The 70,338-nt window shown below is 32.8% G+C and overlaps 9 protein-coding genes and 1 long non-coding RNA gene across 10 annotated transcripts; 9 read left to right on the forward strand and 1 right to left on the reverse strand.

Moving 5' to 3' along the window:
* Window positions 1–2,321: 2,321 nt before the first annotated feature.
* On the forward strand, window positions 2,322–5,229 carry LOC107913927 (cytochrome P450 CYP749A22). Its single transcript, XM_016842593.2, has 5 exons — window positions 2,322–2,659; window positions 2,761–2,984; window positions 3,928–4,160; window positions 4,243–4,621; window positions 4,701–5,229. The coding sequence occupies exons 1-5, from the start codon at window positions 2,341–2,343 to the stop codon at window positions 5,136–5,138; spliced, it is 1,593 nt and encodes a 530-aa protein (XP_016698082.2). The 5' UTR covers window positions 2,322–2,340; the 3' UTR covers window positions 5,139–5,229.
* A 3,412-nt stretch (window positions 5,230–8,641) lies between these two features.
* Window positions 8,642–11,013, forward strand: LOC121214436 (cytochrome P450 CYP749A22). Its single transcript, XM_041088078.1, has 5 exons — window positions 8,642–9,095; window positions 9,182–9,405; window positions 9,491–9,723; window positions 9,831–10,209; window positions 10,323–11,013. Exons 1-5 carry the CDS (start codon window positions 8,822–8,824, stop codon window positions 10,761–10,763), a joined length of 1,551 nt encoding a protein of 516 aa, XP_040944012.1. The 5' UTR covers window positions 8,642–8,821; the 3' UTR covers window positions 10,764–11,013.
* Window positions 11,014–17,063: 6,050 nt separating this feature from the next.
* LOC107914213 (cytochrome P450 CYP749A22-like) lies at window positions 17,064–18,789 on the forward strand. Its single transcript, XM_016843040.2, has 5 exons — window positions 17,064–17,157; window positions 17,244–17,314; window positions 17,555–17,693; window positions 17,862–18,265; window positions 18,349–18,789. The coding sequence occupies exons 1-5, from the start codon at window positions 17,064–17,066 to the stop codon at window positions 18,787–18,789; spliced, it is 1,149 nt and encodes a 382-aa protein (XP_016698529.2).
* A 10,909-nt stretch (window positions 18,790–29,698) lies between these two features.
* On the forward strand, window positions 29,699–31,851 carry LOC107927670 (cytochrome P450 CYP749A22). Its single transcript, XM_016858779.2, has 5 exons — window positions 29,699–30,081; window positions 30,167–30,390; window positions 30,476–30,708; window positions 30,819–31,197; window positions 31,311–31,851. The coding sequence occupies exons 1-5, from the start codon at window positions 29,808–29,810 to the stop codon at window positions 31,749–31,751; spliced, it is 1,551 nt and encodes a 516-aa protein (XP_016714268.2). The 5' UTR covers window positions 29,699–29,807; the 3' UTR covers window positions 31,752–31,851.
* A 2,231-nt stretch (window positions 31,852–34,082) lies between these two features.
* Window positions 34,083–35,254, forward strand: LOC107927674 (cytochrome P450 CYP749A22-like). Its single transcript, XM_016858784.2, has 4 exons — window positions 34,083–34,356; window positions 34,443–34,513; window positions 34,745–34,977; window positions 35,047–35,254. The coding sequence occupies exons 1-4, from the start codon at window positions 34,083–34,085 to the stop codon at window positions 35,252–35,254; spliced, it is 786 nt and encodes a 261-aa protein (XP_016714273.2).
* Window positions 35,255–35,676: 422 nt separating this feature from the next.
* On the forward strand, window positions 35,677–36,634 carry LOC107927722 (cytochrome P450 CYP749A22-like). Its single transcript, XM_041088079.1, has 2 exons — window positions 35,677–35,919; window positions 36,057–36,634. The coding sequence occupies exons 1-2, from the start codon at window positions 35,806–35,808 to the stop codon at window positions 36,495–36,497; spliced, it is 555 nt and encodes a 184-aa protein (XP_040944013.1). The 5' UTR covers window positions 35,677–35,805; the 3' UTR covers window positions 36,498–36,634.
* A 1,568-nt stretch (window positions 36,635–38,202) lies between these two features.
* Window positions 38,203–40,629, forward strand: LOC107927725 (cytochrome P450 CYP749A22). The gene is made up of 5 exons (XM_016858827.2): window positions 38,203–38,798; window positions 38,886–39,109; window positions 39,187–39,419; window positions 39,531–39,909; window positions 40,117–40,629. Exons 1-5 carry the CDS (start codon window positions 38,525–38,527, stop codon window positions 40,555–40,557), a joined length of 1,551 nt encoding a protein of 516 aa, XP_016714316.2. The 5' UTR covers window positions 38,203–38,524; the 3' UTR covers window positions 40,558–40,629.
* Window positions 40,630–48,541: 7,912 nt separating this feature from the next.
* Window positions 48,542–50,662, forward strand: LOC107913814 (cytochrome P450 CYP749A22). The gene is made up of 5 exons (XM_016842461.2): window positions 48,542–49,008; window positions 49,093–49,316; window positions 49,385–49,617; window positions 49,689–50,067; window positions 50,164–50,662. The coding sequence occupies exons 1-5, from the start codon at window positions 48,735–48,737 to the stop codon at window positions 50,602–50,604; spliced, it is 1,551 nt and encodes a 516-aa protein (XP_016697950.1). The 5' UTR covers window positions 48,542–48,734; the 3' UTR covers window positions 50,605–50,662.
* Window positions 50,663–55,159: 4,497 nt separating this feature from the next.
* On the forward strand, window positions 55,160–55,664 carry LOC107927676 (cytochrome P450 CYP749A22-like). Its single transcript, XM_016858786.2, has 2 exons — window positions 55,160–55,389; window positions 55,505–55,664. Exons 1-2 carry the CDS (start codon window positions 55,160–55,162, stop codon window positions 55,662–55,664), a joined length of 390 nt encoding a protein of 129 aa, XP_016714275.2.
* Window positions 55,665–63,101: 7,437 nt separating this feature from the next.
* Window positions 63,102–64,102, reverse strand: LOC121214437 (uncharacterized). Its single transcript, XR_005910044.1, has 2 exons — window positions 63,521–64,102; window positions 63,102–63,430 (listed from the first exon to the last, which is right to left on the reverse strand). It is a non-coding gene; the product is annotated as an uncharacterized lncRNA (long non-coding RNA).
* Window positions 64,103–70,338: the final 6,236 nt, after the last annotated feature.

Here is a 70,338-nt window from a genome sequence, read left to right on the forward strand (position 1 = left end):
GGGTTTTATTAATTATTTAAATAAAAAAAATATTAAAATTCTAAAAAAATTTAATTTTAAAATATAAATTATAAAAATCATAAAAAATATTTTAAAAATATTAAAAATGATAGAAATTTTTTAAATGTTATAAAAAGTTTATAAAAATACAGGAAATTATTAAAACATAGTTAAATATAAATACATTATTATAAAAATAGCATAAAATTTTAGAAATTATTAAAAAATACAAAGAAATACGAATAAGTTAGAGAAAATTATTAAAAATACAAAAAAATATTAAAAATTAGTAGTAACTTTTATAAAAATTATTAAAATGTTATAAAAATTGTAGATTTTTTTATTGGTTTGGAGTCTTTGGTTTTTTATTTTTATTTTTTTGAACATTAGAGTCTTTGGTTTCAGTAATAAGGAAATGGGGAGATTGAAGTGCGATGATCAGACTTGTGAGAGGTTTGGTTGACCATAAAAAAATATATTAAAAAAGGTTTTTCTAAATATTTTATATATCTTATAATTAAATTAAAAATATATTTTTATTATTTTTAAAATGGTGAAACGAATCATTTTGGCGAGCTAGGTCTAGTTGGGCTCAAGCCTAGAAAGTTTTATGAAATTAGGCTTAAGTTCCACCCAACCTATGAACACCTCTAGTGATATAAAATGATGTTGTATTTGAGGAAAGATGATGTGAGGGACATTGACAAGGAAGGGTTGATATATGATGTATGACAATGCGTGAGAGAAAACAAAAATGTGTAATAATTTTAAATTTTTATAACTTTTTTTAATTTTTTTATTTCTTTATAGTATTTGAATAGTTTTAATAAATTTTATATATTTTTTCTAAAAAAAATTATAACATTTTATATATTTCTACATTTTTACATGTCTTATAATTGTTTATAAATTTATAATAATTTTTATGAATTTTTTAATTTATATTTAAAAACTAGATTTTTCTTAGAATTTAAAAATCGAAACAATTGAATAGGTCGAATCGCTTCTTTAGAAAATAATTTTTTTTAATATTTTTATGAATTTTTAATTATTTATTTAATCGTTGTTAGTTTAGCAGTCGAACCGATTGGATTAAGAATCGGTAATTTGACTGGTTCATCACAAAAAGTGCCACATCATCAAATTTTTATATTTCTCAAGTACTTGTATCAAAATAGATCAAATTGTTAAGTTTAAGAGCCAAAAGTTATATTATCCGTAAAAATATAAATTAAATTAAAAATAAATATGTTTCTTTCTATATGTCGTTAATATGCTGCAACGGTAAAGATTAAGGGATTCTGTTTTGTAATATTTGTCAATTACTACTTGGAAGACAAGGATGAAAATGACTTAAATAATCACTAAATAATTATTTCAGTCCTCCTTAATTGTAAGGCGGCTTATAATTAATAATATGTCTGACTTTTACTTTCACTGTTAATTTTGATTATCACTTAAATTCAAATTTAAAGTCAAACAAAAGCGACAGAATGGATTAAATAATGGGGAACTTTTTTCAATTTTAGAAGTAAAAATTAACCAATGCATAAGTATAGAAGGATAGATTTTTTAGAATCGACACAATATATAAATATTGAGGATTAAAGTTGCTATTATATAAATTTTAAAAGTTGCTATTGTTAGCTAACCGGTGATCAAAAAAGACAAAATTAAATAATTTGGTGACAAAAAAAAAAGTTTATTGATAGTTGGATGCTTACTAATGCAATTTACCCTAACATTAAAATGTATAAAAATATTAAAATAAAATTTTGATTTAACTGATAAAAATTTTTTTAATAGATATTAGCAACATGTACTCAAATCAATACGATTGTAATTTTTTATTTATTTTTATTAAAATTAAAAAATATATAAATTACAAATAATGTGAAATCTTAAAAAATGTATTTACAAATTTAAACCTAAAATACTATAAATTTAATATATTTATCATTTCAATTAAAACTTTATTACTTTTTTTATTACTTTTTATTGTATTTTTTTTCAACCGCATAATGTAATATAATATTAAATTAAATTTAAATTAAAAAATAAATATCTTAAAGCCGACCCACCTGGTAAAGTTCCTCATAATAATGTTTCAGGGCTGCAATCGGACAAAGGTTATTTGCCCAATTTTTTACTTGTCACAATCAACGTGTGTTACAAGCGAAGTGATTGTATTTTGGCAATAATACTTAAATAATCACTGCATAATTACGACATTAAAAAATAATATTTAATATCTACATCTTTCATTAATTTAATTAATTTTTTTAATTTAAAAAAAATAGTGTATTTGTTGGATATGGAAATTATAATATATAAATACAAATGAAATATCTGGATTCGGTGGTAAGAGAAGAAAACAAGAGTGGCTTGATGGAGCTTGTGATTCTTGTCCCATGGTGTTTCTTCCTCATAGCTTTAACAAAGTTCCTTTATCATTACCTGTGGGTACCTCTTCGTATACAGCACATGATGAATTCACAGGGAATCAAAGGACCTCCTTACAGATTCATCCATGGCAACAACAAAGAAGTTACCAAAATGAGAAAGGAAGAGAAAGGAAGCATTAAGCAAAGCTGTGGGTTGACTGATGATTTATTTCCCAGATTACAACCGCATATTTATTCCTGGATCAATACATATGGTGAAGTGGACGCTTGTTTTTTCACCATGATTTATTATAACTTCTGCTTATCTAGCTTTAAGAAAAAGATGGACACTTTTTGTTTTTTGTTGTGTGATTAGGGAAGAATTTTGTTTATTGGAATGGCGTTCGAGCTGAAGTGGTGATTTCAGAACCTGAATTGATCAAAGAGGTTATGAAAAATAGTGAGAACATTTTTCAGAAAAGGAAGCTTACGGATGTTGGTGCGAAGCTACTGGGAAATGGGCTTGTGTTCATTGAGGGAGAAAAATGGGCAAAGCATCGAAAGCTGGCCAATCATGCTTTTCATGGGGAAAGCCTAAAGGTAAATCCTCCAAATCTATAAATTAGCTTTAATTAATTTTTAAGAATTATACATAGAGGTGTTCATGGGCCGGGCCGGGTTCGGCCTAAAATATAGGCTTAAAATTTTGTCTAAGCCCGGCCCGACCTATTTTTTAATAAACACCAAAAATTTATTTTAAAAATAAAAAACTAAAAAAGTATTTTAAAAATATTTTAAAATTAAAAAAGTATTTTAAAAATATTTTAAAATTAAAAATTAAAAATATTTATTATATTCGGGTCGAGTCGGGCCGGGCCGGGCCAGGGACTGAGCTAAAAAAGTGGTGCCCGAGGCCTGGGCCTTTTTCTAAACGGGCCTCTTTTTTTGCCCAAGCCTATATTTCGGGCCTATATTTTTACCCGAACTCTCCCATATTTCGGACGGACCTTCAGGCATGGCCGGGCTGCCCGGCCCATGAGTACCTCTAATTATATATAGATTTCGTCATTAATCATTATTCTATTAATTAAATTTGTTCATTGATGTTTTAAAAAAAAGTCAAATCAGTTTAAAACTTTTTTAAACTAAGATGCTCATGGTAACTCATGTGATAGTTCACATATACTTCACGCTAACATAACGTTATTTGTTTTATATGTTACGCCAACAAATAATTTAAAAATTATAAAAATATTTAAAATTCAAAAACTATATGAAAAAAAGTTCATAAATATTCAAAAAAATTAACATGGAGTACCTGTAAATTGTTAAGAGGGTTGCAATATATAAAAATTTAACATTTCAATTAGTATTTTCATTAAAATAATAATAATTCAACTTTTTTTTTTAAATGTTAAAAATCAAATTCGACTTTTTTTTTTAAATTGAAGCAAAAATTAGCTTTTTTATGATTTTACTACTTAAATATTGTTGACTAAATCTTATGTTGCTACTACTTAATTTTGGAGGGTTGTTTGGGCAGAACATGACTCCAGCAATAATTGTTAGTGTTGAAATAATGCTAGAAAGGTGGAAAGGCCAAGAAGGCAAAGAGATTGAAGTGTATAATGAATTTAGACTATTGACTTCGGAAGTGATTTCAAGAACAGCTTTTGGTAGCAATTACTTGGAAGGGGAGAAGATTTTTGCCATGTTGAACAAGTTGATAATACTCGTGAGTCAAAATATTTCCAAGACTAAGATTCCTTTCATCAAGTATGTTCCCTCTAACCTTAGTTAATCCCTATGGCTTTAATTTTTTTTTATATAGAGAGCTGACCTTTGTTTGCTTATACAGCAAGTTATGGAAATCTGCTGAAATGCTAGAGTCTGAAAAACTCGAAAAAGGAATACAAGATTATGTGATGGAGATGATTAAGAAAAGAGAAGATAAAGTTGTGAGTGGAGAAGCTGATAGCTTTGGCAATGATTTTCTGGGATTACTAGTAAATGCTTATAATGATTTGGACGATAAAAACAGGGTTTCATTGGAAGACTTGGTAGGTGAATGCAAAACAATCTACTTTGCTGGACAAGAAACTGTCAATTCATTGCTTGCATGGATAGTCTTGCATTTGGCAATCCATGGAGATTGGCAAGAGAAAGCAAGGAGAGAGGTGATTGACATATTTGGTAACCAAAATCCGCATCTCGAAGGCATTGCCAAACTCAAAATAGTAAGCAAACTATCTAACTGGAAATTCAAATTGCCATCAACATGATGTAATCTGACATGTTTTTCTATTTTCCAAACAGATGACCATGATCATCAATGAAACTCTAAGATTGTATGGTCCGTCAAATGGCCTGCCAAGAACAGTCGCAAGAGAAGTACAGTTGGGAAAGTTAGTCTTGCCTGCTAATATAGATGTTCTGTCTTTAAATATTGGACTTCACCGTGACCCTCACTTGTGGGGGGATGATGTTCATCATTTTAAACCAGAGAGATTCGCCGAAGGGATTGCCAAAGCTACCAATTACACCGCAGCTGCATTTTTCCCCTTTGGATTGGGACCTCGATCTTGTGTTGGTATGACCCTTGCAACCATAGAAACCAAAATTGCTCTGTCCATGATTCTACAACGTTACACCATCACCATTTCCCCTGCCTATGTCCACTCTCCAATACCTATTCTCACCATTCGACCACGACATGGAATTCAAATAATACTTGAGCCGCTGCATAGCTGTTAAGAACTAGGGGCTTAATATTGTTGGTTCGTGTATTCACTTGTAAGAGATGACATTCAGTGTATCTAAGGTGTTACAGAATTACTGTGTGAAAGAAATAATATTACTTCCTAATTTTCATTAGGTTAGATAATCTATTTATAATAGAAACTAGATACACGAATAAGGAAAGATATGATATGAAATTGTGCTATTAAATTAGATACAAATAAGGAAAAATATGATATCAAATTGTGCTATTAAATTAGATACAAATAAGGAAAGATATGGTATGAATTACTTATGCAGGATATCACATTAACATCCCCCTCAAACTCAAGGTGGTGTTGTAGATCTTAGCTTGAGTTTGAAAATTAAGTCTTGAAATCTGATTGGAAGATGGCTTTTTGGGAATATGTTTGCGATCTGAGCTAATGAGGAGACAGAAGCATGGTGTATGTGCCCTAAGTAACATGATGTCATACAAATGACAGAGAAAACCATCATCATCAAAGAAAACTTCAAGGACCAAAAGAGGAGGAATTATCATCAATCACAGAGGTGTCAGTCACTAATGAAAACATTAGTGCTTATGATCCCTCATACCGAATGCCTCCGTTTCCACTAAAGACCCTACTTACAAAAAGGGAGAGAAACAATGAAGCACGAGACAGAGTCGAGCGTCCTTAATCACCCACTAGAAGACACCGTAAGAGAGCAGAGGCTTAGAGCCACCTTAGACCAAACAAAATCAACCACCGGCGACATTCCCAAAGCAACACTCAAACAATGACTAAATCATTAAAGGTCTTGGATCTGACAAATAAACAGAAAAATAAGAAAAGTAGCATATGGAGGCTTTAGGCACCACCACCCATCCACCATCTGGGAGTTGCAGTAAAACACTCACAGAAAAAGGAACACTAGCGTCAAAACACATCGGTCCTCCTCAACAAAGGTTCGCTTGTGCGAAGAGGAAAAAAATATATAAATAAAAGAGCCACGAAAGCTCAAACAAGGCCCCCAAAAAGGATTTTTAAATCAAGAGAAGGACATCAAAAAAATAGAGCAGAACAAAGAGACAAGACCCCAAAAGAGATTATTAAATAGAGAGGATGACATTAAAAAATAGAGCAAAACAAGGAGGACGACGACCAATCACCTACAACAAGTGTTTGGCCATCTAAATCGAGAAACAAAAATATGACCTAGAGCAACAGGCAACCAAAGCAAGAGAAACAGGAATTTGAGCATACAATGATACGAAGCAACATAACCTCCAAACTCCAATCGTCATTCAAGAACCTCAAATCCCTTGCTCCATTAGCTTAAAACAAGGTCCCAATAACACAAAATAAACCATTCTCTTGACTTTTTACAACATGAAAACTAGGGGTGAGTATTCGATCGAGTCGAGTCAAAAACTTTTGAGTTAGTCGAGTTGATGAATCCTATTTTAGCAACTGAACTCAATTTAAATTTTTCGATTCGAATCAAGTCAACAAATTTCGAGCCAAGTTAATGAACTATTATTTATGCTCAAAATTGAGTTTACATGGACCTATTATTTAACTAGTAGACGAAGTATAGTATTATTTAACTATATAAACAATATAATGGTTTTGCCTTTTAACTTAATGAGTAAACATTTATCAAAATAACGTAATCTTATCTTTTCTTATTTGGATCTTCGAATAACTCAAGTAAGAATTGTTAAACCGAAAAATTTAATTTTTTATTTGAGTTTATCCGAATAATTTGATTAACTCAAGCAACTTGAATCATTTAATCTAAAATTTAAATTTTTTACCGAATTTTTTACTCTTTATTTCTTGTTTCAAGGACAATAAAAAGCTCACTTAAACCCCCGTTGAGCGTTCTTGAAATATTAGCCATAACAAAATTCTTCTATCCCCTAGCACTTTGCAACGTCTAATCACGAAGCTTCCTTCTCAATCAAATCACTAAGAGCACATCTCGAGTTCAATTAGGTCTTCAACGATCACCCTACCAGTGCAGTCTGCTATAAACCCCACTTTCATCCCCCAGCGCCTACGTAGATATAGCTACCTCCCTCAAGATTCTTGTTTGCTATATCCTCGTTTGAGAGAACATCATAAACAATACGTGCCCTAAGATTGTAAAATCTACTTAAACATTCAAAAGGCCTCTCAACAATTCAATCGTTCTACTTTTTTTATTCTAAACTTCAGTTTTAATTTAAATAATACCAGTTAAATCAATAACCAAAAATAGCATGATTTTTTTTGTAAATATTATATGAAAATAGTAAGTGAATGTCACGTTACGTATTGCGTAACATTTAGCCATTGTTGACTGATTGCATTTGCGGTGACGTGTGGTAAATGGCTCCCATTAAAAAAATCCATAAATATAAAAATTTTGTAGGTCCAATTAACTTTTGTAACTTGAAAGAACATCATCATTAGCCATTATTTTATTATAAGGCGAAATATGTGATTGTCGTGTAGGGCAAAACACTCTTATTTAATGACTGAAATCTTAGTTTTTTCTATTTTCAAACAATACTTGAAGTCATCATCTCACGTGATGTTATTGACAAAAATATTTAAAAAGTTTTAAGTCCAAAACCTAGTTTGAATTACAATCATTAAACCATATTTAAAATAAAAATAAATAAATGATAATTATTTAATTTAGGAGTAAGTATATATTAAAATTTTCTTATTAATAAAAGTAATTAATAAATATCTTTTTAATTTTTTAAAACATCCCTCAAAACCAATAATTTGATCACCAATCATATTTAATTTTTATACTTTTTGTATTTTGAAATTTCAATCTTAATTCAAATAATATCTGTTAAATTTATTAACAAAAATAATATGATTTCTTTTAATATTATATGTTAATATCAGTGATAATATATTTATTGTATAAAATTATTTGAAATTAAAATTTAAATTTATAAAAATAAAAACCTATAGCATATTTTAACTTAATTCTAATATGAAATTTCAATCGTTCTTTCGTGATTATTGGTTTTCTAGCCATTGTTGGCTAATTGCATTTCATAAATATAAAAATTCAAGTTTTATTAATAATCAGAAGTCAACCAAATCAATAACCACTAAAGGCCTAATACCCTGGGAAATGTAGTATAATTAAATTATCATTTTGATATTTGTACTATTTTTCTCAGTTTAGTCCCTACACTTTCATTCTATATATCCCGCTATTTCAATCTATTTTTTGTTAAAAAATTAAACCAATCAATGACACTTGTCACGTGTAAAAAATTTAGAAAATACTTAAAGTTAAAAAGATATTAAAATTTTAAAAAAATTATAAAAAAATTCCCCAAATCCAAAAACATTAGAACTTAGAATATTTTAAAATTTTAAAAAATCATAACTTTTTGAGTTTTAATATTTTTGTGGAATTTATAAAACTATAATTTTTTAAATTTAAAAAGTTTTTAGTTTTTCTCTATTTTAAAATTTTAAAGTGAATTTAAATATTTTGACACGTGACAGCATGTCATTGATTGCTATTGCTATTGTTTTTTCTTTAAAACATAAATTTAGATTGGGTCACGGGAAAGTGGATAGAAATTTTACATTACGGTCCAATTTAAAAGCAAAACGAGCTCTGGGATATAATAGAATGCAAAGAATTAAAGGAAGTCATAAGTCCAAACACTAAAGAGAGTTGAGAGAATCAAAATGAGTGGCTTGATGAAGCTTGTAATTCTTGTCCTATGTTCTTTGTTCTTCGCAGCTTTAGTAAAGTTCCTTTATGATTACCTGTGGAGACCTCTCCGTATACAGCAAATGCTGAATTCACAGGGAATCAGAGGACCGCCTTACAGATTCATCCATGGCAACAACAAAGAAGTTGCCAAAATGAGACAAGAAGCATTAAGCAAGCCTATGGCCTTGAGGCATGATATATTTCCTAGAGTGCAGCCACATATTTACACCTGGATCAACAAATATGGTAAGATCCATGCATGTTTTTCACTATGATTTCTAAATTCTAGTTCTAAGAAAAGATTGACCCTTTTGTTTATTTTATTTGGTCAGGGAAGAATTATCTTTCTTGGGACGGTGTTCGAGCTGAACTTGTGATTTCAGAACCTGAACTAATCAAAGAGGTTCTAAAAAATAGTGAAAAAGCTTTTCCCAAAAGGAAGCTTACACTTTTCCTTAGCAAGCTAGTAGGGAACGGGCTTGTGACAGTCGAGGGTGAAAAATGGGTGAAGCAACGGAAGTTGGGGAATTATGCTTTTCATGGGGAAAGCTTAAAGGTAAAACACTCGTAACATGTGAATTAGTTCTCCAAATCTTGCTTACATATGTTGTTGCTTACATGTTGATGGATTGTTTGTGCAGAACATGACACCGGCAGTAATTGCCAGCGTTGAAACAATGCTAGAAATGTGGAGAGGCTATGTGGGCAAAGAGATTGAACTGTTTCAAGAATTTAGATTATTAACTTCAGAAGTTATATCGAGAACAGCTTTTGGTAGCAGTTACTTGGAAGGGCAGAAGATTTTTGACATGTTGAGCAAGTTGGCAATAATTTTGCACCGAAATCTTTTCAAGACCAGAATTCCTTGGATCAGGTACGTTCCCTCTAAGCTTAACTTATCCCTAAAATTAAATTGTTGATTCCCATGGATTTCGGGGTTTTTTTTCCATATATAGAGCTAACCTTGGTTTCCTTTTACAGCAAGTTATGGAAACCTGCTGATATTCTTGAGTCAGAAGAACTTGCAAATGAAATACAGGGTTGTGTGATGAAGATGATTAAGAAAAGAGAAGACAGAGTTGTGAATGGAGAAGCTGATAGCTTTGGCAATGATTTTCTAGGATTACTTGTAAATGCCTATCATGATTTGGACGACAAAAACATGCTTTCATTGGGAGATTTGGTAGATGAGTGCAAAACATTCTACCTCGCTGGACAAGATACTGTTAATTCCTTACTTGCTTGGACAGTCTTCCTTTTAGCAATCCACGGAGATTGGCAAGAGAAAGCAAGAAGAGAGGTGATTGAGATATTTGGTAACCAAAATCCACATCCTGAAAGCATTGTCAAACTCAAAATTGTAAGTAAACTATCAAACCAATTCAATATATATCTCGTCTTCCATGGATTTGAATAGTGACAGCAACATTAAATTATGTGATGTAATCTGACATATTTCTATTCTACAAACAGATGACCATGATCATTAATGAAACTTTAAGATTATATGGTCCAGCAAATGGCCTAATGAGAAAAGTTGGAAGAGAAGTTCAGATTGGAAAGCTAGTGTTACCTGCTAATATAGATCTTTATGTTGCAAATGTTGTACCTCAACATGACCCTCAACTATGGGGAGACGATGTGCATCTTTTTAAACCAGAGAGATTCGCAGAAGGAATTGCCAAAGCTACCAAATACAATGCAGCTGCATTTTGTCCCTTTGGAATTGGACCTCGGTCTTGTGTTGGTATGAGCTTTGCAACCATGGAAACAAAGATTGCGCTCTCCATGATTCTTCAACGCTATACCATTTCCCTCTCCCCTGCTTATGTCCACTCACCAATATCTGTTATCACCATTCAACCAGAACATGGAATTCAAGTAATACTCAAGTCACTGCACAGCAATGTTTAATGTACATGGTTGCTATGAATTCAGGGTTTAACCTTGCTGGTTTAGGAATTCTTGTTTAAGAGATTGCATTTAATATGTTAATTAAATGCTTACTTTACAATTTCGTGTTTTACAAATCACATCCTTAAATTGTCTATGCTGTATCTTTTTATTAAAAAAAAAAAAAAACTCTCCCACAACAAGATGTTATGCATACCGAATGGTGTGAACGATGTAGAAGATTCAAGAAATAAGTCCCTTTTCGTGCTAATTAATTTAGTTAAGTAATGTCTTAATAAAGGATTGTATTTTAAATTTTCTTCAAAATTTCAATTTTTCAATACTAAAGACATCAAGTAATTAATTAGGTACTAATTTTAGGCATAACGAGGGTGCTAATCCTTCCTCGTACGTAATCGACTCTCGAACCAATTTTCTAAATTTTGTAGACCGAAAAACATTACTTTAGCAAATTTAATCTCTTATTAAAACGATCAAATTTCGAGGTAACCCGATCACACCTCCTGAAAGTGATTGGTGGCGATTCTATTTTTGTTTTTTAAAATATAAAGTCGATTTCGAAATGGCTTTCGCAAACCGGGTGCACTTTTATTAGCAAATTACATATCTAATTACAAATTATCCCCAACGCCTATGTAGATATAGCTACCTCCATCACGATTCTTAGATTCTTGTTTGCTATATCTTCATCTGAGAGAAATCATAAACAATATCTGCCCTAAGATTGTAAAATCTACTTAAACATTCAAAAGGCCCCCAAATCTGACTATTTGACCAACTGACCCACAATTCAATCATTCTATACTTCTTATATTCTGAAATTTATGTGTAAAAAAAACATTATTTTCAGCCGAAGTAGGTGGTAATAGAGTTTAGAGAGATAATGCTCCATTATTTTATTCATCTATGTCAATATATACGACAACATAATGAAAAATATTGCTACCATCTCCATCAGTGCACAACTCAACCAAATCAATAATCACTAAAGGCTTAAGACCTTGCCGACAGAATTAAACAAGCATGATGAATACTCTGAGATGTATGTACAACGCCTTACAATTAAAGGCGTGTAAATATGTGGAAAACAAAATGCCCTCCCTTTGCACCATATTGACAACGTATAGCTGCAAACACTAGTATCCCGATCTATGGCCCTTTTGAAAAAATATATATTTTTAACCCTGTAGTGTCCCATTTTTGCCCGGAGCCCAATAAGACCACAACAAAAATTAATAACAGTCCAAATGTTACAAACCCAACAACCCTCAGCCCAATCAGATGACCCAAACTAAAACCTAATAACCCAAAACTAACCCTAGCCCATTATCTTAACATTTCAGCAAAAAATAAACCCTAACCCTCTTCAGCCCCCGCACCTTGGCCTGCCATTGCTGTCGCCGCACCGCAGCACGTCAGCCTTCTCCACGCGCACCTGACACCTGCAGAGAGAAATCAATGCAACCAACAGAAGAAACAAATGGCAAAAAGACAAAAAAGAATAAATTAACAGTTCTGTAAATCAGTTATAAAAACCATGAAATATCGATGTATTTCTTCTTCTTTGGCTTTTGACAAACATTAATAAAAAAAGCAGGACACTGATTTTCAGAAGTGAAATTTCTATTTTTGTTCTTTTCTTTTTGTTTATTTTTTTTATTTTCGCATACTAAATAAATAGAAAAAAAAGAAAGAAAGGAAGGGCTCACCTAGTGGATCCCGCGACCGTCGCCGGAGGCCCTTCTCTGTCGCCGATGTTGGGCCGAGGAGGGCGTAGGAGATCCTCTCCGTTCTACCCTTTGGGGGTTAAGAAGGCTTGGCCTTCGTGTGTTTTTTTTACGGGGCCGAAAAGCCCATTTTTTTATCGTCAGCACTGGCCACGGCGACGACGGCGGCCGTTCGTCGGCAATGCCGAAGCTGGATTCTTGGGGGGGTTTGTGTGTGAGAGAGAGTTTCTTTCAGTTTTTTTTTTATTTTTTTGAGGCAGAAATGAAATTTTTTAAAAAAAGTGGATTATATAAGTGCATGAAACAGCGTTGTTTTGCGTCAGTGTACATTGACGTCGAAACGACGTCATTTTACCCTTACCCGCGTGCATGACCCAACCGGCAAGGAGGATCCGCGCGTTTTTGTTAAAGGGGATATTTTCGCAATAAGTCCTTCCATTTTTTTAGGCGCATTCAATGTAGCATTTTATTTTTCGATTTCGACCTTAAATTTTTCTTATGTTTCAAATTGGTCCTTAGACCATGCACAGATGCTGTCCCCTGAAACGGCGCCGTTCGAATGACAGGGAAATATTTCCATTTTGGTCCCCCATATTATAAGTATGTTCAGAGTAGTCCTTCCCCTTATTTATTTACGGATTTCTCCCCCGAAGTTCTGTTTTAAATTCAAATTAGTCCCTTTTGTTGTTTTTGCTATTAAATTAATAAATTTCAATGGTATTATCATTATTTTTACCATTGCTATTATTTTTAATATTACCATCATTTTCATTGTGTTTTTCATTACTGTTTACCTTATTATTATTATATTTATCTATTCATTCATACCCTTTTGTTATTTCAAATCTAATAATATATATATATAAATATATATATACATGTTCATAATATATATATGTACACGTATATACTTTTGTATAAGTTATTCATATATACATACGTACTTATATATTTTCATATTTTTTTATATACACGCCTATATATATTTATATACATAGTTTTTTACTTTACTTCTATGAATATATACATACATACTTATTTTTTTTTATATACTTTATAATTCTATATACACATATATATATACACATATATCTTTTTACATTTTTATAATTTTATTCATCTTCTTTATTTATTTATTTATTTACGTTTTCATTATCATTTTGAAAGAATGTTTTGATTTTATTTGCTTATGTGCATTGTTATTTTGTATGTCATTGATTTGTCCTTTTTATCTAATTTATTTTCATTGCTATTACTCGTATTATTTATGCTACATTATCGTATTCATTTTTGTTTTGTTCGCTTATTGACACCGTGTTTTATTTCTACTATTTCGTGTTAGATTAATTTTATTTGATGCATAAATTATGATTTTTGAATAAGCAAAATCTCGTGTTTAGATTCGAGAAGGTCGTACCCTAACTTACTAGGTTTTGATTTTCACAATAAATCTAAATACACGAATCTTTTAAAACTCAAGTTTTAAACGGTCTCGGGAATTAAGAAAAGATCGTGTCCTAACTTACTGGGCATGACCCATTTTTAACCCAAGATGGCTAAATATCTTTTAAATAAGTAAAGTTTCGGCATTTATTCTCGTATCGGGAATTTGATACGTTGTGTCCTAACGCATTGGATATTACACGTTTTCTCGAGATGATGATTTTTCTAAAAAATAATAAAGGCAATATTCAATGTTTAGAATTTTGAGAAATTGTGCCCTAATGTATTGGGTTGCGATTTCTTCATCTGACTTAAACAATTGAATATTCTTTTAAACTTTATTGCATGAGTTTTTTGGACAAGCTCATTTTTTGAGGAGGTGAAATATCATGCCCTAACTATTTGGGTGTGACATTTTCTCTCTCCGAAATGAGAGAGTCTTAACAAGTAATTTGATTGATACAAACCTTTCAATAAAGGATTGTATTTTAAATCTCTTTAAAGTTTTCAATCATCGACACTAAGACATTAACTAATCAATTAGGTACCAATTTTGGGCGTTACGAGGGTGCTAATCCTTCCTCATACGTAACCGACTCCCGAATCCGATTTTTGAATTTTGTAGACCAAAATTGTTGTTTTAATAAAATTAAATCGTTTATTAAAAACAACCACTTTTCGAGATGACTTGATCACACCTCATAAAAAAGGATTGGTGACGACTCCCACATTCGTTTTCATTTTTCAAAACCCAAGTCGACCACGTTTTGTCAAAAAAAAATAGTGTGAACAAACCCCATCCGATTTTGGATTTTGAGCGGCTGTATTCTCAAAAAACTCCCAAGACTGAATCTATAAATAAATAAAAGACTAAAATATATATTAATCCTTTAAAATTATCTTATTAATTGAATTATATATATTTACATATTAAAATGAAATGAGTAAAATATAAAATGATAAGATTAAAGTATTATAGCATTTTACATTACTATCTCTCTAGTTGAATACATGGCAAAGAAAGAAGGCATAAATTCCTAACCCAATGGATGCTTAAGGTAGTACGTAACACTTATTCATAACTAAACTATCATTAATAATTGATATAATATTTAAAATAAAAATAAAATATAAATGAATAAATGATAATTATTTAATTTATGAGTAAATATATATATTAATAATTTAGTAATAGTAAAAGTAATTAATAAATATCTACTTAATCTTTCAAAAAGGCCTCTCAAAATCAACTATTTGACCAACTGACTCACCATTCTGTTCTCCAATTTAATCATTTTAATTTTTATACTTTTTTTTATTTTGAAATTTTAATCTTAATTCAAATAATTCAAAAAATTGTAAAAAAAATTACTAGAAAATTTAAAAAATATTAATAATCTAAAAATTATAAAAAAAATTCCCAATAATTCAAAAATATTAAAACTTAGAAAATTATGAAAATTATAAACAATTATAATCAAAATTTTAAAATTATAAAGAAAAATAAATTATAAGTATGTGAAACATCCAAAAAATTAAATTAAATTTTTCATAAAATTTTTAAAAACATGTTTGTTAGGAAGTTTAGATCTTTAGAAAGTTTTAGAATTTTATGAAAAAATTTAAGAATTTTATGGTTTCTATTTCTTGAAATTTTAGGGGTTTTTCCCCATTTTTATGAATTTTTATATATTTTTTAAATAATTTTGATTTTTAGTAAAAATACCATAAAATTCTTAAAAATTTTCATAAGATTCTAAAATTTTCTAAAAAAAACCCCTAAATTTCCAAACAAACAATGTTTTTTAAAAAATTATGAATCTTTTTTAATTTTTTGAAGTTTTGCATACTTATAATATTAATTTTTAATAATTTTCAAAAATAGATTAATATTTTTTTATAACTTTTTGAGTTTTAATATTTTTGGGGGATTTTAAAAAAATATCAATCTTTTGAATTTTAATATATATTTTTAATATTTTAAAATTTTAAAGTGAATTTGAATATTTTGACACGTGGCAGCATGTTAATGATTGGTTTAGTTTTTTTTTAACATGAATTTGGGTTGGAGTAACGGGTATTATAGAACTAAAATAAAGGGGGTCAAATTGATAAAAAAAAATAGTACAGGTAGCAATGTGATAAAAAATAGTACAGGTAGCTATAGTATGGGACCAAAAGAGATATTAAGCCTTTTCAAAAGGATAGCACAGTATTGTCTGGCATATACAACTTTGGTCCGCTTACGCTTGTTGCAGCTGTAATTAAGCGTAAACTATAAAATTAATCATTTTTGTTTGTCTTAAATTACATTTTACTCACTTATGTTTGAAATGTTATGTTTTAGTCACTTACGTTATCGTTTTGTTATGAAGTGGCCACCCTACCGTTGGAGCTTTGTTACGTCCCTAATGGCAATCCTACATGGCAATTCAAATGAGTTTTAACTGCCAATTTGGATGTCCAACTAGACCGAGAATAGGTTTTTAATTAAATAAATTTAATTAATTGAAAATTTTAAATTAATTACATCTTCAACTGAAAAGGAAAAACCGTTCATCTCCTTTTTTAATTCAATTATGACGAAAAAATTATTCTCACCCCAGTTGGACATTAAAGTTGGCATTTAAAACATATTTGGACTGCCATGTAGGATTGTCGTTAGGGAAGTAACGGAGCTTAATGGCGGAGAGCCTTCTTCGTAAAAAAACGATAACGTAAGTGACTAAAACGTAACATTTCAAACATAAGTGACTAAACTGTAATCTAAGACAAACAAAAAAGACTATTTTTATAGTTTACCCATACACTAATAATAAGTTGATAGAAATTTTACATTACAGTCCAATTTAAAAGCAAAACAAGCTCTGGGAGTCATAACTTGATAGAAATTATATTAAGAATGAAGGAAGTCATAAGTCCAAATACTAAAGAGAGTTGAGAGAATCAAAATGAGTGGCTTGATGAAGCTTGTAATTTTGTCCCATGTTCTTTGTTCTTCGCAGCTTTAGTAAAGTTCCTTTATGATTACCTGTGGAGACCTCTCCGTACACAGCAAATGCTGAATTCATAGGGAATCAGAGGACCTCCTTACAGATTCATCCATGGAAACAACAAAGAAGTTGCCAAAATGAGACAAGAAGCATTAAGCAAGCCTATGGCCTTGGGGCATGATATATTTCCTAGAGTGCAGCCACATATTTACACCTGGATCAACAAATATGGTGAGATCCATGCATGTTTTTCACTATGATTTCTAAATTCTAGTTCTAAGAAAAGATTGACCCTTTTGTTTATTTTATTTGGTCAGGGAAGAATTATCTTTCTTGGGACGGTGTTCGAGCTGAACTTGTGATTTCAGAACCTGAACTAATCAAAGAGGTTCTAAAAAATAGTGAAAAAGCTTTTCCCAAAAGGAAGCGCCTACAGTTTTCATTAGCAAGCTAATAGGGAACGGGCTTGTGACAGTCGAGGGTGAAAACTGGGTGAAGCAACGGAAGTTGGGGAATTATGCTTTTCATGGGGAAAGCTTAAAGGTGAGACACTCGTAACATGTGAATTAGTTCTCTAAATCTTGCTTACATATGTTGTTGCTTACATGTTGATGGCTTGTTTGTGCAGAACATGACACCGGCAGTAATTTCCAGCGTTGAAACAATGCTAGAAAAGTGGAAAGGCTATGTGGGCAAAGAGATTGAACTGTTTGAAGAATTTAGATTATTAACTTCAGAAGTGATATCGAGAACAGCTTTTGGTAACAGTAAGGGCAGAAAATTTTTACATGTTAAGCAAGTTGGCAATAATTGCGAACCGAAATCTTTTCAAGACCAGAATTCCTTGGATCAGGTGTGTTCCCTCTAAGCTTAATTTATCCCTAATTTAAAATTGTTGATTCCCATGGATTTCGGGGTTTTTTTTCCATATATAGAGCTAACCTTGGTTTCCTTTTACAGCAAGTTATGGGAACCTGCTGATGTTCTTTTGTCAGAAGAACTTGCAAATGAAATACAGGGTTGTGTGATGAAGATGATTAAGAAAAGAGAAGACAGAGTTGTGAATGGAGGAGCTGATAGCTTTGGCAATGATTTTCTAGGATTACATGTAAATGCCTATCATGATTTGGACGACAAAAACATGCTTTCATTGGGAGACTTGGTAGATGAGTGCAAAACATTCTGCCTTGCTGGACAAGATACTGTTAATTCCTTACTTGCTTGGACAATCTTCCTTTTAGCAATCCATGGAGATTGGCAAGAGAAAGCAAGAAGAGAGGTGATTGACATATTTGGTAACCAAAATCCACATTCTGAAGGCATTGTCAAACTCAAAATTGTAAGTGTCTTCCATGGATTTGAATAGTGACAGCAACATTAAATTATGTGATGTAATCTGACATATTTCTATTCTACAAACAGATGACCATGATCATTAATGAAACTTTAAGATTATATGGTCCAGCAAATGGCCTAATTAGAAAAGTTGGAAGAGAAGTTCAGATTGGAAAGCTAGTGTTACCTGCTAATATAGATCTTTATGTTGCAAATGTTGTACCTCAACATGACCCTCAACTATGGGGAGACGATGTGCATCTTTTTAAACCAGAGAGGTTCGCAGAAGGAATTGCCAAAGCTACCAAATACAATGCAGCTGCATTTTGTCCCTTTGGAATTGGACCTCGGTCTTGTGTTGGTATGAGCTTTGCAACCATGGAAACAAAGATTGCGCTCTCCATGATTCTTCAACGCTATACCATTTCCCTCTCCCCTGCTTATGTCCACTCACCAATATCTGTTATCACCATTCAACCAGAACATGGAATTCAAGTAATACTCAAGTCACTGCACAGCAATGTTTAATGTACATGGTTGCTATGAATTCAGGGTTTAACCTTGCTGGTTTAGGAATTCTTGTTTAAGAGATTGCATTTAATATGTTAATTAAATGCTTACTGTAATAGCCCAATTTTCCGGGCCTAGTGCCAAAACCAAAACCAATCCAAATATAAAAAAAATAAATGGTCCATTACAAACCCATAATGATAATGGCCCAAAAGGCCTAAATCCAAACCTAACCCAAATACCAAAAAAAGAAACAGAAAGCCCTAATCAGCCCCATGTGCGTCGCACCCCTCCCTCGGGCGCACCGCCTGTGCCTCAGCCCGAGGTCTGCCCCTCTGGCACACCTCTTGCACCAAAATGGCAAGGGTTATCCCTTCAATGTCTGTTGACCTCGCCTGCAAAGAAGACAAAAACAAAAGCAAAGACAGAAACAGAAATAGCAAACAGTAACATAAATCAACAGTGTAATCGTAGCTATAAAAACCACGAAAATAACAATGTAATGGTTACATGGATAATCGAATACTCAGAGAACAAAAATCAATAGAAAAATCCCAAAAGGTTTACATCTACTGTCATTTTTTAAATTTTGCTTCATTTTTTAGTCTACTTTTATTTTATTTTTCTCATATTTACACATACGAAAGCAAAATAAAAAGGAGAAGGGAATAACAAACTAACCGATATTCAGGTTTTCAATGTCGTGGATGGCCGAGGAAGTCGCCTCCGAGGATAGGCGGCTGGAAACCGAAAGGTTTCTTGAGCTTTTGGGGCATTTTTGCTAATATTTTGGGGATCTTGAACCTAGATTTGGGTTTAGGAAGGTCGAAAGGACTGGGTTAGAGGTTTTACCCTTTTCTGGCCACCGTAGACGGTGGCACCATCGTCGGTGACCGGCGGCCAACACAGTGGCTGACAGCCGGACCCTGGCTGGAAATCGAGCCGAAGGAAAAAGGGAGAGAGCATTTTCGATTTTTTTTTTGGGAAGAGGGGAGAAAATGAAATTTTTCAGAAAAACTTGCTTATATAGGCGCATAAAACGGCGCCGTTTTGGCCCAACTCCAAAACGCCAAAAGTGACGTCGTTTTACCCCTCAGGATCCGCTTGTTGATCCGACCCACTGAAGGATCCGCGCATTTTCACTGAATGGGCTATTTGCGCAATAAGTCCCTCCGCCTTTTAGGCGTGTTCAATGTTGTTTTTCTTTATTTTTTATTTCGGCCTTAAATTTTGCTTATGTTTTAATTTGGTCCTTAGACAATGCGCAGACATTGGCACCATAAACGGTGTCGTGCTGGGCCAAATAAAAGGGATTATTTTCGCTGTTGACCCCACCGCCTTTTATTCAAATTTCAATTTTGTCCTTTTAGTTTTTTTAATTTGCCTATATAATTTTATTTCCATTCCATTTTAACCCATTGCGAAACCACGCACCTTAAGTGCTGGGGAATAATTTTCCATTTGGCCCTCGCATCTTTGCACAAGTTTCGTTTGGGCCCTGATTGTTCTTTTTCATTTCAAATTTCGCCCTTTGATTTTATTTTAATTCCAATTCGATTCTCAACCTATTTAACTTCAAATTTTTTCTTTTCTTTTTACTTTTTAAAACAAACAAAAAAACAGTTTTATTAAATATTTTATTTAATATTCATTTAATTATTTATTCTCAATTTCTAACCAAACTTACATTAGCTTTCATTTTATTTATTATTCATTTTTTATATATATTGATTTGTATCTTTTATTTGTGCCATTATTATTACTATCATTCCATTATCTATTTATTTGCTGATTTTCAAATATTTTCAAAATTTAGATTCATTAGTATTATATTTATCGTTGTTGTTATTATTGTTATTGTTATATTGTCATTTGTATTATTATTATTATTATTCATGCTTGTTAATATTAGGATTTATTAGTATCAATGTTATATGTATATTTTATGATGCATATTATGTCATAATTATTTTAAATGTATGTTGTCTATCCATTATAAGTCGTGTACGGCCTCCTTTTCGTTTTAAACAGTTTCTTTTCAAATATAATAAAAATTGCACGCATATTATTTTTAAATATTCCATTAATTCGTACTCAAATTCAAAAAAAAGAAAGTTTTTGAAAATACAGACAAAATTCCGTATTTGGAAATTCGAGAAGTCGTGCTCTAACTTACTGGGTTTCGATTTTTCTCGCGTTGAACCAAAATAATCGAATATCCTTTAAAAATTAAAATAAACGAGGTTTAAATAAAAATAAAATAAAAGGCAAGCTTATTTTAAAAAATATGAGGAGTTGTGTCCTAACTTACGGGATGTGACATCTTGTTACTTCGAGATAATGAGGCATTTTACACATTTTGATTTATTCGAGTAATTTTAAAATAACACAATATAAAGAGGGACCGTATTTTAAATCCTTTTCAAGTTTTCAAATCATCGACATTAAGACATTAAGTAATCAACTAGGTACCAATTTTGGGCGTATCAAGGGTGCTAATCCTTCCTCGTGCGTAACCGACTCCCGAACCTATTTTCTGGATTTTGTAGACAAAAAATTATTGTCTTAGTAAATTTAAACTTTTATTAAAATGATTAAATTATGAGGTGATCCGGTCACACCTAAATAAAAAGGATCGGTGACGACTGCCATATTCATTTTTGTTTTCAAAATTAAAGTCGACCCCTTTTTAAAACAAAAATGATTTCGACACTTACTTTACAATTTCGTGTTTTACAAATCACATACTTAAATTGTCTATGTTGTATCTTTTTATTAAAAAAAAAAACTCTCCCACAACAAGATGTTATGCATACCGAATGGAGAGAACGATGTAGAAGATTCAAGAAATGGGTAAATTTTGGGTACACAAATGATAATGTTGGCACCAAAGGACGGAGATACAACCCAATGCCATCAATATTTTCCCAACCATTGATTTTGATGCGTGAGTTTTGTAAATCATTCCATTCCTTCAACCACAACATAGAATTCAAGTAATACTTGAGCCGCTGCATAGCTGTTTAATATAGCTGGTTCGAGTATTCACTTGTAAGAGATGACATTTAGCATGTCTAAGGTGTTACAAACTTAAGAAAAAGAAAGAGGAATGAATTTCTTCGTAAAAGAAAAAATATTACTGCTTAATTTTCAAACTTTATTTTTGGAATTTTGGATTACCCAATCCAAGTTCAATATAAATCTTACGCATAAAAAATACAATATATAATTGGTCACACCAACACAACGATCCAAAAAAACACTCATATATTTTAATAATAATTATATTTATCTAAATAATCATATCTCTTAATTATTAATCAATAGATACAATTATACTTGTTTTAATAATTTAAAAAAAAATGGTCAGCTGTAATTTGGAACGTTTCCATTTGGTCAAATTTCGTAATTAAACTAATTTGCTGAAGTGAACAAAGCGTTATATGCAGTGATGTTTTGTGTACGTGATTATTGTTAAGTTTTAATATAATATAAATTTATGTAATCATATTCATACAAAATATAATTAAAATAATATTTATTCTATGAAATTAATTTTAAATATTATATTTAAAGAAAAATTTTAAAGTTGAATTCAAAGTACAAATAAATATATAAAAATAATTTAAGAAAAATTTGAAGTCAAATTCAAAATATATATAATAATAGGATTCAAATGTTAATTTTATAATATAAACAATAAAATGGTAATAGAAAATAAAAATATAATCTTTCTATATCTTAATTTTTCTATTTAAAATGTCTAAAGTCAATTTAGTCATACTCATCCTCTACATATGTTTTCTTTTTTTATTTATATAAAAGATCATCTTCAATTACACATTCTTCTTTTTTTGTTGTTAGTGTCAGTTTTTCTATCTAACTCCGTAAATATATTATTGCAAGACTTGCATTGATTGTTTCCACTCGAGATAAGATGAAAGCCATTTCCAAAAACATTTACTTTTCCTAAAAAATTTATACAAGTGGTAGGAAGAGTCAAAATTGGTTGCTGATTCTTTCAATAAGTCCGTTTCAATAGGTCTAATTAACTTTTGTAACTTCAAAGAACACTATTATTTAATGATGAAGTCTTCATTTTTTCTATTTTCAAATCATACTTGAAGTCCTCATCTCACGTTATGTTATTGACAAAAATATTTAAAAAGTTTAAGTCCAAAACCTAGTTTGAATTACAATTGTCGAAATCATTTTTTTTAAAACGGGGTCGACTTGGATTTTAAAAACGAAACGAATATAGAAGTCGCCATCAATCTTTTTTGATGAGGTGTGATCGGGTCATCTCGTAAAATGGTTGTTTTTAATAAATGGTTTAGATTTATTAAAACAATATTTTTGGTCTGCGAGATTCAAAAAAAGGGGTTCGGGAGTCGGTCGCGTACAAGGAAGGATTAGCACCCTCATAACGCCCAAAATTGGTACCTAGTTGATTAATTACTGTCTTAGTGTCGAAAATTAAAAACTTTAAAGAGATTTAAAATTCGATCCTTTGCTAAAATATTGAAAATTTTCAAGAAATGACATATTTCACGTTAATCGAGAAAGAGAATTACGTCTCGTAAGGTAGGATACAATGTCTTAAATTCTCGATACGAGAATAAATACCTAAAAATTCACTTATTTGAAAGATATTCGATTATCTCGGTTTTAAAAAAGATCATATTCCGTAAGTTAGAACATGATCTTTTATTAATTCCCGAGATTATTAAAAATTTATGCTTAAAAAGGTTCGTGTATTTGGATTTTTTGAGAAAATCGAAACCCCGTAAGTTAGGGCACGACCTTTTCGAATCTCAAAATACGAAGTTTTACTTATTTTAAAGACATAATTTATGTATCGAGTAAAATTAATGTAATACGAATTGGTAGAAATAAAGTACGGTGTTAATATGTATAACGGAATAATAATAAATGCGATAATATAAATATAAATAATATGAGTGAAAACAAAAATAAGATAAATAAATAAGGACAAATCAATTATGTATATACAATAACAAGTAAATAAAAAATAAAAACTAAAACATTTTTAAAGAATAATAATGGACACATAAATAAATAAGTAAAATAATTTAATAATAATAGTAATAAAATAAAAATATAGAAAAAAAAATACAAAAAAATAAAGATAGTTTTAAACACTAAAGTACCAATAAATAGTAACTATGTATTTAAAAAAATAGTAAAAATATGAAAGTAAAATGAAACAAAATCTATATAAAGAAAATAATAATAGCATAATAATATTACATTAATTAATTTAATTATGAAATAGCCAAAATAACAAAAAGGACTAAATTGAGCTTTAAAACAAAATTTTGGGGCAAATAAAAAATAAATAAAAGGATAAGGACTAAATTGGATGATCAAATAACAAGGAGGGACCAAATGGGAAATATTCCCTATCCTCCAAAACGTGCAGTTCCAATATGGACTAAAATGAAACAGGTGCAAAAATTACGGGGTAAAATTAAAAGAAAAAAGGCAAAGAGGACTAAATTAAAACAACCCAAAAATGTCGAAGGACCAAAAGAGTAAATAACCCTTTTTACATAAAAACACTCGGATCCTCCTAGATCGGGTCGGGTCACGTGCGGGTCGGCCCCAAAACGACGTCGTTTTGGCGGCTGGAGCTATGGCCCAAAACGGCGCCGTTTTACATGTTTATATAAATCAATTTTTTTAAAAAAACTTCATTTTTGCCTTCTCTTAAAAAAAAACTAAAATCTCTTCTCTGTTTTTTAACAAAATCCTCTTCACCCTTCCCAGAATCTGGCCATTCGGCCGCTGAGCCCACGGCCGGCCACCGGCGATGGTGCCACCATACACGGTGGCCGGAAGTCCAAAAGGTATGCTTTTTTATTTTTATTTTTTTGCTATATATATATATATAGTTTTTTTTAAAAAAACAAAAGTAAAAAATAAAAGGTTTCGGAAACTAAAAGAAAAAAAGGAGAGACATTTCGCTCGCTCTCTTGTTTTCCTTAGATATGCTTGTAAGACCCAAATTTCACCCGGGCCCATACCAACAAAACAAATACAGAAACCCAATAACCTAGACCAAAACCTAAAGCCCAACAAAATAAGCCCAAATCCGAATCAGGCCTAAAACAATTAGTCAAACTAGGGTTTCAGCTTTTCTGAAACCCTAGTGCCGCCGCCGTCATCACATCAACAAGGCAAGTGGTGCGTTTGCCCTTTGCCACCGACCTACCCACCGCCACCTGCTCTATCAACGTCAAATACCTGTAAACAAACAAGAAGAAGAGGGGTAGCAACAACAATAGAAAATAAAAATTTTTGTAACAAATCGGCTATAAAAAGCCAAATGTAATCTTTGAAAAAGGGTTTTTTTTACGAACATCAGAAAATAAAAAGTAGCATTTTAGAGGTGATCTTCTACTGTTCTTTCAATATTAGTTTGATTTTTTTATTTGGTCTTTTTTGTTTCTTTTTTATTTAAATAATAAAATAAAAAATGGAAAATGAGGACTCACCGGGGAACCATTGTAACCACATTGCCGGATGGGGTCTACGCCACCGTTGGGGCCGCATCCGAAAGGAGGCTGGGGCTCTCCTCTTGCGTTTCGGTGTTGAGATGGCTCAACCCCTGAGAGCGTTGTGAAACGAAGGCTAAAAAGCCCATTATCTCCATCGCCGTCCCCGGCCATAGTGGTCGAGCGGCGGACAGACAGTGGAGACTTAGGCTGAAAAGGGGTGGGGGTGAGAGAGAGATGGGGGTTTTTGAATTTTTTTTAAAAACATAGCAGAAATGAGGCTATTCATAAAATTTTGGTATTTAAGGAGGCATTAAACGGCACCGTATTTGGACTTAGGGTTCAGAGGCCAAAACAACGTCGTTTTGGCCTCTGACCCGCGACCCGACCCAATGGTCCTGAGGATCTACGTGTTTTCGTCAAAGGGGCTATTTGCGCAATAGGCCCCTTCGCCTTTGCGGCATTTTCGATGCGGTTTTTGTTGCATTTTCTAATTTTGGCCACATAATTTTGTTTCTTTTTTTATTTGGTCTATAGACCATGCGTAGGTGCCTCCTTGGGGCGACGCCGTTTTGCCGACGTGGGATATTTTCCCAATTAATCCCCACTTTTCTTTGGGCATTTGAAATTGGTCCCTTTATTTATATTTTAATCTATCCTGCTAATTTAGTTTAAGCTACAATTAAGCCTTTTTATCTTAATTCTTTATTTATTCATTGATTTATTTGTTTGCTTATTTATATCTTTATTTAAAACTTTGTTATACACGTACATACACACATTTTTATAATATACATACGCACATATATTTTATGTTATATATATATGCATTCTTATAATATATATGTGTTTTACATTTTATAACTCCTATATATATACATACATATATTCTTTCTTTCTTTTTTTGTATATACTTTATAATCTTAAAATATGCGTATACTTATATACATTTTATAATACATATATGTGCATATATTTTATCATTTATATATACATATATATTTGTTATATATATATGCGCACATATTCTTATACTCTTTATAGTTTTATTAATTTTATTTATTGCATTTTTGTTTCACTCGATGTTAATTTATTTATTTGCGTATATGTTCGTTATTATTTGAAAGGAATGTCTTAATTATTCATCTATTTATTTGATGTGATATGATATGATCGATTTGTCTCTCCTATTATTTATCTCGTTTACTATGTCGTGCGTATTATTTATGCTTACATTATCGTGTTCATCATTGTTTGCTACGCACATTAACGTCGAGCTCTACTATTCCGAGTTAGATTAATTTCAATGCATAAATTATGATTTTTTGAATAAGCAAAATCTCGTGTTTAGATTCAAGAAGGTTGTACCCTAACTTACGTGGTTTCGATTTTCACAATAAATCTAAATACACGAATCTTTTTAAACTCAAGTTTTAAACGATCTCGGGAATTAAGAAAAGATTGTGTCCTAACTTACTGGGCATTATCCCTTTTTTTAATCCGAGATAGCTAAATATCTTTTAAATAAGTAAATATTTGACATCTATTCGCGCATCGGGAATTCAAGACATTGTGTCCTAACTTACTGGATATAATTCTCTTCCTCAATTAACGTAAAAGATGCCATTTTCTCAAAAAATTTTAACATTTCACTAAAGGATCGTATTTTTAAAATTCTTTAAAATTTTCAATCTTCGACACTAAGGGTGGGTTTGGATGGGCGATTGGGTGCGGTGCGGTGCGTTTAGCTTGCTTTTTGTCTCACGCTACAGTATCGCTACAGTATCCAATCTCACCGCCATCGTTATTTTTACACTAACAACAGGTAAACACACCGCCCATCCAAACTCACCCTAAGACACTAATTAATCAACTAGGTACCAATTTTTGGGCGTTACGAGGGTGCTAATCCTTCCTCGTACGTAACCGACTCCCGAACCCGTTTTCTTGAATTTCGTGGACCCAAAATAGTTGTTTTAATAAAATCAAATTGTTTATTAAAAACAACCACTTTTTGAGGTGGCCCGATCACACCTCATCAAAAAAGATTGGTGGCGACTCCCATTTTCGTTTTCATTTTCAAAATCCAAGTCGACCCCGTTTTACAAAAGAAATGGTGTCAACAATGCTTTTGTTGCTTTTTGTTCTTTTGTATAGTCGAATTTTTGTATTCAAAAATGAAAATTCCTAGAGAGATACAATGTTCTTGCTTGGCTTCTTTTATAGCCATTTTACACGATTTTTTTTTTATTTCTTGCGTTCACTGTCTTTTCTCTTTGATGTTTTACAGGTGGTAGTGAAAGTGGAGGGCTTTGATCGACGTGACAGTGGCAATGGCAATAGGCTAGGAGACCTAGGTGCGGCGCACCTAGGGCTAGGGGGTATTAGGGTTTTTGATGATTTTGGGCTATTGGGTTTTAATTTTTGTATTTGGTTTTGCTTGGGTTTTATTGGGCCCCGGGCAAATTGGGCCTATTACAGCTACCCCTCTTTACTTATTGTCGTGTAACGGGAATGGAACAAAAACTTCAAAAAGAGCCAATTTTGCCCAATTTAGCCAAATCTTAACTTATTGGTGCTTTTCTTCTTTGGTAGCTTCATTTCAGTCCACTGCATCTTGTTGCTTCAATCCCTTCCACTACAACTTCAGAGGATGAGATTTGTGGTTTTAGTCTCCTCCACTGCAATGTTAGGGAGATAAGACTTGTAACTCCAACCTGCTCCACTGCAACTGTAGGGAGACCATATTTGCTGTCTTCAACCAGCTCCACTACAACTTCAGGGAGATAAGGTTCACTATCTTCAGTCTACTCCACTAAACTTTAGGGAGATAATATTTTATATGATCTGCTCTACTGCAATTTTAGAGATATTAGATCTGCAATTTATAGCTTCAATCTGTTCCACTGCACTTCAGGGGAATAAGATTTGCTAACTTCAGTTTGCTCCACTGCAACTTCAGGGAGATAAGACTTGCTATGGTAGATTTAATCCGACCTACTGCAACCTCAGAGGTATAGGATTCATCGTTTTAATCCGCTCGACTGCAACCTCAAGGAGATAGGATTAGTAGCTTCAATCTACGCCACTGCAACTCTATAATTACATCAATCTCAAAACTCTATATTTTTAGATTTAATAGCAAAACAAATATCCATAAATATAAAAATTTTGTAGGTCTAATTAACTTTTGTAACTTCAAAGAAGATCAGCATTAGCCATTATCTTATTATAAGGCGAAATATGTGACTGCCGTGTAGGGGCAAACAACCAATTATTTAATGATGAAGTCTTAATTTTTTCTATTTTCAAATAATACTTGGAAGTCCTCATCTCACGTTATTTTATATATTGACAAAAATATTTAAAAAGTTTAAGTCCAAAACCTAGTTTGAATTACAATCTTTAATAATATATTATAATATTTAAAATAAAAATAAATAAATGATAATTATTTAATTTAGGAGTAAATATATATTAAAATTTTCTTATTAATAAATATCTACTTAATTTTTTAAAACATCCCTCAAAACCAATAATTTGATCAACAAACTCACCCTTTTATTTTTCAATATAATCATATTTAATTTTTATATTTTTTGTATTCTAAAATTTTAATCTTAATTCAAAAAATATCTGCTAAATTTATTAATAAAAACAACATAATTTCTTTTAATATTATACGTTAACATCACATTATGTGTGATAATATATTTATTGTATAAAATTATTTAAAATTAAAATATAAAATCTAAAATCTAAAATTATAAAAATAGAAACCTATAACATATTTTAACTTAATTCTAATATGAAATTTCAACAGTTTTTTTGTGATTATTTGTTTTCTAGCCATTGTTGATTAATTGCATTTCATAAATATAAAAATTCGAATTTTTGATATTTGTACTATTGTTATCAGTTTAGTCCCTATATTTTTATTCTATATATCCCGCTATTTCAATCTAATTTTCTGTTAAAAAAATTAAACCAAAATAATGACACGTTGTCAGGTGTAAAAAGTTTAGAAAATACTTGAAAATTAAAAAGATATTAAAAATTCAAAAAAATTATAAAAAAAATTCCCCAAATCCAAAAATATTAGAACTTAGAATATTTTAAAATTTTTAAAAATCATAACTTTTTGAGTTTTAAAACTATGATTTTGTGGAATTTATAAAACTATGATTTTTTTTAAAATTTTAAAAAATCATAACTTTTTGAGTTTTAAAACTATGATTTTGTGGAATTTATAAAACTATGATTTTTTTAAAATTTAATAAGTTTTTAGTTTTTCTATATTTTAAAATTTTTAAGTGAATTTAAATATTTTGACACCCGGGAGCATGTCATTGATTGCGCTATTTTTTTTAACATAAATTTAAACTGGGTCGCGGGAAAGTTGATAGAAATTTTACATTACGGTCCACTTTAAAAGCAAAACAGCTCTGGGATATAATACAATGCAAAGAATTAAAGGAGTCATAAGTCCAAATACTAAAGAGAGTTGAGAGAATCAAAATGAGTGGCTTGATGAAGCTTGTAATTCTTGTCCCATGTTCTTTGTTCTTCGCAGCTTTAGTAAAGTTCCTTTATGATTACCTGTGGAGACCTCTCCGTATACAGCAAATGCTGAATTCACAGGGAATCAGAGGACCTCCTTACAGATTCATCCATGGCAACAACAAAGAAGTTGCCAAAATGAGACAAGAAGCGTTAAGCAAGCCTATGGCTTTGAGGCATGATATATTTCCTAGAGTGCAGCCACATATTGACACCTGGATCAACGAATATGGTAAGATCCATGCATGTTTTTCACTATGATTTCTAAATTCTAGTTCTAAGAAAGATTGACCCTTTTGTTTATTTTATTTGGTCAGGGAGGAATTATCTTTCTTGGGATGGTGTTCGAGCTGAACTTGTGATTTCAGAACCTGACCTAATCAAAGAGGTTCTAAAAAATAGTGAAAAAGCTTTTCCCAAAAGGAAGCTTACACTTTTCCTTAGCAAGCTATTAGGGAACGGGCTTGCGACAGTCGAGGGTGAAAAATGGGAGAAGCGACGGAAGTTGGGGAATTATGCTTTTCATGGGGAAAGCTTAAAGGTGAAACACTCGTAACATGTGAATTAGTTCTCTAAATCTTGCTTACATATGTTGTTGCTTACATGTTGATGGATTGTTTGTCCAGAACATGACACCGGCAATAATTGCCAGCGTTGAAACAATGCTAGAAAAGTGGAAAGGCTATGTGGGCAAAGAGATTGAAGTGTTTGAAGAATTTAGATTATTAACTTCGGAAGTGATATCGAGAACAGCTTTTGGTAGCACTTACTTGGAAGGGCAGAAAATTTTTTACATGTTGAGCAAGTTGGCAATAATTGCGAACCGAAGTTTTTTCAAGACCAGAATTCCTTGGATCAGGTACGTTCCCTCTAAGCTTAATTTATCCCTAATTTAAAATTGTTAATTCCCATGGATTTCGGGGTTTTTTTTTTTCCATATATAGAGCTAACCTTGGTTTCCTTTCACAGCAAGTTATGGAAATCTGCTGATATTCTTGAGTCAGAAGAACTTGCAAATGAAATACAGGGTTGTGTGATGAAGATGATTAAGAAAAGAGAAGACAGAGTTGTGAATGGAGAAGCTGATAGCTTTGGCAATGATTTTCTAGGATTACTTGTAAAAGCTTATCATGATTTGGATGACAAAGACATGCTTTCATTGGGAGACTTGGTAGATGAGTGCAAAACATTCTACCTTGCTGGACAAGATACTGTTAATGGCTTGCTTGCATGGACAGTCTTACTTTTAGCAATCCACGGAGATTGGCAAGAGAAAGCAAGAAGAGAGGTGATTGAGATATTTGGTAACCAAAATCCACATCCTGAAAGCATTGTCAAACTCAAAATTGTAAGTAAACTATCAAACCAATTCAATATATATCTTGTCTTCCATGGATTTGAATAGTGACAGCAACATTAAATTATGTGATGTAATCTGACATAATTCTATTCTACAAACAGATGACCATGATCATTAATGAAACTTTAAGATTATATGGTCTACAAAATGGCATAATAAGAGAAGTTGGAAGAGAAGTTCAGATTGGAAATCTAGTGTTACCTGCTAATATAGATCTTTATATTGCAAATGTTGTACCTCAACATGACCCTCAACTATGGGGAGACGATGTCCATCTTTTTAAACCAGAGAGGTTCGCAGAAGGAATTGCCAAAGCTACCAATTACAATGCAGCTGCATTTTGTCCCTTTGGAATTGGACCTCGGTCTTGTGTTGGTATGAGCTTTGCAACCATGGAAACAAAGATTGCACTCTCCATGATTCTTCAACGCTATACCATTTCTCTCTCCCCTGCTTATGTCCACTCACCAATATCTGTTCTCGGCATTCAACCAGAACATGGAATTCAAGTAATACTCAAATCACTGGACAGCAATGTTTAATGTACATGGTTGCTATGAATTCAGGGTTTAACCTTGCTGGTTTATGAATTCTTGTTTAAGAGATTACATTTAATATGTTAATTAAATGCTTACTTTACAATTTCGTGTTTTACAAATCACATACTTAAATTGTCTATGTTGTGTCTTCTTATTAAAAAAAAAAAAAAACTCTCCCACAACAAGATGTTATGCATACCGAATGGTGAGAACGATGTAGAAGATTCAAGAAATGGGTAAATTTTGGCTACACAAATGATAATGTTGGCATCAAAGGACGGAGATACAACCCAATGCCATCAATATTTTCCCAACTATTGATGGTAACATTTGTGACTTCTTGATTTTGATGCCTGAGTTTTGTAAATCATTCCATTCCTATTAAAATACTACACATGATGCTACACTTGTAAGGTCAACAAGTATTACTATTTGAAAGGTAGTACATTTCAGACACGTGTTGTGATTTTTAAAATTCATCAAAATTATAATATTTTTATTTTAAGAATATAAGAGTGAGTCGTTGTAGAATATTTAAGAAAAGTACTTAAAAACACCAATTAAGTCGATTCTGATGCAGATTTTTGTTCAAGTTTAAAGATTCCCAATTGATTTCTTAGGAGATTAAAATGAGTTTCTTTGTTTCCTTCGGTTATACTGTATCTTGAATGTTTTTATTTTCAAACATGAACTAATTTTCTAAATAACTAGGGAGATGAACCCTATGATGAATTCTGTTGTTTGATTGTTATTGTACGCAATAAATACTTAGTTGTTTATTGTCAATTATGTGTGCTTAATTCTTAATTTAATATTTCTAAATTATTTACCTAAATCAAAGGAGACATATACCCTGTTTAAGAGTAAATCTTGTGTAATTGAGTGGAGTTGCATGTAATCCAGGAAATAGGACGATAAAAACCTACCAGATTAGAGTCAAATCTAATAAGGGAATCCATAGCACGAGTTAATGCGATAATAGGGTTTTTAATTAGAAAGAAATTTCAATTAATCAATCTAGAGTCAGTTGCTCTTACTCTCGAAATAGATATTAGCATAATTTAAAGATTTTTACAAATCAAGTTACTAAGTAAAGAATAGCGACCGATGAAAGCTAGGTGAATTCTTTCCTAAGTATTGTTTCGCTTCTTGGTTGTTAATAGTTTATTTTCTTGATTTGTTATTTGTCGTTTTCGTTAATTAATTTAGTTAATTTTAGTTTTTAATCAATCACTTATTTATTCAGTTAAATAGTAGAAAAACGATAATTACTAGTAATTTTAGTCTTCCTGGAAACGATATCTTTACTCACCATAGCTATATTATTAATTGATAGGTGCACTTGCCTCAGTCAAATTTTTAGTTAGTTCACGACGCATCATTTATTAAATATTAATTAGTGCATAAGTAGAATATCAATTTTCAAAAAAAACTTTCATAGTAATTTTTATAAAACAATAGATATAGGAGATCAAAATGAAAGTTTGTTTTTGGAATTTTGGATTACCCAATCCAAGTTAAATATAAACCTTACGCATAAAAAGTACAACCAACACAAATAGTAACATATTTTAATAATAATTATATTCATCCAAATAATCATATGTCTTAATTATTAATCAATAGATACAATTATACTTGTTTTAAGAATTAAAAGAAATGACTTTTCACCAATAACTGGTCAAATTTCGTAATTAGACTAAGTTGCTGAAGTGGTGATGTTTTGTGTACGTGATTGTATACAAAATAATATTTATTCTATTAAATTAATTTTAAATATTAAAAATAAAATATTTTAAGAAAAATTTGAAGTCAAATTCAAAATATAATACTAGGATTCAAATGTTAATTTTATAATATAAACAATAAAATACTTATAGAAATCTTTCTACATCTTAATTTTTCTATTTAAAATTTCTAAAGTCAATTTAGTGTTAGTCAGATATGTTTTTTTATTTGTAAAAGATCATCTTCAATTACACATTCTTCTTTATATGTCTTCTTTTTGCAAGACTGGCATTGATTGTTTCTACTCTTGTACCGCATCACTTAATAAAATATTAATAGTTTTACAAATTTCGGTGATAAAAAATCTCAAGTTAGGTGACATAACTACAAATTTTCAAAAATAAAAGGACCAAAAGTGTAATTTATTTAAAAATATGATTATTTAAATAGTATATATAACGTACGTGTCTCCTTTTTATCGAATATAGCTTGTTCACGTAATAATTTAAATGAATATATAATTGGGAGCATCTCTTATAATTTAGAAGTAAAAAGGACAAAATAGCGTCAAACATCAGGTTGTAATTCAGAAGCAAGAGCAGAAAAATGAGTGGCTTGATGAACTTTGTAATTCTTGTCCCATCTTCTTTCTTCCTCGTAGCTTTGATAAAGTTCCTTCATGATTACTTGTGGATACCTCTCCGTATACAGCATATGCTGAATTCGCAGGGAATCAAAGGACCTCGTTACAAATTCTTCTACGGAAACAACGATGAAGCTACCCAAATGACAAAGGAAGCATTAAGCAAACCTATGGCCTTGACGCATGACATATTTCCCAGAGTGCAGCCACATATTTACTCATGTATCAACAGATATGGTAAGATCTGTGCATGTTCTTTCACTATGGTTTCAATCTTCCAGTTCTAAGAAAAGATGAACCCTTTTTGTTTTTTGTTTGATTAGGGAGGAATTTTCTTTATTGGGACGGTGTCCGACCTGAACTTGTGATTTCAGAACCTGAACTAATTAAAGAGGTTTAGAAAAATACTGAAAAAACTTTTCCCAAAAGGAAGCCTACCATTTTCATTAACAAGCTACTAGGGAACGGGCTTGTGACAGTGGAAGGTGAAAATTGGGTGAAGCAGCGGAAGTTGGCGAATAACGTTTTTCATGGCGAAAGCTTAAAGGTAAACCCCTCGAAATATATGGATTAGATGTAAACTAATGTAAAAGAATTTTATATTATTGGAGAATTGTTTGGGCAGGACATGAGACCAGGAATAATTGCTAGCGTTGAAACAATGCTAAAGAAGTGGAAAGGCCAAGTAGGCAAAGAGATCGAAGTGTTCCATGAATTTAAATTATTGACTTCCGAAGTGATCTCGAGGACAGCTTTTGGTAGCAGTTACTTGGAAGGGGAGAAGATTTTTGAAATGTTGAACAAGTTGTCAATAGTTCTGAGCCGAAATCTTTCCAATACTGGAATTCCCTTATTCGTGTATGTTGCCTCTAAGCTTAACTGATCCCTCAATTTTTCCAAGATATAGACCTTGATTTGCTTTTACAGCAAGTTACAGAAACCTGCTTATATGCTAGAGGCAGAAGAACTTGCAAAAGGAATACAGGACTATGTGTCGAAGATTGTGAAAACGAGAGAAGACAAAGTTGTGAAGGGAGAGGCTGATAACTTTGGCATTGATTTTCTAGGATTACTGTTGGATCTAAGTGCTACAGAAGCAAGCTTCAACAGAATGCTTGTCAAGCAAGTCTCGTGACTTGCAGCAGAAACAAAGCAGAAAACTCAAATAGATTTTGAAGCAAAACTAAAAATGGAGAGCATATGGATGAAAACTTGTTGAATTCATTCAAAAAACTGAATATGGCTTAAAGCCAATACATAAACAAGCTTACAACTTGACAAAACAGTAGGTTAACCTAAACTTCACCTACTACCACTAACAAACTTAGTAACTTGAGCTAATTAACTTGTACAAATCAACAAAGCTGATTAATCAGCTCAATCACCATCAGTTTTACATCAAATATAAACCTAACATAGTTGAAATACAACTAAGTTACATTGCATTAACTTAAAAATACAAAATAAGTGAAAACACAGCTTGCTGGCTTGATGAACTTGCAGCTTCTGCATGTAGTGCCCTCGACAGTCTTGGTTGCTGCATGCTGACCATTGCTTCAACAATTACTTATAAATGCCTACCATGATACGGACGAAAATAACAAACTTTCATTGGAAGACTTGGTAGATGAGTGCAAAACATTTTACTTTGCTGGACAAGATACTGTTAATTCCTTACTTGCTTGGATGGTCTTACTTTTAGCAAGTCATGGAGATTGGCAAGAGAAAGCGAGCAGAGAGGTGATTGAGATATTTGGTAACCAATATCCAAATTCTGAAGGCCTTTCTAAACTCAAAATTGTAAGTAAACTGTCAAACCCTTTCAATATATTGTGTATACCCGGCATTTAAATCAAAGTCATAAAGGCTGTTAGTACATAAAAAATCCTGGTCTATACTCTTTAATCTACTCTGACATATTCCTATTCTGCAAACAGATGACCATGATTATTAATGAATCTCTAAGATTGTATGGTCCAGCAGTTGGCCTATTGAGGAAAGGTGGAAGTGAAGTTCGGTTAGGAAATCTAGTCTTGCCTGCTGATATAGATATTCTTATTGCAAATGTTGCACTTCACCATGACCCTCAACAATGGGGAGATGATGTGCATCTTTTTAAGCCAGAGAGATTCGCCGAAGGGGTTGCCAAAGCTACCAATTACAACACAGCTGCATTTTGTCCCTTTGGATTGGGACCTCGAACTTGTGTTGGTACAACCTTCGCACTCATGGAAGCGAAGATTGCAGTCTCCATGATTCTACAACGCTACACCATTTCCCTCTCCCCTGCCTATGTCCACGCGCCAGTATCTATTATCACCGTTAAACCACAACATGGAATTCAAGTAATACTCGAGTCACTGCATCACGATGCTTAAACTACACGGCAGCTAAGGGCTCAGCGTTCAACTGAGTTAGCTCATGTATTCTCATTTTAAGAGATGACATTTCATAGATCGGGGGCGTTTGCATTAGCAGCCACTTCCCTATTTATGCGCTCCTTCGTGCATAAATAACTGCAAATATCTGCTCATTTCCAAGATGGTAAAGCATGCAATAAATGAGAATTAAACACAATTTATTATTTTAATAATTTATATTTTTAATTTTTAAATAATTAAATTAAATTTTTATTATTTTTTAATGTTCAAGTTCGAACCTAATTTATATTTTAAATGAGATTAATTTTTTTACTTAAATTCATTTTTCGGGCTTAATATTTTTACTCAAAATATAAATAGATGATAATCATTTAATTTATGAGTAAATATATATATTAAAAATGTATTAATAATAGAAGTAATTAATAAAAATCTACTTAATCTTTCAAAAAGCCTCTCAAAATCAACTATTTGACCAATATACTAATCATTCTGGTCTTTAATTTAATCATTTTTTTATACTTTTTGTGTTTTAAAATAGTAAATTTATTAACAAAAATAACATTGTTTCTTTTAATGTTATATAAAAATAACAAGTTAATGTTATATTTCGCACGAAAATTTGGAAATTTTATTTTTAACTTAATTTGTGATTATTGTTTTTGCAGCAATTGTTGACTAATTTGCATTTGTGATGACGCATGGTAGATGGCTCCCAATAAAATATTCATAAATATAAAAAAATCGAGTTTTATTAAGATAATTTTAATTGATAAATTATGTGTAAAATATTATTTTTAGCCGAAGTGGGTGGTATGCCAACTCATTTTAGGGACCACATGTTAAAAATTCATAATTTTTAAATAAACTGATTTTGGAGTTGTGGAGATGTGAAAACACTTCCTTCATTGTGCGCTTTCGCCACATGACCCCACCATCCCAAAAATCTCTTATTTTTAAATTTTTTAATGTTCATATAATCAAGATGATGATTGGATTATCAAAACATATATATATATATATATATACAATTTAATTGCAAGAGCACAGAGTGTTATTGGACAACAGTTAGGAGAGGTGAGATTCTTGCACGTGTCCTGTATACTCGGTGGGACTAAATTGGAGCCTACGCTTATTAGTGCTTTGCTAGAAAGATAGAGACCCGAGACACACACATTTCATTTTCTGTACGATGGTGATATGATTACACTTGAGGATGTGATATTAGAACTTGGTCTATTGGTTGATGGGCCAATAATTTAGAGAAAATACCAAACATATTTAGTAATTTAGGGAAATTTTAATAGCTTCACATTCTTCAGCCTATAAATAGTGGATCCATGTCATGGGTTGCAGGTCAAAGCTCATGATGAATGCACACAAAGCGTTTCAAGGAGGTCACCAATTTTGGTTGACACTAGAAATGAAAAGAAAATGTATATTTTTATAAAAGAATACTAGGTGGCATTTTTTGATTGGCCACCAATTTTTTTTAATGTTAAAAATTGGATTAAAATTTATAACGGATAATACTTTAAGTACTAAATTAAGTTAAAAAAACTTTAAGTACCAATATTACTGGTGAATTAGACAAAAATTAGTGGTGAGAATGGAGGTTTAGAGAGAAATAATGCTTCATTATTTTATTCATTCCCAATAAGCATGGATATGTAATCAGTACATAAGTTAAAGAAACCGCAAATGCCAAAATCACTCAACACGTATAGCCTCCTAGTTCAGCTGATGCCGACGCTTTTAAGGTCAACAAGGAAAACAATTTGGCAAGTACGGTACATTTCAGCAGGAAAGTTGCACACGTTTCTTATACACACTTATGAACTATTGTATGGCGTAATAGACTGTGATGTTTTGGCTTTATAACATTAAAATGTCTCACGAATACGTCCAACCTACTTTGAACGAGAACGAGGATTGCAAATGCAATTTTGCTCCTTCACCACTTTTGGAGTGCTCCTAATGATGCTATTATGAATGGGAAAATGGTTAAAGTTTAGAGACGAAAAATGAGTGCCTTGATGGAGCTTGTAACTCTTGTCCCATGTTGTTTCTTCTTCATAGCTTTAATAAAGTTCCTTTATGATTACCTATGGATACCTCTCCGTATACAGCATATGCTGAATTCACAGGGGATCAAAGGACCTCCTTACAGATTCATCCATGGCAACAACAAGGAAATCGCCAAAATGAGACAAGAAGCATCAATCAAACCTATGGCCTTGACGCATGATATATTTCCCAAAGTGCAGCCACAGATTTACTCCTGGATCAACAAATACGGTAAGATCCATGCATGTTTTTCACGATGGTTTCAATCTTCTAGTTCAATTAAAAGATGGACCCTTTTTTTGCTTTTTGTTTGATTAGGGAGGAATTATCTTTTTTGGAACGGTGTTCGAGCTGAACTTGTGATTTCAGAACCTGAACTAGTCAGAGAGATACTAAAAAATAGTGAAAAAACTTTCCCGAAAAGGAAGCCTACCATTTACCTTAGCAAGCTACTAGGGAACGGGCTTGTGACGGTTGAGGGTGAAAAATGGGCGAAGCAGAGGAAGCTGGCGAATTACGCTTTTCATGGGGAAAGCTTAAAGGTGAACCCCTCGAAACATGTGATTAGTTGTAAACTAATGTTAAAGAATTTTATATTGTTGGAGAATTGTTTTTGCAGAACATGACACCAGCTGTAATTGCTAGCGTTGAAACAATGCTAGAGAAATGGAAAGGCCAAGAAGGCAAAGAGATTGAAGTGTTCCATGAATTTAGATTATTGACTTCAGAAGTGATATCAAGAACAGCTTTTGGTAGCAGTTACTTGGAAGGAGAGAAGGTTTTTGCCATGTTGAACAAGCTGTCAATAATTATGAGTCGAAATCTTTATAATACTAGAATTCCTTTGATCAAGTATGTTCCCTCTAAGCTTAGTTAATCCCAAGTTTTTCCTTAATTGTGTTTTCCACCCCCATGAATTTATTTTTCTCCTTATATATGGCTAACATTAGTTTTCTCTTCTAGCAAGTTATGGAAACCTGCCGATATGCTAGAGTCTGAAGAACTTGCAAAAGAAATACAATATTGTGTGATGAAGATGGTTAAGAAAAGAGAAGACAAAGTTGTGAATGGAGAAGCTGATAGCTTTGGGAATGATTTTCTAGGATTACTTGTAAATGCCTATCATGATTCGGACAAAACTAACAAGCTTTCAATGGAAGATCTGGTAGATGAATGCAAAACATTCTATTTTGCAGGACAAGATACTGTTAATGCCTTGCTTGCCTGGACAGTCTTGCTTTTAGCAATCCATGGAGATTGGCAAGATAAAGCAAGAAGGGAGGTGATTGGCATATTTGGTAACCGAAATCCACAACCGGAAGGCATTGCAAAACTCAAAACTGTAAGCAAACTTTCTAACCACTTAAGACCGCAAGCATTGTGTTACAGTCAATATTTTGTAGTTTCAACTCTTTCTACATTGATATTCATTGCTAATACTTACCACAATTAATTGCGATAACATCCATCATATACAACACTGCCATAATTTAATCTTATATATTAGATTATGTGATGTTAATCTTATATATTCCTATTCTGTGTACAGATGACCATGATCATTAATGAAACTCTAAGATTGTATGGTCCATCAAATGGAATGTTGAGAAGAGTTGGAAGAGAAGTTCAAATGGAAAAGGTAGTCCTCCCTGCTAATATAGATATTCTAATTGCAAATGTTGCACTTCACCATGACCCTCAACTGTGGGGAGAAGATGTGCATCTTTTTAAACCAGACAGATTTGCGGAAGGGATTGCCAAAGCTACCAATTACAATCCGGCTGCCTTTTTTCCCTTTGGATTGGGACCTCGAACTTGTGTTGGTATGACCTTTGCAACCACAGAAACCAAGATTGTTCTCTCCATGATCCTACAACGCTATGCTATTACACTTTCCCCTGCCTATGTCCACTCACCAATACCTATAATCAGCCTTAAACCACAACATGGAATTCAAGTAATACTCAAGTCACTGCATAGCGATGCTTGATGTTTCGTCGTTGTTGTTATCAACAATCTGAAAAAGATGGGTATGAATGCACTTAATACGTATTATCCTTTATTGTTACGAGTTAAAGGTTATGAATAGTTTAGGCATTATATAAAAATAATGTACATAACCATTAGTATTGGAACATTGGCAGCAGCAAAATAAGAGAACAGAGAGCACAGAACAATGAAATAAGATGCAAGAAGTATTTTTACTTGCTCACAAATGTGCAGCAAGGGAGCTTATGGCTGATAGCGCATTCAGCTCATTCATTCAACTAAAAAAACAATACATTTATTGTCAAATACATCACCAAATACTACCTACTACCACTAAGTAGCCTTGATAAACATTGCTTGTACACATAAACAAGTCAGCTAAACTAGTCATTCAACAGCTAATGCATCAAGTTGTCATCAACTTGTTCATTTTCAACTAGTTTAATTAGAATGAAACTAAAGAGAAAACTTTACTGTTACAGCAAGCATACGTGCTGCAGCATGTCATCAAACTGCATGCACTTCAACCAAAAATGTAACAGTAGCATGGTTGGCCAATTTCCAACAATTAGGAATTTAGAGGTTAATAAAAAAAATTATTTCATGTCTATTATCTCTTCTTTTACAACCACTTTCTCCTTTTCTCTATCAAATATGTGATCTAATTGCAAATACATACCAAGTCCCCTTACGTACACAATTTATTATCAATTTAATCCCTTTATTTAATTTCTTTTTCCATTCAACACATTTAAGTTAAAACAGTAGTGCTATTTAAATAACACGCTTTATATTAATTTTAATCGGTAAATAAATTCATTATAAATTATTTTATTACATAATAAATCTATAAAAATTTTATTTTTATGTAATAAATAGATATATATTTATCGAAAAATTAATATAAATTAATAAAATTAACATTACAAGAAAGAAATTATTATAAAATTATTATATAAAATAAATATAATTTTAATAAACTTTAATTATTTACTACTTTCATAAATTTCTAATAAATTGAAATTTTATTATATAAATCTAATTTAACATTCTTATTTTTTTTCTCTTTATTCTCACTTTATTATATTACTGCAATTAAACACATATTTTATTATTAATTTTAATCTCGTTTTCTCAATAATTTATCTCAATAGATAAATTCTGTCCTTCTTAGTCATTTACACACCATGCATGGGCCTACTCACACTTCTCCCTCAAAACATTTAAGAGCTAAGCAGTAAAAAGGACAATTAATAACACCATTGAAAATAATAATAATAATGTGCACTTTTTAAGTTGGATGTAGTGTTTAACACCGCTAGTCATAGCCGATAGAGTTGATACAGTGAAGTTGGCCGGGCAGAGCTGCGTATAACAAAAATTCTAAGTCCGATTCGATCCAAAAAATAGGTTTAAAATATTACACAAGTTTAATTTAGATAAAAATGTTAAAATTTAAGTCTGGTTCAGTCTGCCCGTATTATTTTTTATATATATTTTTAAAATATAATATATCAAAAATATTAAAATAAATGTTTTTTAATAAATTGAAAATAAATTTTAAAAAATTGTGTATACTTAAATAACACTAAGATATAAGTGCAACTTAACAAGCAAATATAAAATACCTCTAAAATAGTAACAAAAGTAATAATAAAACAAGAGTTATACAATATCCAAATAATAACAACAAAATAATAGCAACATAATTGTGAAATTGTAACAAAATAGTGAAAAAAACAACAACCAGAAAATAGCAAGAAAATAGTAAAAAAAAAAGCATTTTCTTTTTTGCATATTCGGGCCGAGCTCTAGCAAAAAAAGTCTTACTCAAGACTTAATCCATTTTCTAAACATGTTTTCTTTTTTTGCTCAAACTCATTTTTCGAACTTATATTTTTATCTAAACTCTCCTACTTTTCAAGCGAACCTTCAAATTGAACTGAATAACCCAACTCATGAACAAATTTAAAGTAAAGGCCACCAAAAAAAATAAAAAGGCAAGTTGAGAGTGAATTGTTGAGGGAGGTAGAGGTTATATACTAATACGATTTCTCTTAATTGTAATTAAAATATTCATTATTAATAAGAGTGATTAATCCTATAATTAATCATGAAAAATATTTTTTTTATGAGCGAAAATTTGGCCATTTTACCAAAAAAATCCCTTTTTAATTAAAATTTATCGAAATGGGCCACTTTTTTAATTATTTATCGGAATGGGCCATTTTCCGCGAAATCGCTGCCACGTAAGCGCGATGTCAGGGTACGTGACAGATCATCGCGTCCACGTCAGCAGGTCGCTCTGACGTGGACGCGATGATCTGTCGTAGTGCGTTTCCGGGGACGCGATTTTGACGTTAATTTTACGTTTGGGTTTTTTGGATTTTAGGGTTTAGGGGTCCCGGGAAAAATTATTTCGAGTTGACGTTTCTGGTCAAATAGTATAAAATCGCTTCTACCAGGATGCTATCAGAGAAGAAATTATGAAATCGTCCCCTCGTGGACGCGATTTCGCTACAGTTGGTCATGTAAGAAATAATTTGTTTTTGACGTTTTCTGAGCAAATAGTATAAAATCGCTGATACCAGGATGCTATATGAGAAGAAATTGTGAAATCGCGCCCTCGTGGACGCGATTTCGCTACAGTTGGTCATGTAGGAAATAATTATTTTTTGATGTTTCTGAGCAAATAGTGTCAAATCGCGCCCTCGTGGACGCGATTTTGCTACAGTAGCAAGTTTGGGTTGAGGCTATAAATTAGGTAGAAAATGTTCTTAGAATGCATAAGTCATAGCAGAAACATTTTAGAGAGGCTAAGAAAGTTAGAGTTTCAAAATGAGTGAACGCATTAGTGCTGTTATTTACTACGATGGTGAGGTTTGCCACACCGAGAATGGTGTTGTTTTTTTGTCGGAGAATACGGTGCAACTGTCATTTAGCCAAAACATAGATTTGACAGAACTTCGTAAAAGAATTAGGCGTAAAATCTTCGGAACGACGCCAATGAAAGTTCTGTCAAGCACGTATCGATTTTGTTCTTCTGTTGATCCGGTGACATATGGCTCGTTCGACATAAAAGGTGCTCGTAGCTTGGAGGCAATGGTGCAGACTCATCTTGCTAGCGGAGCAACTTATATTGAGTTATATGTACAATTTACGTCGCCAACTGATGCACTTCCGTCCAGTGTTCGAGATGTATACACGACCCCTGGCCGACACTCGGTTAGCGAGTTACAAAATACGGAACAGCTTATGTTCGGTAGCGGTGACGAATACACATCCCCACCAAGACACTCTGTCGGTGGATGGGACATGTACGTCGGTGGCTCGACGTTTGACGCTTGAAATATGAGCTGGGGAACTGCATCAAGCTCTAGTGGATGGCAATCTACATCCAATTGGGGACGTTATCAAATGCCCAGAAGAAGGGATGACGTACTTCCTACGACATCAACCGGTGAGGGGACGTCATACGCTGCAGATGATTGTGGGTTAGAAGATGAGTCCGATGTGGATCCACCTCGAGAGCCCGGGCCAGATGGTGCAGAGGTGGGATTATTTTCTGAACCGGAGCCTATTCCAACAGAAGGTGAAGATGGTGATAGGAGTTCAGATGATGAAGAAAATCCACGATTCAGAGCATACTCACCTCCAGCCCACATGCATAATGTCGATCTGTCAGCAGATGATGCGTTAGAGTTTCCAGATCTACCACACCGGTTGCGCGATCGTACAAGTTTGGGGGTAGATCTCGGTGAACTTGAAGTTGGTAATCAGTTTACCAATAAGGATAGTTTTATTAGTGCTTTGAAACAGCATAGCATCAAAAACGGCGTTAATTACCACGTCGTTAAATCAAAATCTGATAAGTTTGAGGCGAAGTGTGCGGTGCAAGACGGCACATGTTCATGGAAAATCGTTGCCTCGTTAAGGAAGAGGATAGGGTTGTGGGAGATCAAAAAGTACAAAGTTCCACATACATGTGCTGCAGGTACAGTGTTGAATGTGTCTGAATAATATTTTTATTTTCCAATGTTGCATTATTTAATGTACTCCCTCCCTCTGTAGGTGTTTTAGAAGATCATCCAAAAATGGATGCAGCTATGTTGGCTAGCTTGATACTGCCCACGATAAAAGCAGATCTTAGGACTTCAGTGCCGGTGATGCCCTAATCGGATGATCATACAAGTGGCCCATTTCGGTAAATTTTAATTAAAAAAGTGGCCCATTTCGGTAAATTTTAATCACGATAAAAGCTTGATACTGCCCGGAATTGGCCCATTCAGGAACCCAGGCCATACAAGTCGATAATGCCCTAATCGCAATAGTTGAATGTAATTTTAGATGCAATTACATTTTATTCAATTACTATTTGATAATTGTATTGATTGTTAGTAAAATTATCAAATTACTATAATTTCTTAAATGTTAGTACCAGTCAAAACATTTTACAAAATCCAACATAACTTGTAAAACTGTGTAAAATTATTGTGCCCAAAAACTTTTGTTAATGGTTAGGGTTTTTAATTAAAATGGGTTAGGGTTAGGGCTTTTAATTAAATTAAATTAGGTTAGCGTTTTTAATTAAAATGGGTTAGGGTTAGGGTTTTTAATTTAATTAGGTTAGGGTTTAGGGTTCTTAATTAAATTAAATTAGGTTAGGGTTTTTAATTAAAATGGGTTAGGGTTAGGGTTTTTAATGAAATTAAATTAGGGTTAGGGTTTTTAATTTAATTAGGTTAGGGTTTAGGGTTCTTAATTAAATTAAATTAGGGTTAGGGTTTTTAATTAAATTAGGTTAAGGTTTAGGGTTCTTAATTAAATTAAATTAGGGCTAGGGTTTTTAATTAAATTAGGTTAGGGTTTAGGGTTCTTAATTAAATTAAATTAGGGTTAGGGTTTTTAATTAAATTAAATTAGGGTTAGGGTTTTTAATTAAATTAGGTTAGGGTTTAGGGTTCTTAATTAAATTAGGTTAGGGTTTAGGGTTCTTAATTAAATTAAATTAGGGTTAGGGTTTTTCATTAAATTAGGTTAGGATTTAGGGTTCTTAATTAAAATTAGGGTTAGGGTTTTTAATTAAATTAGGTTAGGGTTTAGGGTTCTTAATTAAATTAAATTAGGGTTAGGGTTTTTAATTAAATTAGATTAGGGTTTAGGGTTCTTAATTAAAATTAGGGTTAGGGTTTTTAATTAAATTAAATTAGGGTTAGGGTTTTTAATTTAATTAGGTTAGGGTTGGGTTTTTAAACAAATTATATCAAAATAACTTGGAAAAATTTCTATGTGTATTACATCGTCATAAACTTGTATTTCATTACATCAAATGATAAATTTTAATACAGTAATCAATGTCTATGACCGGCTAGTCATAGCTGATGTAGTTGATACAGTGAAGTTGGCCGGGCCGAGCTTGGTACAACAAAAAAATCTAAGTCCGATTCCATTAAAAAATAGGTTTAAAATATTACACAAGTTTAATTTGGATAAAAATGTTAAAATTTAAGTTCGGTTCAGTCTGTTCATATTATTTTTTATATATATTTTTAAGATATAATATATCAAAAATATTAAAAATATTAAAATAAATGTTTTCTAATAAATTGAAAATAAATTTTAAAAAATTGTGTATACTTAAATAACACTAAGATAAGTGCAACTTAACAAGCAAATATGAAATACCTCTAAAATAGTAACAAAAGTAATAATAAAACAAGAGTTATACAATATCCAAATAATAACAAAAAAAATAATAGCAATATAATTGTGAAATGGTAACAAAATAGTGAAAAAAAACAACCAGAAAATAGCAAGAAAATAGTAAAAAAAATAACAGTTTCTTTTTTGCATATTCGGGCCGAGCTCTGGCAAAAAAAGTCTTACTCGAGACTTAATCCGTTTTCTAAACATGCCTTCTTTTTTTGCCCAAACCCATTTTTTGAGCCTATATTTTTACCTAAACTCTCTACTTTTCAAGCAGACATTCAAATTGAACTGAATAACCCGACTTATAAACAAATTTAAAGTAAAGGCCACAAAAAAAAAATAAAAAGGCAAGTTTGAGACTTTAAGGAGAGTGAATTGTTGAGGGAGGTAGAGGTTATATACTAATACGATTTTTCTTAATCGTAATTAAAATATTCATTATTAATAAGAGTGATTAATCCTATAATTAATCATGAAAAATATTTTTTTTATGAGCGAAAATTCAACCTCAAATCACTTAATTAAAGGTTAAAAGAATAAAATCAATATCTTATGATTGGATACAAAAAAAGATAAACCTCACAAATATCCAAATACAAAGTTGAAATCCACAACATCAACATATATCATACAGCGGATCTTCAAAGGAATGAAAATATTAGTATATAATGAATAAAGAAATCAAGGAAACCGCAAATGCCAAAATCACTCTACACGTACAGCCTCCAAATGCAGCTAATGCCGACACTTGTGTGTTGAGATAGTAAATGATGTGGACAAATGTCAAAAAATTATTTATTGATGTATATGTAATTATCTTTAGTGTCAAGGTAATAGTTATAAATAGTCATCGACTCTCCGTAAATGGTAGAAGAATGAGACTTATTATGGGACATACAATGCATTACAGGCGTATGATCATTACGCTTCAATCGTATTATTCTATTTCATCTCTTAGAACTAAAAGAACTTAAATCAAAATACTTACTAGCATGGCGATACACTTATACAAAACTTCTACCTTGGGCACATGTAATGGAGTTGTAGTCAATCAAGTGAAATCTAATCTACGAAATAATTTGATCTATAGATAGCATCGTTATGGTAAAGGTTGTAATGCTAGAGGAATCATTACTGCAAGGCGTAAAGGAGGAGGTCATAAACATCTATACTGTAAAATTGATCTTCGACGAAATGAAAAAGACATATATAATAAAATTATAACCATAAAATACGACCCTAATCAAAATGCATACATTTGTTTCAATATCTCTCTCAATTCGATCACTCTCTACAATACTCATTCATAAAAAAATGTTTTATATTTTGGAACGTATTTGATTTAAGTTTACTAAATCATCTTTTTTAAAAGAAGCAACGTTTAAGAATTTTATAAAATGAAAAATCAATAAATACAAATTGTTTAGAACTTCAATTGAAGATGATATTCAAAGATCATTAAAGTCGCATTCTGCAGCAGTTGACTTTCAGAAATTAATTAGTTGTTTACCCGTTCAAAGATGCTTCTTTTTTAATAAATAAATAAATAAATAAATTTCTAACTATTGTATAATGATGGTTTCAATATATTAATTCTAAAAAAAAAATGGGTTTAAATATTTTAGGATAAAGTCCGTAGATGGAAAGTGTGACGTTAACCATGTTATGTTGGGAAATAATCTTAAAGTTATACTATTTTTAAAATTGTTTTTATTTTCTAAGAAGTGCACTCATTTCTTCACGTGAATCGAGTAAAAAGGTGACGTAAAATGGGGGCTCGTATCAAGAAAAACAGATGGTAGGAATAGTCTTACTAAAAATATGGACATTAATTATTTAGATTAACACTGTAAATATAGATGGATTAAATTATAATAAAAATTAAAATATATAGAACATAGTATAGGGGTCAAAAATTAAAATTTAACAATTATCTTGTAATGTAAAAAAATAAGGTAAATTTAAAAGAAATTGAAAAATAATAAGTCAATTTCTAAGACCCTTAACACATTCAAATTGTAAATATCCATATATCATGTTAATTGATAAGTTAAAGATATTAACTATCCTGTCTAACTAATAACATGATAAAAATATAAAGATCAAATCATGATAAAAACTAAAGTATAGAGGTTAAATCTTGATTTTAAACATAATAGAAGGACCAAACTGAAATTTAACCATTTTCTATAATGTGAAAAAGCACCCATATGTACCCACGCGTCAGGAAGCCACTAATATATATAGTTATAAACATAATGGTCCGTAGTTGTTGGACGCTGAAATCTTATCATCTAATTTTAAAATGATAAAAACGAAAAATTAATTGTCAAGACCCTACAAATTGACAGGCAATTAAATAAAATAATTCTAAATCTCTCTTTTACTATGCAATAATTCTCAACCTAAACTCACCATAAATAGAAAAGCTAAAGGAGCATTTCAATTCATTATTGAGAGAAGAAAAAAATGAGTACCTTGGTGAAGCTGGCAATTCATCTCCCATGTTCTTTCTTCCTCGTAGCTTTGATAAAGTTCCTTTATGATTACTTGTGGATACCTCTCCGTCTACAGCATATGATGAATTCACAAGGAATCAAAGGACCTCCTTACACATTCATCCATGGAAACAACAAAGAAGCTACCAAAACGACAAATGAAGCCTTAAGCAAACCTATGGCCCTGAGACATGATATATTTCCCAGAGTGCAGCCACATGTTTACTCATGTGTCAACAGATATGGTAAGATTCCATGCATGTTTTGCTCTATGGTCTCGATCTTCTGGTTCTAAAAAAAGATTGACCTTTTTTTAAAAATTTGATTAGGGAGGAATTATCTTGCTTGGGACGGTAAGCGACCTGAACTGGTGATTACAGAACCTGAACTTGTCAACGAGGTTCTCAAAAATAGTGTGACAACTTTTCCGAAAAGAAAGCCTACTTTTTTTCTCACTGGGATATTTGGGAACGGGCTTGTGACAGCTTTGGGTGAAAAATGGGTGAAGCAACGGAAGTTGGCGAATTATGCTTTTCATGGGGAAAGCTTAAAGGTAAAACACTCCAAACATGTGAACTAGTTGTCTAAATCTTCTTACATGTTGGAGTATTGATTGTGCAGAACATGACACCAGCTGTTATTGCTGGTGTTGAAGCAATGCTAGAAAAGTGGAAAGGCTATGTAGGCAAAGAGATAGAAGTGTATCATGAATTTAGATTATTGACTTCGGAAGTAATATCCAGAACAGCTTTCGGTAGCAGTTACTTGGAAGGGGAGAAGATTTTTGACATGTTGAACAAGTTGTCAATAATTAGGAGCCGAAATCTTTTCGAAACTCGAATTCCTTTAATCAAGTATGTTCCCTCTAAAAGCTTAATGGATCCCTCGGTTTTGTCATGTTACTGACCTTGATTTACTTTTACAGCAAGTTATGGAAATCTGGTGATGTGCTAGAGTCTGAAGAACTTTCAAAAGGAATACAAGATTGTGTGATGAAGATTGTTAAGAAAAGAGAAGACAAAGTTGTGAATGGAGAAGCCGATAGCTTCGGCAATGACTTTCTAGGATTACTTGTAAATGCCTATCATGATTCGGATAAAAATAACAGGCTTTCAACGGAAGACTTGGTGGATGAGTGCAAAACATTCTACTTTGCTGGACAAGATACCGTGAATTCCTTACTTGCATGGATAGTCTTCCTTTTAGCAATTCATGGAGATTGGCAAGAGAAAGCAAGAAGAGAAGTGATTGAGATATTTGGTAACCAAATTCCGAATTCTGAAGAGATGTCTAAACTCAAAATCGTAAGTAAACTGTCAAACCCTTTCAATATAATATTTTGTTGCAGCTATTATTTAATTTTTTTAATGCAATGTGACACGTTCCTTTTCTGGAAACAGATGACCATGATAATTTATGAAACTCTAAGATTGTATGGTCCATCAAATGGCATGATGAGAAGAACTGAAAGTGATGTTCAGTTAGGGAAGCTAATCTTGCCTGCTAATCTTGATCTTCTAGTTATACATGCTGCACCTCACCATGACCCTCAATTATGGGGAGATGATGTGCATCTTTTTAAACCAGAGAGATTCGCAGAAGGGATTGCCAAAGCTACCAATTACAATGCAGGTGTATTTTGTCCCTTTGGATTGGGACCTCGAAATTGTGTTGGTATGAACTTTGCAACCACGGAAACGAAGATTGTGCTGTCCATGATTTTACAACGCTACACCATTTCCCTCTCCCCTACCTATGTCCACTCACCAATACCTTATATCACCGTTCAACCACAACACGGAATTCAAGTAATACTCGAGTCATTGTATAATGATGCGTAATGTAACATAGCTGCTAAGAATTCCAAGTTTAATTTAGTGAAAAAATTATTTTATAAAATTTATATGTCAACAGGTAATTATATAATGTGGTTAACATAAGCTCCTTTCAATTGGGAACCAACAAAGCTACCAAGTCACCAAAATTTTGCTTAACAAAGTCTAACAATTTAGCTTTTACTTTACTAATAACAACACCCAACTTATAACCACCACTTACAACCACCATTAAAGTATATGTAGATAACAGAAGTATTATTTAATAATAATTTGTTAATATTATTTAATAATATTTGACGTTGTTACAATGTGTCGAGAGAACTGCCACTTCCTTCACCACTACGACAAAATAGCTTGTCATATTTGAAAAATTAACAATTTATGGAATCGAATCTTTGGACTATGTTAATTTTGTGGACTGATTTTAGCCTATCAATGAGAATCAATTCACTAAACATATTTTGAGAATTGTATCGGATTGAGTACATCAAATCCATTGGATCAAAGATGTTTGATCAAATCAAAATTGGAAGACTTATCTACCAACAAACCATTTTACTTTAGTTGTTAATATTATATTGAATTCAACTATTTTAGACATACAAGATTTTCCTAATTCATCTTCATTTGACGAAAGAAGTCAATCCTCAAATTTCAACAAATTGGCCAAAATTAGGGGACCGCAATACAGGTTTTTTCCATAGCCAGGCTACCCAAAGGCAGAGGAAAAACAAGATCAGAATGTTACAAAAAGCAGATGGAAGTCACGGGAGATTTCCAGGAAATGGAAGAAATTGCAAGGTCCTACTTTCAGAAGCTGTTTCCATCAGAGAATCAGGTTAATCTGGAGTTTTTACTTTCGGCCATTGATCGATGCATCCATGAAGAGGAAAATAAAAAGTTGATGGCGTCATACACAGATGAAGAAACCCGCGAGGCTTTATTCGCAATGGCGCCCACAAAAGCTCGAGGCGAAGACGGATTTCCAGCTTTATTTTACCAAAAGTGTGGGCATTTTATTAGAAAAGACATTGTTACTTTCGGTCTACAGTTTTTGAATGGAGATATGGAGGTTAGTTTAATTAACACAACTCATATTGTGCTCATTCCAAAAAATAGTAATCCAGTTAGCATGTCACATTTTAGGCCTATTAGCTTATGCTATGTCATCTATAAAATAATGGCATAAGCTATAGCGAACAGATTTAGGGGAGTGATTGATAAATGCATTGATAGTGCACAAAGTGCTTTTGTGCCGGGTAGATTAATATCGTATAATGTTCTTCTTGCTTATGAAATTTTGCATTCCCTAAAACAGAAAAGAGTAGGGAAAAAGGGTTATATGGCGGTAAAAGTGGACATGAGCAAGGCCTATGATAGAGATGAATGGAATTTCATTGAAAAAATAATGTGTAAGATGGGTTTCGCTCGATGCTGGATTGAGTCGATTATAAAATGCATGTCTACTGTTTCTTATAAAGTTGTGGTTAATGGAAATATCGGGGAATCATTCTGTCCATCGAGAGGACTCAGACAGGGGGATCCTTTAATTCCATTTCTTTTTTTAATATGCGGGGAAGGTCTTTCTAGCCTTATGAGAAAAGCAACCAATGAAGGTTTTCTGAAGGGGGTCAAAGTAAGCAGAAGAGGCCCACAGGTATTCCATTTGTTATTTGCAGATGATTGCATTCTTTTTGGGGAGGCATCAAGTAGAGGGGCAAATGCAATTAAGGATATTTTAAGGGAGTACAAAAGAGGGTCGAGACAGTTGTTAATATGGACAAATCATCCATTTTCTTCAGCAAAAACACGAAGTAGACAGAATTCAGATGGTAAACTTGCTGGGAATCTGAAGTTCAAACGAGCCAGAACGTTACCTAGGTTTGCCGACCATGGTTGGAAGAAAAAAGAAGGCTTCTTTTCAGGTTTTGAAAGATAGACTAAGGAAGCATATTGACAATTGGAGCACGAGATTTTTATCGCAGGGCGGGAAAGAAGTTTTCATTAAAGCAGTCCTACAAGCCATACCAACATACTCAATGGCATGTTTTTTAGTTCCAAAAACATTATGCGAGGAAATGGAGGCAATTATTGCGAAGTTTTGGTGGGAAAAGGGTCATGGCAAAGGGGGAATTCATTGGTGTTTATGGAATAATCTGTGCAGTTTAAAAGAAAATGGAGGCTTGGGTTTTCAAAATCTCAGTCAGTTTAATATTGTGTTATTAGCCAAACAGGGGTGGCGTCTTTTTAATTATCCAAATTCACTTTTAGCCAGAGTCCTTAAAGCAAAATATTATCCAGTGTCAGATTTTTTAAGAGCAGAGCTGGGAAATTTACCTTCTCTTACCTGGAAGAGTATCTGGGCAGCAAAGAAACTTCTTATTCAGGGGCTTAGTTGGAGAATTGGAAGAGGAAATAATGTTTCCATATGGACAGATCGATGGATTCCAGGGATCGAAACTAGTACATGGCAGAATGGAAATGAGAACAGGGAACTAAAAACAGTATCAGACTTAATTGATGGCACAAGTAAGCAGTGGAAAACGGAGATTATCTTTAGTACCTTTCAAGTAGACATAGCTCAGAAAATTTTGAAGATACCACTTGCAGAAACGGACAGCGAAGATTTGAGAGTTTGGAAAGGAGAGGCGACTGGAGAGTTCTCTGTTCGGAGCGCCTACAAACTATTACAAGAAGATGTTTTGTCTCCTAATAATTTATTACAAACCGAGCTTAAAGAATTCTACAGAAAGCTATGGAATTTACAACTTCCATCAAAATCCTACTGCTAGTCTGGCGGATATCCTGGAACTATATGCCTACTCTAGTTAACCTACGAAATAAGCGAATAACCACAATCGTGAGATGCCCTCGATGTGGCTTCGGTGAAGAAGACAGCTTCCATGTGTTTCGACAATGCCCTACAAGTATAGAAGTTTGGCAGAATATTAGCATGGGCTGGGTTACAATTTTTTCAGATCAAAACATTAGAACATGGCTTACATGGGTTCTTGAAAAAGGTACCAAAGAACAGAATCTGGTATTTTGCTGCGCTTTATGGGTCATATGGAACTCCCGTAATCAGTTGGTACATGAAAGAAAACATCTTTCAGGAAGGATTCTTGCACAAAAAATAGAAAGCTATATAGCAGAACTTGAAGGGGTGGGTAAGGAAAAACATACCTGGGGGACTGATAGACTACAGAAACATTCGGAGGAGGAGCCGGAGGACACAATTCTTTTTAATGCAGCTTTCGAGGCAAATAGATCCAGATCGGCGTCAGGGGTCATTGCACGTAATAGGAGGGGAGAGATGAAAGTTTTAAAAACGTCCCTTCATTCCAATGTCTCATCTCCTTTCCTTGCAGAGGCTTTAGCTTGTCTACAGGCAGTCAAATTGGGAATTTCACTGGGTCTCTGATCAGCCACAATAAGGGGAGACTCGAAAACAGTCGTTAAAAAATGTCAATCGGCAGAAAGGGATAAATCAAGCATAGGAGTAGTTATCAACGATATAAAAAATCATAGTTTGCTATTCCACGAAGTCAGTTTCCAGTTCATCCAAAAGTCAGAGAACTATCAAGCCCACGAAATAGCGAAGGAAACACTAGCAACTGAGAATGAGAGATACCTGGTAAGAGATGAGTTGTTCCACAACGAAGGAGTGACGGTAGAAGAATGGCCAAGAAATCCAGATTGAAGGAAATTTTTCAAAGAAGACTCTTGAAAATGGTAACAGGAATGAAGAAAAAAGGTTTTTGGGAACTTGTTATCTCACTGACAGATGTGACGATTCAGTATGAAAAGAAGAAATTTTAAATGCTTCCAGGCGGTCTGATTTGACTGGGCAATTAAACTAGGTTCAGCGTTTTATTTTTATTTAATTCTTTTTATTAGGTCAGGTTTTTATGGGTAAAATCTGCTATACGTTTTTGCTTGGGTAGTTTTTTAGATAACTTTAAGCCCAATTATATTGGGTTTTCTATGTTGTTTTTTTCTTTCTTTAATGACAGCCCAGTTTATAATTTTCAAAAAAAAAATATTAACATTACAAAATATATGGGTCAAATTATGTTAAAATTTAAAATATATATTATTTCTTAAGTTTCAACATAGTATAGGGGTCAAAGTGAAATTTGACTATAATATAAAAAAAAACCCAAGCCAAACTTAAAAAGAAAGGTAAAACCATGTTAGTATTCCAATTATATATAACCATTTAACTTTTTAATAAAAAAAATTAGCTATATTAACTATTCGAACTAATTCATAACGTTATAAAAATATAAAGAGCAAATCAAGTTAGAAATTAAAGTATATAGATTAAATTTCAAATTTAGAAATAATACAACCACAAATGAAATTTAATCATTTACCTTAGCAAGCTACTAGGGAACGGGCTTGTGACGGTTGAGGGTGAAAAATGGGCGAAGCAGAGGAAGCTGGCGAATTACGCCTTTCATGGGGAAAGCTTAAAGGTGAACCCCTCGAAACATGTGATTAGTTGTAAACTAATGTTAAAGAATTTTATTTTGTTGGAGAATTGTTTTTGCAGAACATGACACCAGCTGTAATTGCCAGCGTTGAAACAATGCTAGAGAAATGGAAAGGCCAAGAAGGCAAAGAGATTGAAGTGTTCCATGAATTTAGATTATTGACTTCAGAAGTGATATCAAGAACAGCTTTTGGTAGCAGTTACTTGGAAGGAGAGAAGGTTTTTGCCATGTTGAACAAGCTGTCAATAATTATGAGTCGAAATCTTTATAATACTAGAATTCCTTTGATCAAGTATGTTCCCTCTAAGCTTAATTAATCTCAAGTTTTTCCTTAATTGTTTTTTCCACCCCCATGAATTTATTTTTCTCTTTATATATGGCTAACATTAATTAGTTTTCTCTTCTAGCAAGTTATGGAAACCTGCCGATATGCTAGAGTCTGAAGAACTTGCAAAAGAAATACAATATTATGTGATGAAGATGGTTAAGAAAAGAGAAGACAAAGTTGTGAATGGAGAAGCTGATAGCTTTGGCAATGATTTTCTAGGATTACTTATAAATGCCTAACATGATTCGGACAAAAATAACAAGCCTTCAATGGAAGATCTGGTAGATGAATGCAAAACATTCTATTTTGCAGGACAAGATACTGTTAATGCCTTGCTTGCCTGGACAGTCTTGCTTTTAGCAATCCATGGAGATTGGCAAGATAAAGCAAAAAGGGAGGTGATTGGCATATTTGGTAACCAAAATTTTGGTGCTAGAATAGAAACAGACAAGCTCAGCTTGTGTCTTGTGCTGCAAGCCTCGATGCTTGCCGAGCAAACAAACTGATTCAAGCAGAAAGAAAGAAAAAAAACTAAAGAAAATGGAGAAAAGTTTGATGAACAAATCTGGTTTTTATTCATCGAGTAAACAATGGCATAATGCCAATACATAAGCCAAGCACTAAGCTTGTCAAAAACAGTAAACAATCACCTAATTGTTACTTAACACCACTAAACATTGAAACTTGAAGTAATTAAGTTGTGCATACAAGCAAAGCTGCATTAACAACTCATATGACTGCAAATTACATCAATAATCTACCTAACATAGTTCTAAATGAACTAAATTACATTTCATTAACTAGAAATTACAAAATGAACAAGAACTAGATCATTTGAGCTTGCTGAAGCAGCTTCTGCCTTGCTCGATCTTCATGGTCTGCATGTTGGCTGGTGTTGTAGCATGCTGGCCAACTTCATCACTCCTCCTTGGTTAGCATGCTGCTAACTCCTAACTTCTTCCTTAAGTATTCAAACTTAGTTGCACTAAGAGCCTTGGTCAAAATATCAGCAATTTGATCATCTGACTTGCAATGAATCAGTTTGGCTTGTAATGCTTCCTCCATTTCTCGAACAACATGGAGTTTGATGCTGAAATACTTTGTTCTCCCATGGAACACTGGATTCTTGGCAATAGCAACAGCAGATTGGTTCTCACAAAAAATCTCTGTTGCTTCCTTTTGACTAACATTCAAATCATTCATGATTTTCCTTAGCCAAATGGCTTGGTTGACAGCACTTGCTGCTGCAACATATTCTGCTTCAGCAGTTGATTGAGCCACCAAGGTTTGCTTCTTCGAGCTCCAATAGAACATGGCTGAACCAAGACTGAAAGCATACCCTGAGGTGCTTTTCATGTCATCCAATGAGCTAACCCAATCACTGTTAGTATAACCAAACAGCCTAAGGCTTTCTTCTTTCCTATACATTAAGCCATAGCTCAATGTACCTTTGATATACCTGAGCACTCTCTTTGCTGTTGGAAAGTGCTTCTCATTGCAACAATGCAGGAACCTTGAGAGAAAACTTACAGCATACATAATGTCAAGTCTTGTTGCTGTTAAGTATAGCAAGCAACCAACTAGACTTCTGTAGGTTGTTTCACAAATCCTCTCAAAATCACCTTGGTTCGATAGTTTCTCTCCAACAGCAACAGGAGTCCTTGTTGCTTTGCTGTTTTTCATAGAGAACTTGGTTAAAATCTTCTAGGCAAAGCTCTTCTAACTCAGAAATATCCCATCTAGTGTTTGTGACACCTCCATTCCAAGGAAATAGGACATTTTTCCTAAATCAGACATTTCAAACATATCATGCATCTTGGTCTTGAAATCAGTCAGTATTGCTTAATCTCCTCCTGTCACCAACAGGTTATCAACATACAGGGACACAATGAGCATTGTTTGTGCCCCTTCCTTCTTAACATACAGAGTTGGTTCACTTTTGCTTCGATCAAATCCCAAATCAACCAAACAGCCATCGATTCTGTTGTACCAAGCTCTAGGAGCCTGTTTTAAGCCATACAAGGCTTTCTTCAGCTTGTATATCATATGCTCCTTGCCAGTTATCTCAAACCCCTGTGGTTGTTCAACATAGATGTCTTCCTCAAGAAATCCATTGAGAAAGGCTGACTTCACATCAAGCTGGTGAATTTTCCACTGCATTTGTGCTGCTAAGGCAATCAGCAGCCTTATGGTGTCAAGCCTGGCCACTGGTGCAAAGGTCTCTAGGTAGTCTAGGCCATATTTTTGGCTAAACCCCTTAACAACCAGCCTTGCTTTCAACTTGTTCAAGCTTCCATCGGCATTTTGCTTGGCTTTGTACACCCATTTCACTCTAATAACCTTTCTCTTCACTGGTCTTTCAACCAATTCCCAAGTCTGGTTCTTCTCAATCATGCTGATCTCCTCAGCCATTGCTTGCTTCCACCCTTTCTGAGCTTCAGCTTCTTCAAAGCTACTTGGTTCAGCTGTAGCAACATAAGCCCTTTCATAAATCTCAGCCAATGGTCTAATGCCCCTGACTGGTTCATCATCAATGTCCATTTCAGGATCATTTTGGTCTGTTTCAGCTTGATCAGTTGTAAGTTCTTCAGAAACTGCCTCAGGTTCATTTCTTTCCCAATTCCAACATGATTTTTCATCAAAGATCACATCCCTGCTAACTGACACCTTGTTTGTTGAAGGATCCAAGATCCTATAGCCCTTCTTGATAGTGTTGTAGCCCACCAAAACACCAGGTAAAGCTCTTTCAAATAACTTGTCCCTTTTAATAGCAGGCACATGTGCATAACAGATGCATCCAAAGACCTTCAAATAAGCCAATGATGGCTTGAATCCAAACCAGGCCTCAAATGGAGTCTTTTGAAAGTCTTGGTTGGAAGTCTATTTTGAATGTAGGCTGTAGTGTTAACTGCCTCAGCCCACAAAGTTTTGGGCAGATTCTTCTAAATCATCAAGCACCTGGCCATATCCATCAGGCTCGTATTCTTTCTTTCACTTACACCATTTTGCTGAGGTGTATAAGTGTTGGTTAGCTGATGTTTGATGCCCGCATTATCACAAAAGGCTTGGAACTGAGCTGAGGTGTACTCAGTCCCATTATCTAACCTTAAGGTCTTCAACTTGCAGCTTGTTTCTGTCTCAGCAGCAGTCTTAAACTTTCAAAACACAGAAGCTACCTCTGATTTCTGTTTTAAAAAATAAATCCAACAAAATCTTGAAAATTCATCAATAAACAGTATGAAATACATGTTTCCACTTAAGGACTCAGTCTTCATGGGGCCACACACATTAGTGTGCACTAGTTGTAGCCTTTCAGAGGCTCTCCAAGCTTGATTCGAGGGAAATAAAAGTCTGGCCTAAATGCCTAGTTGACACACTTTACAAACCTTCTGGTTTTGAACTGAGCTTATGAAGTTTTCAGCCAAACCATTTTTGCATAGCTGGTCCATCGATTTGTAATTAGCATGTCCAAGTCTTTGGTGCCAAAGCTTGGATTCATCTGTTGTAGCTATGTAGGCAATATCTAAGTCCTTTGTCCAATCAACCACAAAGCTTTTATCAGCCATAGTGACTGCCATGAGCTTGGATCCACTTGGATCACTGATTTGGCACTGGTTATCATTGAACACAACAAAATAACTTTTCTCCAACAATTGAGCTATGATGAGCAGGTTTCTGTCTATTTCAAGCACCAAAAGCACATTTGAAATAACCTTGGCACCTGTGGGAGTGCATATCAGTACATCACCCTTGCCTTTAGCCTTTACAAAGTGGCCATTACCTATCTTGACCTTGGTTCTGCAGCTTCTTTCTAATGACTTGAAGATACAGCATCAGGTGTCATGTGGTTAGTGCATCCACTGTCTAGGAGCCAACCAGATGAAATTCTTTGTTGAGCAGCTGAGCATGACACAGTAAAGACTTGCTCCTCTTGATCACTGTCTTCTTTGGCTACTCGAGCCTCAACCTTCATTTGTTGAGAATGGTTCTGCCTTGGTTTACCCTTTCTTTTGCAGACTCTCTGAACATGACCCTTCTTTTTGCAGTGTTGACACAAGGCATCTGGTCTAAACCAACATTTTTCTTCTGGATGACCAGGCCTTTTACAATGCCTGCAAGTCTTATCTTCTTTCCTTGCAGCATCATACTTTGGCTTGTCTCTCCAGGCCTTCTTGCCTTTGTAGGCAGTATTTGTTTTTGCCTGAAAGGCACCTTCTTGGTGCTCCTCCAGTCTGCTAGCTCTCCTCTGCTCTTGAGCATATAGAGCATTAATCAGCTCTGTTAAGGAGATGCTAGTCAGGTCCTTTGAGTCTTCGAGGGATGAGATTTTTGCCTCATACCTCTCAGGAAAAGTTAAAATAACCTTCTCCACTATCCTAGCTTCATTAAACTGCTCACTAAGGAGCCTTATGCTGTTTACCACAGCCATAATCATGTCAGAGTATTGCTTGGCTGTTTCTTCTTCCTTCATCTTCAAATTCTCGAAATCTCTCTTCAAATTCAACAGTTGTTGCTGCATTATCCTTTCTGCCCCTTAAAACTCCTCTCTCAACCTGTCCCAGGCCTGTTTTGGTGATTCACAGGCCATAATCCTTGTGAAAATCACATCTGGCACTGAGTTCTGGATGCAAGACATAGCCTTGTGCCCCTTGGTCCTCTCATCAGCATGCTGCCTTATCTGAGCCACTGTTGGATTGGCTCTAAGTGGCTCTGGTTCAACATCTGAGTTGACCACCTCCCACAGATCGAAAGCCTGCAAGTAGGTCTTCATTTTGACTACCCATATGTGATAGTCTTCTCCATTGAAGACTTGTGGTGCAGCTGGTGAAAAGCTTGATGAGGCCATAAGTTTGTATAATAGGTCCCTTAAGATTAAAGCTCTAGATACCAATTGTTGGTGCTAGAACAGAAACAGACAAGCTCAGCTTGTGTCTTGTGCTGCAAGCCTCGATGCTTGCTGAGCAAACAAACTGAGTCGAGCAAAAAGAAAGAAGAAAAACTAAAGAAAATGGAGAAAAGTTTGATGAACAAATCTGGTTTTTATTCATCGAGTAAACAATGGCATAATGCCAATACATAAGCCAAGCACTAAGCTTGTTAAAAACAGTAAACAATTACCTAATTGTTACCTAACACCACTAAACATTGAAACTTGAAGTAATTAACTTGTGCATACAAGCAAAGCTGCATTAACAGCTCATATGACTGCAAATTACATCAATCATCTACCTAACATAATTCTAAATGAACTAAATTACATTTCATTAACTAGAAATTACAAAATGAACAAGAACTAGATCATTTGAGCTTGTTGAAGCAACTTCTGCCTTGCTCGATCTTCATGGTCTGCATGTTGGCTGGTGTTGCAGAATGCTAGCCAACTTCATAACAAAATCCACAACCAGAAGGCATTGCAAAACTCAAAATTGTAAGCAAACTTTCTAACCATTTAAGACCGCAAGCATTGTGTTACAGTCAATATTTTATAGTTTCGACTCTTTCTACATTGATATTCATTGCTAATATTTACCACAATTAATTGCGATAACATCCATCATATACAACACTACCATAATTTAAATCCCTGGTGTATGGTAGCATGAGTTTAGAACATTAGATTATGTAATGTTAATCTTACATATTCCTATTCTGTAAACAGATGACCATGATCATTAATGAAACACTAAGATTGTATGCTCCATCACATGGAATGTTGAGAAGAGTTGGAAGAGAAGTTCAAATGGAAAAAGTAGTCCTCCCTGCTAATATAGATATTCTAATTGCAAATGTTGCATTTCACCATGACCCTCAACTGTGGGGAGAAGATGTGCATCTTTTTAAACCAGACAGATTTGCGGAAGGGATCGCCAAAGCTACCAATTACAATACGGCTGCCTTTTTTCCCTTTGGATTGGGACCTCGAACTTGTGTTGGTATGACCTTTGCAACCACAGAAACCAAGATTGTTCTCTCCATGATCCTACAACGCTATGCTATTACACTTTCCCCTGCCTATGTCCACTCACCAATACCTATAATCAACCTTAAACCACAACATGGAATTCAAGTAATACTCAAGTCACTGCATAGCGATGCTTGATGTTTCATCATTGTTGTTATCAACAATCTGAAAAAGATGGGTATGAATGCACTTAATACGTATTATCCTTTATTTTTACGAGTTAAGGGTTATGAATAGCTTAAGCATTATATAAAAATAATGTAAATAACCATTAGGAATTTAGAGTTTAATAAAAAAATTTTATTTAATGTCTATTATCTCTTCTTTTACAACCACTTTCTCCTTTTCTCTATCAAATATGTGATCTAATTGCAAATACATACCAACCAAGTCCCCTTACGTACACAATTTATTATCAATTTAATCCATTTATTTAATTTCTTTTTCCATTCAACACATTTAAGTTAAAACAGTAGTGCTATTTAAATAACACATTTTATATTAATTCTAATTGGTAAATAAATTCTGTTGACACCATTTTTTTGAAATGAAAACGGGGTCGACTTGGATTTTGAAAAATGAAACGGAAAAGAAAAAAAGGGAGTCGCCATCAATCCTTTTTGATAAGGTGTGATTGGGTTACCTTGAAAAGATGGTTATATAAAATAAATATAATTTTAACATTACAAGAAAAAAGTTATCATAAAATTATTATATAAAATAAATATAATTTTAATAAACTTTAATTATTTATTACTTTCATAAATTTCTAATAAATTGAAATTTTATTATATAAATCTAATTTAACATTCTTATCTTTTTTCTCTTTATTCTCACTTTATTATATTATTGCAATTAAACACATATTTCATTATTAATTTCAATCTCGTTTTTTCAATACCTCATCTCAATAGATAAATTCTGTCCTTCTTAGTCATTTTCACACCATGGGCCTACTCACATTTCTCCCTCAAAACATTTAAGAACTAAGCAGTAAAATGGACAATTACTAACACCCTGTAGAGTGCGTTTGGTTCGCTGTATTGGATTAGAGATGTATTGGATTAAAAGTGTATTGGATTAGAGGTGTATTGGATTAGAGGTATAATAGCAAATCAACTGTTTGGTTGAATGTAATGGAATAGATGCGTAATAGTAATCTTGTGTTTGGTTGAATGGAATAGAGGTGTAATAGCATAGTGGAAAAAACTAAAATGACTAGAATACCCTTAGCATAAATTTATTTTGGTAAATGATTATTGTTATTGTTATTTAAATTTTAATAAGATTATTATTATCAATAATAAATATTTTAAATCATATTTAAACATAATTATTATTAAACATATTTTAATTAAAATATATAATTTAATAAAATTCTTAATAATTACCAGAAATTTGTTTTGGTAAATTATTATTGTTATTGTTATTTAAATTTTGATAAGATTATTAATATGAATAATAAATAATTTAATCATATTTAAACATAATTATTATTAAATATATTATACTTAAAATATATAATTTAATAAAATTCTTAATAATTAATATTCTTATATGAATTTACTCAAATCATAATATATTATATGATACTATAAAAGATAATTTGAAATAATTAATATTAAATATATTTTAATTAAAATATATGATTTAATAAAATTTAAAATAATTATAACTAATAAAATTTAATAAGTAAGAATTGAACTCTAAAAAATAAAAAAACATAACCATATCGAATTATCATCAAGAACTCGATTGAATTTACAACAATTCTGAATTAAACGGAAGTACTGCCTCAATATCTCACTTTCAACTAAAAATATAAAGCAAGCATTCAATAGAAGAAATTCAAGCCGATACAATATCTCTTTCACCTTGCTCTCAACTCCAATTGGCCTTCCATGAAACCGATTCTTCACTTCAAACAAAATAGCTCACCAATCTAGCAGGAAAACGAATACTGTCCAAAGTTGCCATTGAAAATAACCTCCAACTTCATGTGTCCATTCCACAAGTTAAGGGAAAAAACAATCTCTGCCAATTCTGGATTTATATGATGCATTGATAAATCAGGAAATAGAAGGCCATGAGGTAAGGTTGCTAAAAAATCACAATGAATCAAAAGTAATTTACCTCTCCAGGAAGGCTAAATTGCCAAGAGCACATGTTTCCTCTAAAGCACCAAAAACCAGAAGACATATTTGTTGACAAGTTGCAGTACTGCCTCAAGATCTTAGTTCAACTACAATATAAAGCAAGCATTCAGCAGAAGAAATCAAAAGCTTACTTGTTCCTCGTTTTCAGCAGAAGGGAATCTCTACTTACTCTGCCTATGTCATGAGCACCAATGCCAAAAACTAAACAATGAAGCTGAATGATGTCCATCACTGATCCTATGAATTAAAACAATCAATGCAACCAGCTAAATTCAGAAAAACAATTACATGACAATGAAACATGAAACATGAAATAGTATAAGAACAATTTTATTACCATAATCCAAGTTTTGGTTAGTTCCCATTGCAACGGTAACATAGACACAGAAACATGCTCAATCATAATGACAGATACAAACACAATAACATCAGTCGAGGAAGATTACCACCATTTGATTGATACGCATGAACCCCGCAATAGTACATTCAATGACATAGAGTTGCAACCAGTAGCTAAGGTTAAATCCAGACGCACCATTGGCAGTTTCTAATGAAACTCTGAGTCAGTTTTGTACACCTCTTCTTAGACTGCCTACGACTCTTTCCCATTTGACTATCTCTAGATTTCAGAAGGATGACTTACAAAGATCATCTATGTGACTGTGTCTGTTATAAGAGAATGACACAATAGCACAGTAATTGTCTAATAATAACTGCAGGTATACGGAGAAGAGAACAACAAAGTGAAATATTAATAATATTTGGGCTTTGCATAACTAAATGCATGAGGAAATCATATGCGAAGTGCTTGAATTATATTCCTTATAAGCTCACGGTTTTATTTGGATTCCCCTCTGGTTCATCCTCACCAAAGAAACGAGATTCATAGGTTCACAGATTCACAGATTCTAACATGTAAGTAGTAGCACGAATTGTAAACAAAGAAAAGGATTTCATGAAGTTTATTACAATTGATTCTCCTAATTTGTGGTTGTTAATTGCATAAATATTATATTTGCATGAGCTTGCATTGTATTTTCTTACATTCCAAACATATGAAAATGGTAAATAGTAAATATATTAAACTCTCCTAGGAGGAAGACAACTTCATCCATGGGGGACTGCAGGACACAGTTCTGGCATTTACTAATGGTTTGAGGCTGTGGCTAAGAACGAGCTCAAATGAATACAGACAGTGAGATAGGATCATCTCAAAAGATACTGGTTTTTATTTTCATTGCCACATTACGAGTTTGTATTCTTTGAGAGTTTCTAACAATTCTATGCAATACCAAGATGCAAAAGATCGATAGCCCAACAAAGGGGGCGGATGATCATTTATTTTTCGTTCTCAAAGCGGAGCATTCATCATCAGTCTTAGATATTCATCCATCGAAACTCAACAACAAACAAATTATTACCATTTACCATAGGTGAAAAAAAATCTTTGCAACCCACACATCACAAGACTTCCACACAAAAGGTAAGAACACAAGGAAGTGTTGGGGAAGCTCATTAGCAAGTTTGTTATAAGTAACCTATGAACATTTAAACATGTCAATGCTCAAACTCGCTCACCACTACCTTCTGATTCCATGGCCTTTAAACTTTCTGCCATCATTTGATCTCTGTTCTGTCTTTGTCTTTCTACAGCAACCATATACAGGGCTACATAAGAACTAATTGTGAATTACCAGCAAGAACAAGGAAACAAGATGAAGTTTATAATTCAAGAGTGAAAATAATTCAACAAAAAAGTAAAAATAATCCAATTTATCTGTCCGCATCTATCCTTCCTACAATTCACCTTTTAACAATTATAGACCTAGTAAGAAACCTATAACAATCACAAAAGGCACCAGCACTACTAAACAAACCCACACCAAAATAAAAGGATAAGCATTTACAAGTATTCTGAACAAGATCCAAGTTAGTAAGCAACTTTCCCATGTTTAGTTGTTACATGGCATGTTGAACATCTGCTATTCTGCAAAACTCCAAAAACAAAGAGTACTTCAAAAGCTGCTTCAAGGTGTAATTCATAATTTGACGGGACACTAGGATGCGAGATTGGAAAGAAAAGAGTACCTTTGTGCAAAATGGTTAAAATATAACTGTAGAAGCTAAAAAGAAACTACATATATTTCTACAACTTCTGCTTTGACCTCGTCCTCATTCCAATTTTCTCATTCTCATCTAGTTTGGGAACTACGTTGTCTTCAAGCTTTGTGCCTCCTTCTGACACGTCTTTCATTGGCTACAGAATAAAAACACTTATGAACCGCAAGGATACAAAATAGAAAGACTGAAAAAGACACCTAAAAACAAAAGAACCTGATCAACTTGTATAACTATTATGAGAAATTTAATAACTTGATCATAAATGGGGAATGCTACTGTTAAAGACCCGGGGAACACAAATGAGGGGAAAAGCAAACAAAATACAAATGCATATTGTAAATAAGAGCCTAGTAAAATGTTGATACTGTCATCTGCATGCAAGAAAAAAGGAATTTGCATATAGCTAGAATCAGCCTTTACCTGATAGGGCTTGGTAACTTGAGAAACCTTCCCCAAATGTGCTTCTTGAACAATTACTGGATCCCCAGATCCACCATTCTCTCCTGAAGCACTTGCAAGACTGCACATTCCTCCACTTTGAGGAATACCCTGCATTGATTCTGCTACAATATCCTGTAAATGATCAGTATTTCCTAGATTGGAAGAATCAACTACAACCTTTTTTTCAAAAGTCTCTTCCAAAATCTCTGTTATTTTATCAACAACCAGTGCATTAGTCTCATCAGCTCCTCCTTGACTCTGATCATATGACAATGATACAGGCTGATCTGGAAGCGAATTTGGTTCAGTTGAATTTACACTGAAAAACAACAAACGTAATTGCAAACAAACCTCAGTTATCTGAATCAAGAAATAATCAGAATATCAGCACATGGTTAAATAACATGCCAAAAGAAATCAATATAAGAGCAGAAGTGGATACCTATGAGCACAATCCTCTTCTTGAATTACAGAAGCATCTTTTGTTTGCCTCCTTTTTTTAGTACCACGTGAAGGTGAGCTGTCAACTCTTCTTTTCCTTCCAGCTTGAATCCCTTCTTCAGATACTAAAGACTTTCCCGCATTGCTTTTTTCAAATCCAGATTCCAAATGATGAATTCCTCCTTGACTCTGATAGAAAAAAGAGAAATTAAATGAAAATTTGTAACATAGGGTAGAAAGAGTGAAGAGAAACAGAGGGATTTTCCATTACTCGAGTGGCGAGCTCGAGAGACTGAGCGTTGTCGACGATAGAACCAGCGATGGCTACGGTGACAGTGGGGATATCGTCGGCTTTTTTGGTTTCACTGGTTGAGAAGAAGAAGGTCGACTGGTTGAGAAGGCAATCGAAAGAGTGGCAGAGCGAAAAAGAAAAGAAAGGAAACGGAGGGAACAAATCGGCAGCAAAGAGGCATAATGGACTGGGAGGAAATCGGCAGAAAACAAAAGCAAAGAAATAAGGAAGGAAATCGGATGAAGGAACAGAAGAGAAACAAGGGGATGGGGGGAGGGCAAATCAGGGAGGTGATGCTCAATTAGTAGCTAATCTGGGCAAAGAGGGGGAATAGAAATCGGTGGATTTCACCGATTAAGAAGGTAATGGATTAGATGCGTATTACCAATACATCAAACCAAACGACGTGTTAGAGAGGTATTAGGTGGGGCCCACCGATTAGGGGTGTATTGAAAAATTAATATAAATTAATAAAATTAACATTACAAGAAAAAAAATTATTATAAAATTATTATATAAAATAAATATAATTTTAATAAACTTTAATTATTTATTACTTTCATAAATTTCTAATAAGTTGAAATTTTATGATATAAATCTAATTTAACATTCTTATTTTTTTCTCTTTATTCTCACTTTATTATATTACTGCAATTAAACACATATTTCATTATTGAATTTAATCTATTTTTTCAATAACTTATCTCAATAGACCATGGGCCTACTCACACTTCACCCTCAAAACATTTAAGAACTAAGCAGTAAAAAGGACAATTAATAACACCATTGAATAATAATAAAAAAGTGCACTTTTTAAGTTGGATGTAGTGTTTAACACCGCGAGTCATAGCTGATATAGTTGATACAGTGAAGTTGGCCGGGCCGAGCTGGGTACAACAAAAATTCTAAGTAAAGATTCTATCCGAAAAATAGGTTTAAAATATTACACAAGTTTAATTTGGATAAAAGTGTTAAAATTTAAGTCTAATTTAGTCTGCCCGTATTATTTTTTATATATTTTTTAAAATATAATATATTAAAAATATTAAAAATTAAATGTTAAAATAAAAGTTTCTCAATAAATTAAAAATAATTTTTTAAAAATTATGTATACTTAAATAATATTAAGATAGATGCAACTTAACAAGCAAATATGAAATATCTCTAAAATAGTAACAAAAGTGACAATAAAACAAGAACTATACAATATCTAAATAATAACAAAAAAAAAGTAGCAACATAATTGTGAAATGGTAACAAAATAGTGAAAAAAATAACCAAAAAATAGCAAGAAAATAGTAAAAAATAGCATTTTCTTTTTTACATATTCGGGTCGAGCTCTGACAAAAAAAGTCTTACTCCAAACTTAATCCGTTTTCTAAACATGCTTTCTTTTTTTGCCCAAATCTATTTTTCGAACCTATATTTTTACCTAAACTCTCTCACTTTTCAAACAGACCTTCAAATTGAATTGAATAACTCAACTCGTTATCAAATTTAAAGTAAAGGCCACCAAAAAAAAATAAAAAGGCAAGTTTGAGACTTTAAGGAGAATGGGAGGTAGAGATTATATACTAATAAGATTTCTCTTGATCGTAATTAAAATATTCATTATTAATAGTAATAATTAATCCTATAATTATTGATGTGAAAAATATTTTTTTATGAGCGAAAATTCAACCACAAATGACTTAATTAAAGGTTAAAAGAATAAAATCTATCTTATGATTGGATAACAGAAAAGATAAACCTCACAAATATCCAAATATCAAGTTGAAATCCACATCATCAACAAATATCATACAACGGATCTTCAAAGGAACGGAAATATTAGTACATAATGAACAAAGAAATCAAGGAAACCGCAAATGCCAAAATCACTTTACACGTACAGCCTCCGAATGCAGCTAATGCCGACACTTGTGTGTTGAGATGGTAAATGATGTCGACAAATGTCAAAAAAATTATTTATTGACACTGTAGATGTATATGTAACTATCTTTAGTGTCAAGGTAATGGGTATAAATAGTCATTTGACTCCCCAGAAAAAGTAGAAGAATGAGACTTATTATGATCCATACAATGCATTATAGGTGTATGACTATTATACTTCAATCGAGTTATTCTATTTTATTTTTTAGGACGAAAAGAACTTAAATTAAAATACTTACTATCATGGCGATATATTTATACAAAACTTTTACGCCGGGCACATACAATGGAGCCGCAGCCAGTCAAGTGAAATCTAATTCACTAAATAATTTGATCTATGGATAGCATCGTTATGATAAATATTGTAATACTAGAAGAATCATTACCGCAAGGTAGAGGGAAGGAGGTCATAAACATCTATACTGTAAAATTGATGTTCGACGAAATGAAAAAGACATATATCATACAATCGTAACCATAAAATAAGACCCTAATCGAAATGCATACAAAGATTACTCTCTACAGTACTCATTCATAAGAAAATGTTTTATATTTTGGAACGTATTTCATTTAAGTTTTTATTATTTATCATGATTTGAAGTGATAATTAATACTCGTATATTTTACATAAATTGACTAATGAAAATTAAATAAATCATGTTTTTTTAAAAGAAGAGACGTTTAAGAATTTTATAAAATGAAAAATCATTAAATTCTTTAATAAATATTTATATAATTTTTTATATTTCGCACCATTTTGATTATAATAATCTAATCCATCATGTCAATAGATTAATATATTTAGATAAATAAATTTCTAATTTATTATGTGACTTAATCATACTATTTGTGAATGCCCAAATTTGACCGGGCCTACAACCCAAGAAAAATGAAATAGACTAACCCAAAATAAGAGTCCATATTACAAAGCAACAGGCCTAAAAACTAAAAAACCTAGGCCCAAACCCTAGCCCACAAATTTAGCAATGTTTCAGCCAAAGGAAAACACTAGGTGCGCCGCACCTAGGTCTTTAGCCTCCAACGCCGTCAGTCGACATCACCGCCGCCGCCGCCAATCGTTGGCCATTAATCCCTTGACACCTGCAAAGTAGTAAACGACGCGCAAGAAAAAAAATAACAAAAAGGAAAAAACAAAAATGAAAGTCGAAACAGCAAGCAACGAAACAATAGCAAAACGACAAAAGTAATCATCAAAGAGTTTGTAATTTGGCTATAAGAGCCCTCGTCTATGACTTGTATTTTTTTTACGCGCATCAGTTAATAAAAAAAACATAACAAAGATTTGAAAAAGGTTGAAGAATCTGATTATTTTTTTCTATGTTTTCTATTTTCTTTTTATTTATTTATTTATTTATTCGATTCTTTTACAAATCAGTTTTAATAAATAATACAGGATAAGAAAAGGAAAGAAATCGTACCTTAAACGCCCCTTTGTCGCGTCGTCAAAGGTCTCTTTGTCGCCGAAATCGGCTTTGAATGGTGGGTTTAGAGGGTCATTTCTCTCGGCCTTTGAGCCAAAGAAGATTGGCCTTCGTAGGGATTTGAAA

The sequence above is a fragment of the Gossypium hirsutum genome, chromosome D02 (assembly GCF_007990345.1).
Source record: "Gossypium hirsutum isolate 1008001.06 chromosome D02, Gossypium_hirsutum_v2.1, whole genome shotgun sequence".
NCBI classification, from domain to species: Eukaryota; Viridiplantae; Streptophyta; class Magnoliopsida; order Malvales; family Malvaceae; genus Gossypium; species Gossypium hirsutum.

Bases quoted from the DNA above. Each gene is read 5' to 3' on its own strand.
- LOC107913927 (XM_016842593.2), top strand. From the start codon at position 2,341: ATGAAATATCTGGATTCGGTGGTAAGAGAAGAAAACAAGAGTGGCTTG. The intron at 4,161-4,242 runs GTATGTTCCCTC...TTGCTTATACAG, and splicing joins ACTAAGATTCCTTTCATCAA to CAAGTTATGGAAATCTGCTG. The intron at 4,622-4,700 runs GTAAGCAAACTA...TTTTCCAAACAG, and splicing joins GCATTGCCAAACTCAAAATA to ATGACCATGATCATCAATGA.
- LOC121214436 (XM_041088078.1), top strand. From the start codon at position 8,822: ATGAGTGGCTTGATGAAGCTTGTAATTCTTGTCCTATGTTCTTTGTTC. The intron at 9,096-9,181 runs GTAAGATCCATG...TTATTTGGTCAG, and splicing joins CACCTGGATCAACAAATATG to GGAAGAATTATCTTTCTTGG. The intron at 9,406-9,490 runs GTAAAACACTCG...TTGTTTGTGCAG, and splicing joins TTCATGGGGAAAGCTTAAAG to AACATGACACCGGCAGTAAT.
- LOC107914213 (XM_016843040.2), top strand. From the start codon at position 17,064: ATGAGACAAGAAGCATTAAGCAAGCCTATGGCCTTGGGGCATGATATA. The intron at 17,158-17,243 runs GTGAGATCCATG...TTATTTGGTCAG, and splicing joins CACCTGGATCAACAAATATG to GGAAGAATTATCTTTCTTGG. The intron at 17,694-17,861 runs GTAAGGGCAGAA...TTCCATATATAG, and splicing joins GAGAACAGCTTTTGGTAACA to AGCTAACCTTGGTTTCCTTT.
- LOC107927670 (XM_016858779.2), top strand. From the start codon at position 29,808: ATGAGTGGCTTGATGAAGCTTGTAATTCTTGTCCCATGTTCTTTGTTC. The intron at 30,082-30,166 runs GTAAGATCCATG...TTATTTGGTCAG, and splicing joins CACCTGGATCAACGAATATG to GGAGGAATTATCTTTCTTGG. The intron at 30,391-30,475 runs GTGAAACACTCG...TTGTTTGTCCAG, and splicing joins TTCATGGGGAAAGCTTAAAG to AACATGACACCGGCAATAAT.
- LOC107927674 (XM_016858784.2), top strand. From the start codon at position 34,083: ATGAGTGGCTTGATGAACTTTGTAATTCTTGTCCCATCTTCTTTCTTC. The intron at 34,357-34,442 runs GTAAGATCTGTG...TTGTTTGATTAG, and splicing joins CTCATGTATCAACAGATATG to GGAGGAATTTTCTTTATTGG. The intron at 34,978-35,046 runs GTATGTTGCCTC...TTGCTTTTACAG, and splicing joins ACTGGAATTCCCTTATTCGT to CAAGTTACAGAAACCTGCTT.
- LOC107927722 (XM_041088079.1), top strand. From the start codon at position 35,806: ATGGTCTTACTTTTAGCAAGTCATGGAGATTGGCAAGAGAAAGCGAGC. The intron at 35,920-36,056 runs GTAAGTAAACTG...TTCTGCAAACAG, and splicing joins GCCTTTCTAAACTCAAAATT to ATGACCATGATTATTAATGA.
- LOC107927725 (XM_016858827.2), top strand. From the start codon at position 38,525: ATGAGTGCCTTGATGGAGCTTGTAACTCTTGTCCCATGTTGTTTCTTC. The intron at 38,799-38,885 runs GTAAGATCCATG...TTGTTTGATTAG, and splicing joins CTCCTGGATCAACAAATACG to GGAGGAATTATCTTTTTTGG. The intron at 39,910-40,116 runs GTAAGCAAACTT...TTCTGTGTACAG, and splicing joins GCATTGCAAAACTCAAAACT to ATGACCATGATCATTAATGA.
- LOC107913814 (XM_016842461.2), top strand. From the start codon at position 48,735: ATGAGTACCTTGGTGAAGCTGGCAATTCATCTCCCATGTTCTTTCTTC. The intron at 49,317-49,384 runs GTAAAACACTCC...TTGATTGTGCAG, and splicing joins TTCATGGGGAAAGCTTAAAG to AACATGACACCAGCTGTTAT. The intron at 50,068-50,163 runs GTAAGTAAACTG...TTCTGGAAACAG, and splicing joins AGATGTCTAAACTCAAAATC to ATGACCATGATAATTTATGA.
- LOC107927676 (XM_016858786.2), top strand. From the start codon at position 55,160: ATGACACCAGCTGTAATTGCCAGCGTTGAAACAATGCTAGAGAAATGG. The intron at 55,390-55,504 runs GTATGTTCCCTC...TTTCTCTTCTAG, and splicing joins ACTAGAATTCCTTTGATCAA to CAAGTTATGGAAACCTGCCG.